Genomic DNA, 70,167 nt, shown 5'->3' with positions numbered 1-70,167 from the left:
CCATATTAAGTCATCTCTCCAGGGTCAGTGTGTTTCTTATTATATTTGATATCTATCTGTCCAGTGACCCTTTTGATTTTTAAGCTGTTAGACTAAATCTTTGTGTAATTCTCCCCCTCCTCTGCCCACCTCCCCCCTTTTCCTTAGAAAAACACTTTTCAAAAAAAAAAAAATGTTCACCAGGTCCCTTGGCTTGTCTCCAGAAGAATACTGTCACACTGAAGAGTCTGAGAAACCAATCCTTAAAACCCCCGTGTCCCTGGGGAACTCTCTCAGATGGCCAGTCTTATCCTTAGGGCAGTGTCTCCCTAAGAAGATACTGAGGTTTTCCGTGGCCGCCTCCATCCTTCTTGCTCCCATGTCTGGTCTGGTCTAGACTGGGGGCAAAACCTTAAGTGTGAAGCAGAAATTTATGTTGATGTGTAGAAGAAAAGTCAAGGCAACTGACTTCTCAAGCAGCCAGTGAAAAAGTGGCCCAGTCCTTATTTGCGCAAGTTTTCAAGTACTTCCATGTATATGCACTGTGTGGGATGGGGTGGGATGTATGTCTGTGTAGGGGTGGGTGCCGGTGTACACCGGTGCACAAGCATCTGACTGACATTAGGGATTTTTCTTGATCATTTTCTGTCAGGTCTCAGGAACCCAGGGCAAATGGCTAATTGAGGTGTCAGCTCTCCTGGCATCCCTCAGTACCTGTGGCTCCTCCCAACACTTCCCACCCCACCCGCTACCATAAACCTTCCTCTTCCTGGGGCCTTGTGACCATTTCCCTGCCTGGAGCCTGATCCCTATTTAACTCAGCTATTTTGGCTGCACCTGTCTCTGGCCTCTTAGCCTGGGTCTCCCTCACCACCCCTGCCACCTGCCACCCCCCACCCCCCAGCTTCATGGTTTGGTTTGGACTGGCAGCCATGTTTAGCCTGGACTCTTCTGCATGCTTTTTCTCTTACATATACAATAAGAATCTTCTCCACACTTTAGAAGTAGGCACCTCCTCCTTCTCCTTCTCCTTCTCCTCCTTCTCCTTCTTTCTCCTCCACCTCCTCTTTCTCCTCCTCCTCCTCTTTCTCCTCCCCCTTCCCCCCCCTCCTCCTTCTCATGCATCTTATTTCCTACATTATCTACCTTACATATTGAGTCAGGGTCTCTCAACTGAACCCAGAGCTCACCAAAATGATGCAGCTAGCCAGCTTGCTCAAGAGGCCTCATCTCCACCTTCTAAGTGCTGGAATTACTAAAGGATACCATGTCTGCCTGGCTTTTAAGAGGGTTCTGGGGCTCTAAACCCTGAGGCCCTCGCTATTGCAATGAAGGCTTTATATCTCTGGAGTCATTTCCTTCCCCAGCAAAAATGTTTTTAAAGACAGGGTTACACTTATATAGCTCTGGCTGTCCTAGAACTCCTATGTAGACCAGGCTGGCCTTGAACTCACAGAGATCCATCTGCCTTTGCCTCCCAAGTGCTGGAATTAAAGGCTGCTCCAACACTCCCAGCCCCTGTATAACCTTTAAGAGTCCTGATTAGAATATGACCGGTCCTTCATCTTTAGAAAAAAAAAAAAAAACAAACTATCCTCCTAACACATCCTACAAATGAGGATAGAGGAACTTTCTAGTTACTTTTAATAAATGTGAAGGATTGAGAGTTGTCTGTGACCCTAGGGTGCCTCTCCACTCTGTCCAGGACCTGGTACTTGGATTTCCACCAAGAGTCTCCCCTCCCACACCATCGGTGCCCATTAAAACAAAAGAAGAAGAACCAAGTCAGTTAGCCTATTTCCCAGCACAGGAGTAGGCAGACTTACAACCCACTGGCCAAATCCCACCCACTGCCTATTTTTATATGGCCCTAAAGCTAAGAATGGATTTTAGTTTCTTAAATGGTTGAAAAAGTCAAAACAAAAATAACGTTTTATGACGCATGAAAGTGATATGAAATTCAAATTTCAGGGTTCATAAATAAAGTTTTACTGGAACAGAGCCACTCCATTTGTTTACATATGGCCTTTGGCTGCTCTGGCACCACAAGGGGGAGAGGAATTGCCGCAACAGGCAACATATGGTCCACAGAGCCTAGAAATATTTTTACTCCCTGGCCCCTTACAGGATCACTTGCCCACATCCCTATCCAAGGACACACTGATGTGCATTCTCAGAGCTGACTAGGCATGGCATGAACAGATGATGCAGATGCTATTGTTCTTTGAGAGTGGTCGCCATTCCAATGTGGAATACCTCCTGAGCCCCCGACCCCGACCCCCCCCCATCTTTCCCCAACCCTGAAGGCTCTGGAAATTCAAAGCAGGCACCCCTTGTACATCCGAGTGTAGCTGATGCTCTTGTGGGCCAGCAGAGGGCTCTTTGCCGAGGTTTAGGTTTCACGAGGAGAGGCAGAGAGGCTGTCTAGAGGCCAAATAGGGTCTATGAGGTAGTGAGCTCTCCCCACACCCCAACACGTCCCAGGGTTTCCCACTTCTGATCTCAGGAAAGAAGAGGACTTCAAGAAGCAAGTCAAAAAGTCCTGGATTCTCCGAGACTGACTATGGTGACCCAGAGTCAAAGCATGCAGGGAAAGATTGGCTTATCTAACCTGGTCCTGGCACACGGAGGTCTTCAGGCCAAGGCAGCTTCTGGGACACATACTGCCAGCTACAGCCATGGTGAGCCCATCTCGAGCAATCACGAGCCACGGATACAGATGGGCTTGAGTGGAGAGGAGGCGGCTGGTAAAAGGATCTGTGAACGGTGGACATTGTTTATGAGGACACATAATCCAACCCATGGAAGCCCTCTTCCTGGGAATGAGTAAGACTCTGAACAAGTAGGATACTGACACATACATATGGGGCAAACAGGCTTCGCAAACACATTTCACTATCTCCAGCCAGACAATAGCAGGGCCAAGCTAACTGAGCTCCGATCCCAACTTTCCCACTTACTGCTGTGTCCTTTGGTTACATCCTTTCCACGCACCGTGCCTCAGTTTACTCATCTATAAAACAGGCATAATGTCCAGCTCACAGGCTGAGCTGAGGGTCAATTCCAGCTCACAGGCTGAGCTGAGGGTCAAGTCCAGCTCACAGGCTGAGCTGAGGGTCAAGTGAAGCATTGCATGGCCAAGGTTGAGCAGGTGTAAGCATCATATAAATGGTAGCTGTACTTAAGTTTCCAGTTGCATGGATATCCTCAGGAGAGCTGGGCAGGGAAGGCAAGCAGTGAATACCGCAAGCACTTCTCTCTCTCTCTGCCTCTCTCTCTCTCTCTCTCTCTCTCTCTCTCTGTGTGTGTCTGTCTCTCCCTCTCTCTCCCCCTTCCTTCTTTCTTCTCTCCCTCCCTCTCTCTGTTTCTCTCTCTCTCTCTCTCTCTCTCTCTTTCTTTCTTTCTCTCTCTCTCTCTCTTTCTTTCTTCTTCCTTCCTTCCTTCCTTCCTTTTCTTTCCTTCATGACTAATGATAATTTTATTTTCTAACAAGTAATTTTTTTTATTGCTTCAATACTTTCCTCTCAAACAACACAAATTTTAGAACTGGATCACATGGCCCTTTCTCCTCTTGTTTCTTCCCAGCTTAAAACATTCACACTTGTTAAGGGCTGCAACCTCTCAGATCTGCAGTCAAGCTTGACACACTCAGCCTGGGCATCGTCATCTTGTGGTTTGGGTTTTCTTTTAGAAAACTGGCCTTGTTTGACCACGACAGCCATTCTGCTTCCAATGATATAGCCACTTCCTTGGGTATGCAAGGACTCCCTAATCCTTGCCCTTCTTACACTAGGTCACACTCTGAGGCTGATGCTTGCCACATATCTTACATAAAGCCCTTTGGGTTTTAGGTACATTGATCATCTTTCCAGTGAAGGAGTCCATGACATGAAAAATGAGATCAGGTATCTGAGATTGCCACCCCAAGCCAATCTCACCAGACAGAAGGGGCTCAAGCACTGATATCAGGAGGGGACATTCAATTAGAGAGTGTGATAAGTTGAAAATGGATGAACAGTCCACAGCAATGCAAAGGGCAGGAGTGCTCTACACAGGATGACAATTTGTTCCGTGTTAAGAAGCAGAGGAGTGGCTACAGATGTGAATGGGGCAGAAACATATTGTTGTACAACATATTGACACGTGATGGTCCCTGTCTTAATTTGCTTTCTGTTGCTATGACCAAAACCAGCTTGGAAAGGAAAGAGTTTATCTGGCTTCTATGTCCTGTTCCCATCCTGTCGGTGAGGGAAATCAAGGCAGGAACTCAAACAGGGCAGGAATCTGGAGGCCAGAACTGAAGCAAAGGCTATGGTGGAATGTGGCCTATTGCCCTAATCTCCATGGTTTGCTCAGCCTACTTTCTTATATACCCCCAGACCACCTGCCCAGGGGTGGCATCACCCACAGTGGACTGGATCCTCCCTTGTCAGTCATTAATCAAGAGAATGCCCCCACAGACCTACCTGTAGGCCAGTCTGATGGAGACACATTCTCAACTGGAGTTCCTGTTCTCAGATAACTCTAGCTTGTGTCAGTCAAGTTGACAAAAAAGCAAAAAAAACAAAACAAAACAACCCAACATACTGGGCACCAGTGAATAATGAGAAGAGAAGATGGGACAGGAGACGGGAGCAGCAGACAGAACCCCTGGAGGGTTGGGGTGTTGGGGCCCAGTTTTCCAATGGTGTTCAGTACTCACCCTACCTCTCTCCACCACCCCCCCTTTACTCCTAGAAGGAAAGAGGAGTCAGAAGCATCAGCAATTATCATCTCCAGTGACAGGTGATAAAAGGAAAGAACAAACCAAAACGGCTCTGTCCCAGACAGGTGGTTCAGTCAATAAAGTTCTTGCCTTGCAAGCATAAGGACCCAAGTTCAATCCCCAGAACCTACGTGAAAAATCTGGGTGTGGTAGCACATGCTTGTGGCACCAGCCCTGGGAAGGTGGGAGGCACATGAGTACCTAGGGGCTCACTGGCCAGCCAGCCTAGCTTAATTAGCAAGTGGCACGCCAATGAGGTCTTGTCTTCAAAAACAAGCAGATGGCTCCTGAGCAATGACATCCAAGGCTGACCTTCACCTTCCACACACACGTTCACACAGCTGTGTGCATGCCTGTATGTACTACGTACACAAGAGGAAAAAAAAAAAAGCAAATGGAACCTTCTCGTTAATCATCTCTTTCCCATCTATCCACTATTTAGTCGGTGATAGCAGAAGGCAGATGTCATCGGGTGAATATCCAGAGGACAAATGGGCAAAGTAAGTCATCACCATAACCCGAAGAACTTTCAAGAGCACACTTTAAAAATGACATAAAGCAGACTAAGGCTTGTGGTGCACAGGACACTTACGGCTCTCCAGAAGAGCAGAGAAGCCCAACTCAGCCGGCATGGAGAGGGTTCAGAAGGATCTGAGGATGAAGCACGTTTGAGAAAAGAGAACGAACTGGTGGAAACAGGAGAAGGGCAAGCCATGGGAATAGGCGAGAATGTGTTTGTGAGAGAGCGAGACTCGATGTCTGTGGACACTTTGTTGGTTTGGTGGCAGGGAAAGAATTGTAAATATGCGTGGTAGGCAAATACCTCTTACAATAAAATATCTTGGGAGAATGAATGCGAGGGCAGGGGAGAGATCAAGCACAGTCTATCGGCAACGGGCCTGCCCTTGGGAGAGAGGCCAAGTGGATATTCAAGGCAGCCGTTGCCAGAGTCTCCGAGCCTCGAGGGCATAGCGGAGGTCTGGGCCAGATTTGTTCTGTGTATTTCAACCTGGCACAAGCAGTTTTTATCAGGCAGGGAGGCGTGGACGCCCTCTTCTACTAGGAACACAGCTCTTAAGCTGGTGGAGTGAGTTGGGCTCCTACTCCAGAGCCCACGGAGAGCAAGTGGCTCCAGCTTCAGTTGGTTCCAGTGTCCCCACTGGGGACTTCTGAGCACTACAGTGAGCCCAGCCACGCGAGTCCAGATCAGTCCAGTGCCCTTCAGGAAGAGCAGTCAGAAGCAGGCCATGCCACAGTCAGGAATCCGAATCCTCATGTAGGGCCCTCAGAGACAAGTCTAGTAAATAAAGATGTCAGGGTCCGAGCCGGGAGATAGCTGGGTCAGTGAAATGCTTACCTTGCAAGGATGAGGACTGGAGGTGGGCCATCAGAACCCATATTAAAATTCTGGGCATGGTGGCATGCGCTTGTAATAACCAGCACTGGGGAGGCTGAGAGAGGCAGATCTCTGGAGCTTTCTGGCTAGCTTAGCTTATTTAGTGAGCTTCAGGCCAGGGAAGAAACTGAAAACTCAGGGTAATTAGCTCCTGAGGACTGAAACCAAGGTGGTTTTCTAGTCTACACATACACACTCACACATACACACACACACACACACACACAGCTACATGTACATCTGCACACACATGCTCCTGGCATGTACACAAACGTCAGATTTTGTAACAGTCTCGAAGTTGCTCTGCCTTTGGCCTTGATGTCACATCACCCCCTGTCGTAACACTCAAGATGGCATGGTGGCACAGCATTGCCCCTGCCCACATGTCTATCCTAGGGTGCACCTCATCCCCCAGGCAGGCCTGAGGACAGTTGGGCCACCACTCACTGACCCATCACTTTAGCTTTCTTCTTTTCCTCTGTCTCGTGCCAGGCCCCAGTCCTTAGAAGAATACTTCGAATGGTCTCTGGGAATGTGACACCCTCGTCATCACCACTTTTGCCAAGTCTGCCTTCCAGGGCTGGTATCAGAAAGTGATTCTGCTGTCTCATGGGCCACACCACCTCCACTGCCAGACTTAGATCTGCCGTGGCCGCCTTAGTACTACCCATCCCATTTTCTGTCCCCCATTTCTGCTCAGCCTCCTCCTGTCTCCATACCCTGGGGCTGCTGGCTTACTCTTTTTGGAGATGAACTCATTGTTGACTTTAACTCACTTCGATGTTTCCCAGGGAAGCATGCTGGCAGGAGGCCCACCCGGCTCCTTGAAGAAGACAGCCAGGCTAGGGCCAAGACTGGAAGCCAGAGGCAATGGAACCGCCAAATGCTTCCCATTTTATGGACAGGCCTGGCTCAACCTGAAGACATTCCAAATACTCAGTCAACAGCCATGGTCCATATGAGATTGAGAGGGAGCCACTAGAAACCAACTTTTTGAGGACACAAAACTCAGCTGGAGGAAGAAGCTGGCCTTGTTGGTGGACCAGGTTCAATGGGATGCAGAAAATGTACCACACCATCAATAATCAATAATCAAAGGCTGGCAGCTGCCTGGGAGCTGGCTCTTGCCCTCTTTCCCACACAGGAGTGGACCCAGCCAGGAATCCATCTCACCCACCTCCCTGCACCAAGCCCCGAGGAGGGCAGCCGAGGGAGGAACCATTTCTCACATACTTTCTCTTTCAGAACGTAGCAGTCCTGTTTCGCAATTTCCTACTTAAGTTCTGGAAGGCTGCAGGGCATTAACCCAAGCTACCTTCTCCAGCCATGGGCCAGAGTCCCTATGGTCAGGCACCAACCTGGTAGGCAATGACTGCTGGAGGTCACGATGCTAACTCTCCTGCATCCCACCAATGCAGAACTCATTCCAGACAGAACAGGTCACTGACTCCACAGTGAGGGGCTCCTTCTACCACACCCCTGCAAATGTTTATTCTTCCCTCTATTGGTTCTTTCTCTGGAAGAGCCGGGAGGTAGGCCGCAGCAAAGCAGGTGCACCCAGCCTTGATGTACACCTCAGCATCCTTCAAGACTGATTGCCTCTCAGCATCCCTCAAGGTGATCTGTCTTCAGGTCACCTCCTCCTTAGAATAGGGCTTTTGTTCTTGTCACCTCCACCTACAACAGAGCGTGCGCCTGCTCTTTCCAATGAATTCATTTCATCTTGCCAGATAGAACCTGTTCTTGAAGCCCATTTCCCCATTCTCTACCACCATGAAGGTTTCCACTGCACATCAGACCCATAGCTGGAGGGCTCTGAGGCAAAAAGCCAGCACCTCGGGCCTGGCCCTGGGTTAAGGATGTGGAGCGGGGCCTTAGTGCTGGCCCTGGCTCTGAATTCTCTCCCAGTCCTCTTAGACCAAACCTAACAAACCAGAAGAGAGGGGGGAAATCCCCACTTTAAAAAAATCCAGAAACGCATAACCTCATCACCCCAAACAATGGGATGGGAAAATATACCAGAGCTGGAGGTGGGAAAGACAGCCAGAAATGTGTCAGTCTGGGTTAAGTGCGTGACCCCATAGAGGAGAGCTAACATTTTCCAAACTATGCAGGCAAATAAAGACGTAGAACTATGTGTTTTCACCATCTAACCCTGGAGCAGGGAGAGGCATCTTGACACAGATATATGGCCTCCTCCCGCACTTGCTCAATGCCTTCCAAAGCACCAAGTACCTCTTCAGGACCACCCGTGGTTGTAGGCTTCTCTAGGATTCCAGCCACAAGTGGGTGTTTTAGGACTGTGAGCAGATAACCCATCCCTCACTTTTAAACTCACATCACCATCCAGCTCAGAGACACAAGAACAGGCCCAGGGCTCATTGTATTCACAATGTGTTAGGGTGGCATTTGGGCATTCACAAGATGCCAGGACAAGAATGACCCCTGACCAGTCAACCTGCAGATGCGGAAGCCTCTGCATACTCAAGACTTCCTGGAGCCAGAGACTCCCTCCCCGAGTTGCTCAGATCCCAGAGGTGGCTTCTAGAAGTGAGGGGATGGAGGAGGTGTTAAAGAGAAGCTAAGCCCAGAGCATCAGCAGGGTGATGTAGACATTTAGGAGACCCTCTTATTCTGGGTCTTGCTTGGCTGTGGTTTTAAAGGAGAGCTTATGTCAGTGTGGTGGATGTGCTTGAACTCCCCAGGGGCATCCCGTTACAAGGTGGATTTGAATTCTCCGCACATACGTGTGGTCTGAGACTCTGTGCTTTTCACAAGTTCCTGGGTGAGGCCATGATTGCAGGCTAATGGCCACGCTTGGAATCACCGAGGGATCTGGGAAATGGAATGATGCCTGTTAGAAACAGCCAAGTCATATCGAGACTAAGGATTGATTTAGAAGAGAGGTAGGCCAGGGAAAACTGTCACATAATGAGTAGAGACTAGGATGGGGGCACAAAAAGACGGGGTAACAACAACAAGAACTACTACCACCACCACAACCACAACAACAACCACCACCACAACAATAACAACAAAAAACAACCACAACAACAATACCACAACAATAACAACAACAAAAAACACCACCACCACCACAACAACAACAACCACGACCACAAAAAGGACCTAAGAGACAGGAAAGACAAACAGTGAGACAAACACATCAATGGAAAACTGACCAGTAAGGAAAGATTGCCAAGAACGGGGAAAGGAAGCAAGACACACAAAGGGAGAAGCTCTAGCCTGCTGTGGACAGCCTGGCACCAGCCGTACCAACCCAGGTTCCCAATCGCGACCAGCAGGAAAGAGATGACAGGTCTGGTGAAGCGAGACCTGCAGGGGAGCGGGAGCACAGACCTGGAGCACAGACTTGGGTCCTAGCTTCCTTGTTTGCCGGCTTCTTCATATCTGGATTTCCCTCTGCCGGTTCCAGAATACATCTCTCTCCCAAGCCATCTCCCCATATCCAGTGCATCACCAAACACTTTATTCTCCAAATGCCTTTGACTTTGCACCTCTGTCTCTCTATCTCTGTCTGTCTGTCTCTGTCTGTCTGTCTGTCTGTCTGTCTGTCTGTCTCTCTCTCTCTCTCCTCTTACAGAAGGTTTTAAATATGTTCTAGTCTTTTCCATTAAAAAAAAAAAAGATCAGGGATGGGGTAGTGCACACCTTTAATCCCAGCACTCAGAAGGCAGAGGCAGGCAGATCTCTGTGAGTTCCAGGTCGTTGTGGTCTGTATACACAGTGAGTTCCTATATAAGTAAGGCTTATGTAGTGAGAGCCTGTCTCAAAAACAAACAACAAACAAGCAAGCAAACAAAAAGTCTTTCTGGAACTACGTCACAACCCTGTGGTATATCCCTCCCCTTTTGCTAGCTGGAGAACCAGAAGGAGGCTAGCAAAAAAGTGGGCTCTTTTCTTCTGCTCTTCAAACAGCCCTGGCTAAGGAGGTCAGCCGTGTTCAAGTCCCTACCCATCCCCATCCCTATTTTTCCTTGGTCTCCCTGTAGCTTTGGGTCCTCTCAGCTCTCTCTCTAGTAGGTTCTGGACACTGCTGTCCTTCTGTTTCCTTCTGTCTACCCTCTTCCAGCTCCTTTGTCAACAGGTCCTCCTCAGCCTGATCTTCAGAGCCTCAGAGCCAGGTGCCAAGCCCCTCCTTTACCCTGCAATCCATTTTTACTTCTCTTCTTCCAAACCTACACACAGCCTCAGTGATCTTCTCTAGCCAGCACTGCACAGGACCTGGGTTTTGGAGAGGTAGTGTCTGCTTCCACTTCAGACTCAGATGTCTGTTTCTCCTCCTGCCTTTAACACTGCTCTTCCTCACAGGCTTTCCTCTCAGCACACTGCACCATTCGGGTCTGAGGGTTTTAGCCAGACATTGGCACCACTCTCTGTACTCTCCTTCCCATCTCCCCATACCCAGAGCATGCTTTGCTTTATTCTCCAAATGTCTTTGACTTTGCACCTCTCTCTCTCTCTTTCTCTCTCTCTCTCTCTCTCTCTCTCTCTCTCTCTCCTGGATGACTGCAACAGCTCCTGAGCCTCTCTAGTCACACAGTACACACAGTAGGTGACATGAGCTTTGTAAAATGCAGGTACAGTCACGCAGTCTCTTACTTGTGACTTGGGCTTAAGAACAAAAGCCCAGCCCTGAGAATCTTCCCAGAGCCGCTTCTCATCACCTGTACTCCTGGCCTTCCGGCCACCCTGGTTTCTTTCTGGTTCCTTGAGCACCAACCTCCTTTCTGCCACAGGGCATCTGGTTATACTGTCCACTTTATGAAACTGTGTTGATGATGCCATGGTGGTGCATGCCTTTGACCCCAGCATTTAGGAAGCAGAGGCAGGTCTGAGTCTGAGGCCAGCCTGGTCTACAGAGTGAGTTTCAGGACATTCAGAGCTATGTAGAGAAAGAATTTGCCTAAAATGGCAACAACAATAACAACAAAACCAGAATGGTCTTGTCCATGGCAATGACCGCTGGCCATGAGGCTATTGAGTGCTTTAAATATAGGCACTTGGGGGGGGGGGGGACTGGTGAGATGGCTTAGCAGGTAAGAGCACTGATTGCTCTTCCAAAGGTCCTGAGTTCAAATCCCAGCAACCACATGGTGGCTCACAATCTTCCGTAGTAAGATATGACACCCTCTTCTGGTGTGTCTAAAGACAGCTACAGTATACCTACATATAATAATAAAATCTTTTAAAAATATATAAGCGCCGGGCATCGTGGCACACGCCTTTAATCCCAGCACTTGGGAGGCAGAGGCAGGTGGATTTCTGAGTTCGAGGCCAGACTGGTCTACAGAGTGAGTTCCAGGACAGCCAGGGCTACACAGAGAAACCCTGTCTGGAAAAAACCTATATATATATATATGCACTGGGATATAGAAAAAATTGAAGTTTTAGTGCTGACTGAGGAAATTCAAACCTTAAAACTATTCAATTTAATTATTAGAGATTCTTTTTTAAAATTGAGTATGCAAATCTCTTATTCAATCAATCTTGATTTTCATGAAGTCTAAGTACAACTTAATTTTCTGATAAAAATTTTAGCATCTGAATGATATTATACTGTATGTGCAAAAATAGACACAGAATTAGTTAAAATGTGAAGGATTTCTCTAATTCTTTATGTTGGTGACACACTGAACAGACCGTATTTTGCCTATATTTGCTTAGGTAACAGATACTGGGCTAGGTATGTTGTGGGCTAGGCATTTTGAAATCCCACGTGGCTCATAGATTTATTTCTCCTGGACACACTGCTCTGACACTGCCTTTCCTTGGTGCAGGCACTCTGTTTCCTGGAACCTCTGAATGAACAGCCCTGCTCTGCCACGCCCTCCTGGCCACGATAGATCAATGCCTCCTCCATAGGCAGGAACAAACTTAGAACATCCGATGTACAGGCAACAGCAGCCACTGCCTCTGAAAAGCAGGCCACCCAGAAGTCAAAGCTACCCTGGAAGCTGCGAGCTGACATCCTTCCAAGCAGCTCCCCCTAGAACCCCTGGCCAGAGACCCAAAGGCAAGATGCCTTCTGTGATAATATCTCACACTTTCCTTAGTGTGACAGCTTGCTTTTAAAAGTTGTGTGTGTGTGTGTGTGTGTGTGTGTGTGTGTGTGTGTGTGTGTGTGTGTGTGTGTGAATGTGTACACCTGTGTTTAGGTGCCTGAAAAGGTCAGAAAAGTGTATCAGCTTCCCCTAGAAAGGGAGTTATATGTAATTGTGGACCACCAGACTTAGATGCTAGGAACCAAACTCTTATTAGAGCAGCATACATTATTTATTTATTTATTTATTTATTTATTGTTTTTGAGACAGGGTTTCTCTGTGTAACCTGGGCTGTCCTGGAACTCACTCTGTAGACTAAACTGGCCTCAAACTCAGAAATCCACCTGCCCCTGCCTCCCAAGTGCTGGGATTAAAGGCGTGTACCACCACTACCCAGTGCAGCATACATTTTTAACTGTATCACTCCAGCCCCTAGCTTGCTTTTTGTTTGTTTGTTTGGTTGATTGGTTGGTTGCTTGCTTTTTTGAAACAAGGTCTTAGGCAGCCCAACCTGGCCTCATTCCTACTATGTTGTTCAGGATGGCCTTGAACTCACTATCCTCCTGCCTGACTCCCAAGTGCTGGGATTGCAGGTGTGAACACCACGAAGGGCTTGGCTTATCCTTGTTTATTTACTTTTGTGGTTCTGAGTATTTATACTTGTGATCTTAAGCACGCTAGGCAGGTGATCAACGAGTGACCCTCAGCCCCAGGTGGCTGGCTTCATAACTAAATCTTGTTCTGTCTTCCTTAACCCTTAAGGACTTTAGCCTTTTTTTTAAAAAATTGAAGATTTAAAAAAATTACATTATCTATTTACTCATTGTGGAGTGTGTGTGTGTGTGTGTGTGTGTGTGTGTGTGTGTGTGTGTGTCCGTGTCTCCTCAAGCATATAGAGGTCAGAGGATAACTTTCCAGAGAGTCACTTCTCTCCTTCCACCAGATCCTACCCAGGTTGTTCGTCTTGGTGGCAAGCTCCTTCGATGGCTGAGCCCTCTTGCTGGCACAAGACTTTAATATTGATCTTAAGTCCTTTTACTTGGTCTTTAGAGCTGATCTCAAATCTCCCATTCTGAGGAGCCACCCTGGGAGGATGAAGTCTGATTTGATCTCATCAGGGTTTAGGTGGTTTTTTCACGTTTACACAATCCTTGTATGTACCAGAATCTGCCTGCCCTTGCCTCCCTCTATTTGCACTCGGGGGTCTTGCTTGTACCTTCTTTTGATGAACATCTATCTCTCCCATCATGCTTTGAGTGCTGTGAGAGCAGGCTGAGTCTGGCTCTCTGTAGAAACCAACCTCTGAGCCTAGAGCCTGGCCTGCACTGCTGCCAACAGATGCTGGGAGTGCCACATGAAGTCACTGCAGCCACCGCAGCACCTCTGGCCAGGATGCTCCCCAATGATCTGACAGCCTGACAACAGTCACAGAGCCTACTCTGTCCCTCCCCCTAGGGGTACCCTTTGGTATGCAGACCCAGATCTCCCAGATGGTAGTCCTCCCATAGATGGACTTCTGAGGAATAGCAGGAGGGAGGGAGTCTTGACTAGGATGCGTATGCCCACTAACTGGAGCCTGGTTAATGCATGTGTTGTGGTACACTATGTCTGCGATGGCACCTGAGTCTCTTTCCCAACAACCTCCTTGCCCACAAGGTCGCTGTGGCTAGCCCGCAGGCCACATTCTGATGTACAGGAGTGCAGATGAGACTGGAGGGATGGCTCAGCGACTAAGAGCACTTGCAGGTTTGCTGAGGACCTAAGAGCACTTGCAGGTTTGCTGAGGACCGGCTCCAACCTCAGGAGGTCAAAAGCTCCTGTAACTTTGGCTTCTGTTGGGTACCTGCATGCATGTGATGCACATAAACTCACACAGGCACACACACATTCTCATCAATGTTTCAAGCTCTTAAAAAATGTTTGTTCCCCTCAGAGGCTATTAGGGAGTTTTTAAAAATTGGGTCTCCCCAGCCCTTCCTTGCTCCCCTGTGTCCCCACCAAACCTCACACCCTGTAAACGAATGGAGCACCGGGGTTTGTTTTTCTCTTTTTTAATTTGAAATAAACCTTTAAGCAGTTTCCAAGTCAGGTCATCCGTGACGTGTACCACGGATGTGTAATAATTCTCATCTCCGACAATCAAGTCTCACAGCTGGGAGTGCCTCTCAAGCCGGGAAAGCGCTTTCCCTCTCTCTCCCTCTCGGCAGCTGCTCCAGCTTTGGCTCCAATCTGCCATCCATCTGTCAGATGCTGTCCCAGAAGTTCCTCCAGAAGGTTCCACTCCTTAGTTTCAGATGCTGGGAAAGGTTCTCTCAGATATGTCTTCCAAGAGCATTAAAGACTGAATATACAGCTGGGCCACAGAATAGAAGTGTCTTCAGTGACCTCAAGAATGTGTGTGTGTGTGTGTGTGTGTGTGTGTGTGTGTGTTGACGTTTTCAGATGTGGCCATATGTGTGCATGGATGGATGGATGGATAGTTGGATGGGTGGGTGGATGGGGTATGTGTGGACTCTCCCAGATGCTCCAGTTCTGGAAAGTTCTCATTATACAGTACAGCACTGTACTCTTCCACAGGTATCTGGAGACCGGTCACTGTGCCCAGGTAGGTCCTACTGATGTGAGTGGCCCTGTTGTCCCTGGCTGTGGCTGCTGTTGCCCTTTGTGTCTCCGAGAGTTGGAGCCCGGCTCCTTGCTGTTCTTCCTGGCCGGATGCCTGTTGGCATTCTCCCTCCGGCCCTGGCCCCCCTTCCTCCTCTTCTGCCCTGCAACAGTTGGATAGTGGAGGAAAATCAACAAAGGATATACAGACACTCTGGGTGCCCAGGGGGTCCTCAGAAGGCCACGGCAAGGAAACAGGGTAAGAAGGCAACAGGAAGTCACCTCAGTGCCTCCTCAGACTGCAGCCTCTTCTGGGGACCTTACAGTATGAGTCCACCCCACTCCTCAGTGCACACCAGACAGCCTCCTTCTCTTCAGCCCTTGTACCCTAAAGACCCTAGAGCATTTCCTGGCTGTTCAGGACAAATGGGACAGTCCCCACTTCCACTCCCTGCCACTCATCAGCCACCTCTGAGATCAGGCAAAGTGGGCAGCATCTACTTTGTTGCCAACTGCAGGCTCTGTGGCTTTATCTGAATGGGTCCAAGTTTCTGGGGCTTAGGTGACCCCTCTGCTTTCCGAGGACCCTCCTAAAACGAGTACCCTAAAGAAATGGGACAGCTACAAGAATCATGCCTTCAGCTGTTACTAAATCCTGCCACACAACATCCCAGGGCACTCTCCTGAGCCAGAATATGCTCTCAGCTTGCACTGCATGGGACATGGATGTAAGTGGTCCCTGGGATGCAGAGGCTGCAGCTCACCCTCTGGGCAGGGCGTCCTGCGCACGGTACACTTGCGGGTCTCTTTGGTGTCGGAGCAGGTGGTGTGGTCTCCCCCGGGAGCATGGAGCACTCTGCGTGTCCGCTCTTCCGATCCCTTCCGGAAACCGCACAGCTTCCTCTTCTTGGAGCAGGGTCCCCACGGGGACCACTCGCTCATTTCACATTGTGCTAACAGGAGGTGAGGTAGGAGGGAGGGAAGCAAGAGACAGAGGAGCCGCCCCTCTTGCCCCTGAGTGCCCCAGGGAACCCACCCTTACCGACCCAGCCTCAGTTCAGACCTCAGGTCTGAGCTCCTTAGCCCAGAGGCAGAGAACTACGGGGAAAGAATCCCAACAGGTTGTTCCAGAAGGAGAGTGTAGTCGTGACCCGCCCTTGTCCCCACCCCTGCCCCCACCCCTTCTGTGGCCAGACTTCTACCATCCTCTCTGCTCTGGGCCCTCTGCCTCCAGCCTTACCAGGACTGCCGCACTCCATGGTGCTGTTAGCGGCTGTAGAGCCCTCAGGGCAGGCTGGATAGCAGCGGCCCTTGTGTAAGTACAAGCCCTCCTGACACTTGGTGCAGAAGTTGTGGCTGAAGCAGGCCTCACAGTGCTCGATCTTGCATTCTGAGGACAGAAGCAGAACACAGTCTGGCCCGGGCCAGGACGGGCACATTCTTTTGTCCCCAGTCCCAGAGCCCACCACTCACACCCACTCAAAGAGGTCAGGATCTTGATCTAGGTTGGGATTCCGACAGAGGAATCTTTCATATTTGAGGGACATCTAAGTAGCCACTCCTGAGTACTGGCTGGGATTCTTGCCAGCAACAACCCACCAGAACCCAAATGGTCTCAGATCTTGGGACTCAATATGAGGTCCAAAGTTTTCAGGGGAGGAGAGAGCCTTCTGAGCTTGGGACAGACAGACAGACAGGACTGTTTCAGCATCCCAGAGCCCTCCTAAAAAAAGAGTGGGACTGAATGGGAGAATGAGTCCCCAGGAAGCACTAGCGTGGCACCCCTTCCCATATTACTGGGCACCCACAGCACCCCAGAACTGGGTCTCCTCCTGCCCAGAGCAGAGACAATACACTCAGAAGAGTGGGCACCATCCCAGGGCAAATTCCTCTCCCTGTGCAAATCCAAGTTCCAGGAAGCTCTGGATTGGACTCCAGGGTCCCTCCCTCCCTCCTCTTGCCAGCTCCCTCCTTTGTGGGAGGTGGGCAGAACGGGGCTTGGCTGGGAACAGACAGGCCTTCCACCATCTCCCTTTCCAGACTGGGTGGTACTGGCTTCCTCCCAGTCTCAGGCACCCGAAGCTCCAGCTTCCAGTCTAGCCAGACTCTGACACATCCATGAATCCCTCCTTCCCCCTCAATGTCCTGAAGATCAAGAGGGCCACTCCAGGGCTCACCTCACCTTACCAAGCTACCCACCTGCCTCCTTCTCTACCTTTGTCCCAGTGACTTAATTTCAACTTTGCCTCCCCTCCTAATTCTTCCCTTCTGCCCCCCCCCCCCCACCTTGCCCAAGATGCTTAGCCGCCTAGGTTTGGTTGCCAATACAGTAAGAACCAAAATAACAATAGCAACTACCATTTATCGAGTGCCAGACACCAAGAGGTTTATAGGTGTGTCTCCCAACAACCAGAGGGGCAAAAGCTAGCACTACCAACTTCAAGATGAGCTGTCAGGAGGCTGAGATTCACTCAAGATCATACAATGAGTTGGTAGCCAAGCTGAGATCAGAACTCAGAAGACTTAGGTGACACCAGGTATTCGCCCCCTCCCGCTCCCCCATCGCCTCTAAGTTATCAGCTCTAAGAACCTAAGGTCCCTTCTGCCCAGCCTCCCTCCAAAGAATTTCATGAGACTCGGTGATCCGAGAGCTGGAAATGACTTCTGCGGTTCAAGGCACTGAACTAAGAGAGGAAACACTGGGACGGGTTACGTGTACCAGTTCACTGGATGTTCCCCCAGAATGTCACAGAGATGGGATGGAGACAGGATAGCATGTACCTTACAACACATAGAACTGTGCCTGGGGTGAAAAAACAGAGCCAGAAGCCAAGGGGAGTTGTAAGAGAGTACAATGGCCAGACAGGGACTTCCCTGAAGCCAGGGAAGAGCTGACATGGGGTGACTAAGCAGCAGGAGTATGCGCCAGGTTGTGGGTCTCAGAAGCATCCTGGTGTCTGTGGTGCAGAGGGTGGGCTGGAAGACAGAAGAACCGGCTATGGAAATGGGGTAGGCGACAGGTGTTGGGAGCCTAGCTGTGACAATGGGGGAGGGGTTGCGCTTAGTGAGTGGGTTGGGCAGCACAGTGAGAGACTAGTTTTTGGGTCTCTGGCTTGACAAATGAGTTGCAACACTCAGAGTGACCCGCGGAAACAGAATTAGGTGCAAATACAGAGAGAGGAGGATGAGGTTCTGGTTTGTACATTGTGGGATTATGGGAAGGCGTCTGCCGGGCAGTTAGTTGTATATTTGAATCAAGAGCCCCACCCCTTTCCTATGCCTGCTCAACACTCCTCACTGGCCAAAGCACCATCCTCCAGGGTCCGGGGCCTCGCCAGCCCCTGCCCCCACCCCCACACTCACTGATGCATTTGTTCATGTCGGGGTTGCGGGCATCAAAGTATCCAGGTGGGCAGGACGGCAGGCAGACGCCCACCTGGCGGATGTCGTTCCTCTCCAGCAGAATGAAGAGCTTGGGCGAGCACTTGAGGCAACCGTTGACTTCTGAACAGAGCTCACAGCCCTTGGCGCAGGCTTGGCTCCCCTCAGCACTGACTGCAGGGTAGAGAAAGGACGAAAAGGTGGCTGGAGAGGAGACCCCATATTGCTAGGCTCCCACAAGGATGGGATATGACCCTTTTGGGGCTTCATTGCACAAAGGGAATGTGCATCTTAGAAGGTGGGGCTAGGCGAATAGCTGTGTGCACGGCCACCTTAGGCACAAGCCCAGGAGCCCCTAGCGTCGATGACTAGATCTGTACCCCCAACTTCCTGGCTCCAGCTCACCCTGAGCCTATACTTGTTCTTTATCCCCAGAGATGAAAATTAGTACATCCCTTTAACTTATCCTGACTCTCTCCAAGAGGAGGAAACTTCAGCCTAAGGTACCCAATGAAGCGTCTCAATTGCTGGGAAAGTTTAAAGATCAAGAGGGACCCTGGATTAAATGATCCAAGGAGAAAGACTGAAAGACAATTACAATAGCCTATGCCTAGAATAAAGGTCTCAACTTGAGGGACTTTACTTCCTTGGAGATGTTTGACCACCTTTTTCTTTCTTAAGGACTGGGTCTCTTGTAGTCAGAAGATGTCATTGAAACTCTGCCCTCCCGCCTTCACTTCCCGAGTACTGGGATCCCAAGCAGGTGCCACTGCATCTGGTCTATGTGGTTTGGGGACCAAACCCTGGGCCTTGCTCAAGCGAGGTAAGCTCTCTACAGAGTTAAATCTCCAACCCTAAGGACGTTTTTTAAAAGATTTAATTTTTACTTTATGTGTGTGTTTTGCCCGCATGTTATATATGTGTGTACCATGGGCATGTCTGGAGGCCTGGAGGGTCCCGAACTGTTGTGAGCCACCATGTGGGTGCTTGGAACTGAATGCAGGTCTTCTGCAAGAGCAACAAGTGCTTTTAACTGCTGAGCCATCTCTCCAGTCCCTAAGGACTTTTTTGATCATTACAACTAGAGAAGTGAGTGGCTACTGGCACCAAGAGAGTAGAAATAAGAGAAGTCCTAGATAGTTGGGTGGTGGTGGTGCATGCTTTTGATCCCAGCACTCAGGAGGCAGAGGCAAGTGGATCTCTGAGTTCGAGGCCAGCCTGGTCTACAGTTCCAGAACAGCCAGGGCTACATGGAGAAATCCTGTCTTGAAAACAAAATAAAGAATGGAGAAGCCCTTGAGCATTCTCCAGTGTATGGACCAACCCTGGACAAAAAGAATGACGTGGTCTAAAATGTCTGTGATGCTGAGGTTGAGACATGCTGGTCCAGGGTTGTCTTTGAAGGCAGTGTGATGCTCCACAGGTCTCACTCTGAGCCTTCACTAACTGTTCAACCCGAGCTCACCCATCACCTTCCATGTGCCATGTGTGTGAACTCAGGGGTCAGGCATCAAACGAGCTGAGCCTCTCTGCAGAAGGACTGGCCTTCTATGGGGCAGACACACATCCATATGTGAGCTCTGGTGGTCCCCAGCCAGCAACACCGGACTCAAGGGTCGGGAGAAGGCCAGCATGGTGGCTTATGCATGTAATCCCAGCATTTTGGTAGATGACGCAGGAGGGTTATGAGTTGGAGGTCAGACTAGGGCAATAAAGCAAGATAGTCTTTTTTTAAAAAGGAGAAAACAAAAGAGAGAGAGAGAGGAAGAGGAAATGGAAGGAGAAGGGAGAGGAGGAAAGAGAAGAGGAAGGACTCTTAAGAGAGGAGCCACGGGCCCCTTCTTTGAGGATCAGTAGAAATATGTCTTCTATTGAGTAGAATTGGGAGTACTGAAAGGAACAAGACCAGAGCGGGGCAAAGGGCTGTGCAGATCATGTGGGGGAGGGAATGGTGGGAGATAAGATATCTTCTCTCTGCACCACACTAAGGAACTTCAGTACCGCGGGCAGTGTTTCCCTTCGAGAGACCTTTGCCCTTTGCACAGTGTTCTTTTAGATGCTAACAGGAAGATTTGAGGGAAAGGTTATCGACGACATCTATGAGACCTGACACCAGCGTGTGAAATGAATCTCAGATTGCTTGTCTATCTGATTTATGTGTAGTATGGTGTGTGCATGTGAGTGTGCAGGGGTACACCCCACACGTGTGCATATGGAGGCCAGAAAAGGACCCTGACTGTATTCCCCCATCACTATCTGCTCCGTGGCTTTGAGACAGAGTCTCTCATTTGCCCTGAAGCTGGATATTTTGGCTACGCTCAATGACCAGTGAGTGTTCACGGTCTGCCTGTCTCTGTCCCAGAGGGACAGAGTTACAGATATGCACAGCAATGCCTGGGTTTTGTTTTTTGTGGGTCCTGTGGATTCAAACCCAAGTCCCCATGCTTGTAGAGCAAGCCACTGAGCCATCCTCCCCCGACCATTTGTACTTTCAGCTAGTAATAGTAATAGTAGCAGCAATATATTACTAATAATATTACTAGTAGTACCAGTAGTAATAGTATTATTACTATAGCAGTAGTGGTAGTAGTAGTAGTTGTGGGTGGGGTAGGGTAGGTGAGGGGGCGGTATGCACACCTGTGCCACTATATTTGTATGGCGATCAGAGGACAACCTTCTACCTCTAAATGGGATCTGAGAATCAAACTCCAGTCATCAGGCTATGAAGCAAGTGCCTGTGGGTCCCAGGGATCAAATTATGACCATCAGGTCTGGTAGTGCCATCTTGCTGCCTCTGCTTTTAAATTTTCACTATTTTTAAATTTTACTATTTTTTTTAAGTCTTTCTTTTTAAGGGGAAGGGGGAGTTGTTTTTGTTTTTGTTTTTGTTTTTCAGGACAGGCTTTCTCTGTACAGCCCTGGCTGTCCTGGAATTTGCTCTGTAGAGCAAGCTGGCCTTGAACTCTAAGACCCACCTGCATCTGCCTCTGGAGTGCTGGGATTAACCCCACTCTTATCTTGGTCTTTTTGATTCAGGGTCTATACTATGAGACCTGACTATTCTAGGATATGTATATAGACCATGCTGGCCTTGAACTCATAGAAATCCATCTACCTCTGCTTCCCAGTGCTAGAATTAAAGGTGTAGGCCACCATGCCCAGCATTTTGTTTGTATTCTGAGCAAAGGTTCACTATGTAGCCCAGGCTGGCCCCAAACTCATGGTCCTCTGGCCACAGGCTCCAGTGACCTGGGATGGCAGACATCACCATTTCAACAGAATCCTTCCCTGCTGGGCCTTTTGCAACCCTGAACACAGACCCGTGGAGTGACTTCCTGGGAGGGAACGAGAAAAGAAAGATGCACTTCCCAGACATTTAGGCTGCAGACCACTTGCTTTTGTTTGTTTCTTTGTGACATGTTTGCTCGTGTAGCCCAAGCTCTCTTCAGACTCCCTACATGGCCAAGGCTAGTCTTGAACTCCAGCTTCTTCCTCCTGAGTACTGGGATGCCAGGCTTGTGCCACCACATCCAATTTTATGAGGCTCTAGAAACTGAACATAGTGCTTTGCACATGCCAGGGAAGCCCTCTACCAACCAAGCTAGGTTCTTTCTCTTTTGAGATGGGGGGAGGGGGAGGTGCCCAAGCTATCCCAGAAATGCTATGTAGCCCAGGCTCCCTTGAACTTGAAACAATCCTCTACCTCTGCCTTCCAAGTGCTAGGATGATGGATGTGAACCATCATACCCCTCCCACTGTCCATATCCATTGTCCCTTTTACAGATGAGGAGATGAAGAGGTTAAATGACTGGGCCATGATGCCTCAGTCAGTTCCAGGCATGGGGAACGCAGCCTACAAGAGGCAAATAGAGGCTGATTGAAGGAGCATGGGAACCACGAGCATGGCTCAGTGACTTCTTTAATGTGAAACTTGTTCGCATGGAGTCAGTGGTACCGCGTTGGCAAAATTAAACATTGTTTGCGTTTTGCCTGGTCTGCTCACTGCAGGGGCAGCTACAGGGCAGCTCTGCGGAGTCTTTAGGGCTTGACTTAGCTGTGCACCAAGCATGTGCGGTCACTGTAGCGTTTAGGGACTGCTTCCGCTTCATGGAAGGGTTTTTGAGTCACGGACGCTTGGCTCAAGTTTGTTTCAGAGTTGAGTGTTTATTCTGTGATTTTGCCTTAGCGTCAATGGCTGAGATGGCCCAGGTGTCCCTCCTGTAGCTTTGTGTGGTTTCAGTCCTATTTTTCTTTTGTTTTTCCTTTCAGCACTGAGGGACGGTACACGACCTTCGGGTGTTGGTAAGCCCGTTACCACTGAGCCACATCCCCAACCTTCTTTTTACTTGAGATAGAAGCTCACTAAATTGTCCAGGTTAGCCTTGGACTTGCCCTTTAGTTCGGGTTAGCCTTGCACTTTTCAAGCCTCCTGCCTCAACCTCCCAAGTACTGGGATTCTGGGCCTGCACAATGTGGGTCGGCTCTTGATAGCAAGATTTCAACATTCAGTCTCTCTGCTTGGCCTCTCTGTTAAGAACAGATTTGTGTCATGAAGTCATGGTGCACATCTTCAGTCTCAGCACTCAGCGGGCAGAGGCAGGTGGATCTCTGATTTGGAGGCCAACCTGGTGTACAGAGTGAGTTCCAGGACAGGCATGGCTGCACAGAGAACCCTTGTCTCAAAACAAACAGACAAACAGACAAACAGATTTGCATAGACCTCCTCAGAGCCCCAGTGTTCAATGTCCACTCCACCAGCCATGCTACATTTTTCTCTGTTGACATTGGTATTGGCTAAGGAAGTGTGGTACACCCAGAGTCAGGGAAGGAGGAACGGAGGGAGGATGGTAACACCAGCAGCCAGAAGAGAAGGCCAGATCCAGAAGGACCTCAACTCTATAGGAGGCACAAAGACTCTAGCTCAAAGGCAGGAGAAAGGCTGATGGGAGCCATAGTCGGGCCTTCACTTTAGAAGGCTCCCTCAATGGGCTAAAGAGGTGGCAGAGAAGGAAGCCAGAAGATACCCAGGTCAAAACTCTCAAGAAAGGAAGGCAGGGAAGCCAAGGCAGGGGGATTTGCAATCTGAGGCTGGCATAATGAGAACCAGCTTCAAACAGCAATGAGCTGAGACAGGATAGAGAGCCAGGAAAGAGGCAAACAGAGCTGAGATCTGCAGGGGGCAGATCCCCATACCAGGTGCTGAGTTGTGGTATGAAGGACAAAACACAAGTTAAGGTGGCTTTGAGACAATGAACTTGCTTTTTTTGTTGTTGTTGTTTTTTTGGGTTTTTTTGTTTTGTTTTGTTTTTCGAGACAGGGTTTCTCTGTATAGCCCTGGCTGTCCTGGAACTCATTCCTGGGCTTGGGTGGGAAGGTGAGAAGGAGCTTAGTCATGCTGAGAGGGCCAATCCCTGTGAGTCACTCAGGAAAGGGGGCCACCAGGCAGTGGGGCCTGTGGGACTGGAGCTCAGGAGACACAATTTATCAGTAGATCGACTATGGAGACATCCGTCTAAGGCAAAGTGGGACACTGAGCACAGTGTTGCAGGACTATAACCCCAGAGGTAGTGGCAGGAGGATCTGGAGTTCAAGGTCAGTTTTTGGCTATGCAGCAAGTTCTAGTCTAACCTCAGCTAGGCTACAGGAGACCCTGCCTCAAAGAAACCCAAACACCAAACAAAACAACCCACTCCCACATGCACACAAAAAGACAAGCAGGTGTGTGAACAGCCAGTGGGTTATAGCACCAGCGGCTCTCAATTTCAGGGTTGCTGGGCAGACATCCTGGATAGCAGATATTCACATTACAATTCATAACAGTAGCAAAATTACAGTTATGAAGTAGCAACAACATAATTTTATGGTGGGGGGGCTCACCACAACAGGAGGAACTGTGTATTAAAGTGTAGCAGAATCAGGGAGGTTGAGAACCATTGGTCTGGAGACTGGGAAGAGAACTAGACATGCAAGAGAAAGACAGAAAAGGAAGAGGTTAGCCTTGATGAATCCAAACTGAGAGATGGGGAAGGATTCTGAAAAGCATCCTGTATCACAGGAGCCATGAGAAGAGAGCACTCATTCGAAGAGGAGGTACCAACAAGCCGAGTGCCTGACCGGCAAGAATAAGGAGCAGGTGTGGTTGGTTAGCCCCACTGGGAGTGGCTTCAGTATGGGAGGCACATAAGCAACAGAGTAACATGAAAGAGAAGTAACACTGTTGGTTTCAGGAAGAGTGACTGTGGAGGAGCAGTGGCTGCTAGTAGGACAATGCCCCAGCAGCCCCTGTCCCCCACAGAGAAGCAGAGAAAGAGGTGGGGGTTTAGAAAGAGGTAAAGGAGGATCTTGGGGAGGTGCAAGCTGGGAGAGGGGGGTGAGGAACAAAGTTAAAAGGTGGGAAATCCACATGGGCTACGCCTTTAATCCCAGCACTCAGGAGGCAGAGGCAGGAGGATCTCTGAGTCTGTGGCCTGTCTGGTCTACAGAGCAAGTTCTAGAACAGCCAGGGCTACACAAAGAAACCCTGTCTCAAAAAAACCTAACCAACCAAACATACAAAACAACAACAACAACAGAGCTGGGGACTAAGTGGAAGAGAAGGCTTCCAGAAGTGAGGGGATGAGAGCAGTCAGCACTCAGGAAGACTGCCCTGAGCTCCATCTTGAGGTACAGAGTGAGACCTTGTCCTAAAGAAATGGGGGAGGGGAAGAAAGTGAAGTGTGGGGTGAGTAGGATGGAATGCCAAGACTCAGAGGCATTCAGAGACAGAGAAATTGATGGAGTGAAGACCTAAAGAGATAGGAGAGTCAGGATTCCGAGGTCAGGTGGCAGGATTGGCTGGGTTAGAGGAGGGTCCAGAAGCCGGCATGAGGGCTATGGGACCCTTGAGGGTTTGAAAGCTCAAGTGTAGGGACTCAATGATGGGCAGGGGTCAGCTTGGTGAACCAAGGATAGAACAGGAGTTCCCAACCAACTCTCAGCTTCAGGAGACTTGAGAGTGGCAGGGAGGGGTACCCACGACTGTGGGAGGGGGCTCCACAGAGGCAGGATTGGCTCAAACATGGGAATATGATCTTGAATGGAGGATCCAAGGAAGGGGATGGGCATTTGGCGGATGCATAGAGGATGCAATAGGGGAGGGGTTAGGGTTGTAACTCAGTGGGTCCAATGTTTCCCTGACATGCAGGAAGCCTGGGCTCCGCCCCCAGAATTACACCAATCCAGTGTGGTTGCGCAAGTGTGCAGTTTCAACCCTGGAGAGGTGGAGGCAGGAGGATCAGAAATAGGTCTTTCTCAGCAGCCTGGACTATTTGAGACTGTCTCAAATAGAAAAAGAAGTGAAAAAGAAAGAGAAGTAAAAGCAAAAGAGCAGCAGAAGTTCCTTCCCCAGACAGTCACTGCATGGCTAACAGGTTCCCAGGGCTGCTGGGAGCTGAATGCCAGGGTATAGTGACAAAGGTCTGGCCAGCAGTAGGGAAGCAGGACTGGCCCGGTGACAGAGAGTTACAGGGGAGTGGCACAGAGTACTCACCCCTAGCCAGCTAGCTAGGGACGAGAAGGGGCACGTGCCCCCCAGGAGGCCTGGGCCCTAAGGTGCCGAGTGCCTGGAGCTCAACCTGGGTCTAGGGCTGCCTGGGGGAGCGGATCAGGCTCGGGGGGTTGGGGGGGGAGCTTAGAAAGGACACCAGTCTTTCCCATGTACACCCCCACCCCCACCTTACTCCCGCCTTCTGCCTCTGCTCTGGAACCATTTGCTTCCCAGGCACATTTTTATAAAAAAAAAGTTCTGGGTAGGATGTTTTGCCTGCATGTATGCCTGTGTATGCCTGTGTGCCATGTGTATGCCTGGTGCTGGAGGAGGCCAGAAGAGGGTCTTGGGTACCTGAAACTTGAGTTGCAAATGGTTGTGAACTTACATAGATGCTAGGAATCGAACCCAGGTCCTCTGCTAATGTAGCCCCTGCTCTTCACTGCTGAGCCACCCCTCCAGATCCTCAAGTCCCCTTTTCTGGCCACATAGGCAAGGCTGCGCCTCCATCATTGCCGCTCCTATCTCTGGCCCCTGTCAACCCTATGTAAAAGCCATTCAAGCTCTAGTTGTGGCAGTAGAGTGTTGCCTATCCTGTGTGAGGCCCAGGTACTATACTCAGGACAGGCAGGAAGAAGACTGTTGTTGCTATGACAACCTTGTCAGGTGGCTCAGCCAAGCCCCTCTGTGAAATACAGCCTCTGGCTCACAGTTCTTCTAAGCCCACATCACTTTCCCAAGGGCCCCTTTACCAGGCATCTCTCTACAAGCAAACCTGTGGTGACCCTTGACCCCTGCCTGAAACATTGTATCACATCTAAAAGTAAGACCTCTTTCCCAGTGGCTCCAAAAGTTTCTCTGAGCTAATCCCACCCTGCCCCTCCCTTAACACAACCCTAAGCAGTAATCATTTCCCAAAACATATCACTCTTTGATCTTCTACGACTTCCTCTAAGTTAACCCTTTAGCCTAGAACACTGTGCAGCCTCCAAAACCTCAGAACCACCTTTCTCCTCCCTGATCACCTCCCTGTAAGTCTGGATGGGGTCTTTTCCTGTGGTCTCCTCTCTCCAGCATCTGAATCGGTCATGGTAGATACAACCTCATGTCATCATTTCCACTGAGATGTCTCCTCCTCCCACTAAAAAGGGCTTGGGAGGACAGAGTCCGTCTTGTTTCTAAGTGGGAGCCGAGGGAAGGGTTGGGACTCACAAGAGGTGGAACTATCTAGTGTAGGGCTGAGGGCAGTGTGTGTTGTGGAGTCTCAAGGAGAGTGTGATGTAGGCATAGATGCTGATGAGGACTCACTGAGTGCAGGGGACCGGGGCTGGGCCACAAGTAGGAACTGGGGAGAGCTAGGGCAATGAGGGAGTCCTTGAGACTCAGGATAGTGCCTGTGGCTGAACACCAGCCCTGGAATAGCTGAGGCGTGGTGGTGGGAAGAGGACAAGGAGATGGTAGAGGATGAGTCTTGAGGAAAGAAATCAGGAAAAGGCAACAGGGGCTTACCTTGGGAATGGGGTCAAATGCTGGATTCCCTGGGCCAGAGTGTGTCTGTCTGTTGCATGCTCATTGAGCCCAGGGGGGGTGGGAGTCCAACACAAGAGGAAGCACAAGTACCCCTTAGGGCCTGGAGAGATGGCGCAGCGGTTAAGAGCACTGACTGCTCTTCCAGAGGTCCTGAGTTCAATTCCCAGCAACCACATGGTGGCTCACAACTATCTGTGTCTGATGAGAGTGACTGTGTACTCATATACATTAAATAAATAAATACATCTTTAAAAAAGAAAGAGGAAGCACAGTACAGACCCTCACTGTATGTCACAAGGGCCAGCTGCCCTTCAGCGTGCGCCTGTCCTTCCATTCCAAGGCTAGCCCAGATCTCCCATGGCAGCTTCTCAGTGGTCGCTCAGTAGCCACAGCTCAAGGGAAGGCAAATGCAGACTCCTTTCGCGGCAGGGAGAAAGAGCATTACCAGTAGGCCTCTGCGCCCTCCTCAGCAGGGGCTCCACAGTGGGGGTACAGCTCTAGGCAACCGATACAGAGACAATGGGTGGGGCTTCATCCCGATGAGTGGGGGTTCTGTCCTGATGGGTGCTGGCTTCCAATTGGACAGAGCCCACCATGGGAGGGGCATGTAGTCCAGGTTAGGCTCACTTTGTAGCCCAGGCTAGCCTTTAACTCACAACAATCAACAGTACTCATTACTCCTGCCTCAACCTCTCAAGAGTTACTATTACAGACTTGCACCACCATAACTGTTCCCTGGATTATAGTTTCCCAGGAGTGAAAAGGGGCTGACGGAGGGGAGAGGGACAGGAACATGGACAATGGGAGGGATACAAGTGCCAGAGACAGGGTGGGATGGGCTCAGGGAGGGAAGGAGGGCTTTCTGCAACCAGGGCAGGACTGAATAGAGGGTTCTGGAATGAGGGGGGCTAAGAAACTGAGGAAAGGTACACTAGATATAAGGGCTGGGGGTAAAAGGGTATGAGATGCAGGAACCTGAGAGCGAGTGAGGCAAGAGAGAGGGAAGGAGATGGTCTACAACAAGTGTGTGTGTGTGTGTGTGTGTGTGTGTGTGTTTGTGTGTGTATGTGCGTGTGCACGCATGCGAGAACACCTGTCCCAGGCCAATGGAAATGTTTTCTTTTTTGACTCTCCCACTCCATGGGGGAAGACCATCTCTCAGACCTCAAAATCAGACACTTCCAGGTTTAAATCAGCAAAGGATTGATTCTCCTGAGTGGTTGTTGACTGACACACTGGAGATGATGACAGACAGGCAAGAGTCAGAGGCTCCTCCTCTACTGGCCCCTCCCAGTGCCCTTGCACATAGGCTCCAGCCTTCCTTTTCCTTTCCCCCACGATACCCAGAAACCATATCACAAAATGGTCCTTGCAAACTGAAGCCTGAAAGGGACTTTATGTTTTACAAAAGTTGCTTAAAAAAAGGAAAGAGGGCTGGAGAGATGGCTCAGCAGGTAAGAGCACTGCCTGCTCTTCCGAAGGTCCTGAGTTCAAATCCCAGCAAACACATAGTGTCACAATCATCTGTACAGCGACAGTGTACTCACATACATAAAATAAAAAAATCTTTAAAAAAAAAGGAAAGAAAAAAGAAAGATAGATAGAAAAAAAGGCTAGGCATGGTGGTACACACCTTTAATCTCAGCACTTAAGAGGTAGAGACAGGTGAATCTTTGTGAGCTTAAGGCCAGCCTGGTCTACACAGTGAGTTCTAGGTTAGCCTGGACTGCTAAAGGGAGAAACCATGTCTCCAAAAAACCAAAAACCAATAAAGGAGGAGTGGGGAGAGAAGGAAGAAAGAGAGAGAGAGAGAGAGAGAAATAGGCTGGAGAGGCAGTGCATCAGACAAAAGTGCTTGCCACACAAGCCTGATCACATGACATTGGGTCCCCAGAATCCAAGTGAAAGCGAACCTGTATCAAAAACATCTACAGTCCCAGCACACCAATGGGGAATGGAAAGAGAAGCCACTCCTGATATTCACAGGCCAGCTAGCCCAGCTTAGAGCATCGGAAAGATCCTGACCCTGTCTCAGACAAGGGGGAAAGGCAGGGACTGTCATCCAAATGTTGTCCTCAGGCCTCCACATCCATAAGTTGTGTCACAAGATCCCCCCGCCCATGAACACACACACACGCACACACATGCACCATTTTTAACTGTATAGATACATATAATGTTTATATGTCTATCTAAAGTTGGGGTGTGCATGCCTGAGGCCCCGGTCCAACCCCTCCCCCAGCACCACCACCAAACCCACAATGTACCCCTATCTCCATTCATCATCCCTCAGACATCTGGCTGTGCTCCTATGCAGTGACATGACCACCTCACAGGGGTATTTCAGGATCACCATGCAACAAGACTCAACTGATGCCACACACCATCATACCTGGTGACCCCCACAGCACTGACTCTTGCCGTGTCTGATCTAGACTCTGACCATCAGTCAGTAATACACGCTGCCCGGGCATCGGATGTGGCTAGTTCAAAATCAAGCATATCGAATATGTTTGGTAGCCATGAAGAGAAGCTGGCTCTACTAAATCCCACTTCGGGTCTTATGTCCACCTGTGTCCCTGAGCATGTGACCTTCTGTGGGTGAACAGGATTGCCATGCCTGTCACACGAGTAAGGCTGGCCCCTCTCTGTGTCTCAATGTCCTGATGTCTGTCTCATTCTATCTCTGGCTCCCCATTTCGGAAATGGAGGCGACTGGTTATAAATCACTAAACCACATCTGGCCCATGGAGTCCAAAACACCGGCCACAACAGAGGCATGAGGAGGAGTCCGAAGGCCTTGCTGCTGCTGCTGCTGCTGGAACCTCACCTTCCCTAACTGTTTCTTAAGCTGGGGTTTTTCTGACTTCGCCAACCCTCAAGCCTCCCAGTCCCGGCTGAGTTGCTCCTGTGGAGAGTCTTGGCCCTCACTCAGCCTCCTCTGGCTTGCGGGCATCAGTCCCATGAGAAAAGTGAAGCAAGGGGGAATTGGGCGAGACTTTGGAAAGACTTCCTGCCTGCACGACAGCCCTTGATGGGGGATGTGGAAAGAGGGACAAGGCCTTGGAAGGGAGAGGCCCCCACCCAACTCTCTGGCAGGGTCACTAGCATACACTGACCACTCCCAGTACACAGTGCCCCCATTACTGCAGCTGTTGAGCAGAGGGTATGGGATGCTTGGGTCAGGCCAGGAGGCTGATGCGGTAATTCTGAATTTTAGCAAGCTGTTTTAATGGGCACTGGGCTCACTGAGCTCCACGAAGAATGACTGCAAACTATTAGGGAGACTGAGGCAGGAGGATTGCTGCAAATTGGTGGCCTACACAGGGAATTCTGAGCCAACGAGGGCTATCTAGCAAGACTGTGTCTCAAATGAACAGAAGGGAGACAAAAGAGAAAGAAAAGAAAACTGGATTTGCTATTCTTTCCTCCCTTTCATAAAATATTTATTTTAAATTATAAGCATTTATATATTTATATTTTATAGACATTTATGTATCTATTATACATTATATAGTTATATATTTATCATATAAATATATAAACGCTTATTATATTTATTACAAATATTAACAAATATTTAATAAGTGTGTGTGTGTGTGCACATGCACAGAACTCAGAGGTGTCACATCCTGTCACTGGAATTACATGTGGTTGTGAGCTGCCCATCATGGATTCTGGGAAACTGGATCAAGGTCCTCTGTGGAGCAGAGCACACTTTTAACCACTGAGCCATCTCTCCATCCTGTTCGTTTGTTCTTTCTTTCTTTCTTTTTTTAAATTTATTTATTATATGTAAGTACACTGTAGCTGTCTTTAGACACCCTGGAAGAGGGCATCAGATCTCATTACAGATGGTTCTGAGCCACCATGTGGTTGCTGGGATTTGAACTGGGGACCTCTGGAAGAGCAGTCAGTGCTCTTAACCACTGAGCCATCTCTCCAGCCCTCCTCCTTTCTCTTTCTTTCTTTCTTTCTTTCTTTCTTTCTTTGTTTTGGTTTTTAAAACAGAAGTTCTCACTGTAGTCCGACCAACTTTGGCATTGTAGTCACGGCAGCCCTGTTCCAGCTTCCTGAGTCAGGGCTACAGGCATTTCTTATGCTCAGAAATCTTACGGTGAGTCTTACACAGTAAGGTCACTGCCACTCAGAAGGGTGTGCTGGCTTCAGCTCGGGGAATCCCACGGGGCCTGATTTACGTTACTGGAGAAAGCTACCTCCCCTTCTCCCCTACCTCTGCTGTTCCTGTCTGACATCAAGCAAGGAGAGCTGGGTGCCTCCTGCCCCGATGTGCAGAGCCTCTGTCCAAAGGCTTGCAGTCCAGAGAGGTGCCCTGAATGCCTGAGCCTGGGATTGGGGAATAGGGCATGCAGGGTAGGGACTCTCTCCACCCCTAGGAAGCATCACCATGGATACCCTGCAGAGCTGATGTTGGGTCAGAGGGCCTCCTAGAGAGGCGTTGAGCCAGAAAGCAGAGTCTAAAAGAGGAAGGAAGGTCAATAAGGAGGGGTCGATAGACCAGTACATCTCAACAAATGAAACTGCCCACCGGATAATCCACTGTGCTCACAAAGCAGGGACAAATGCAACAGCCATCACAGAAGGAAGCCACCAGAGGCTCTCCAGTCCCGCCCACACCAAGGCCCTCAGCAGCTCAATCTCACAGGTACTCACTCCGCCTCTGTCTCTTGCCCTTGATCCCCCGGCTGCCCACGGCGATGTGTGTCCAGCTCAGAACCAGGGCCACCACGCACAGCCCAAGCCGCATAGTCACTGGCCAGCCCCGGGCCCCTGGCAGGAGGGGTGGTCTCTTGCTAAAAGGCTCTGAGGCTGGGTCAGTGGCAGGAGAGCCAGGCCCGGATCCACCATAACCTTAGCTGGGATCCGAGAGGGTTTGGAGCCGGCTTCTCCATTGGTCCAAAGGGAGGTCCTGTCCTGCTTGAATCCACCTCAGAGGGTCACATGAGAAGTCTTCTCACGCCAGCAGAGAACCACCCCCAAGATAGACCTGTGGGCAAGGAGAGAGAAGGGTTAAATCCATAGTGCCCCAGAGCCCCTAATTTACATGTCCTTGTCCTCTGGGTTTCCCTGCCCTGGACTTTGTAGAACTCAGGAAGTCTGGCCACTGCTGCACATCCCCTGCCAGGCACCCCTGAAGAAGAAATCTCATCTTCCTGTCTCCAAGCATCTTGCATCCTAATACTGGGACCAGCTACCTGAGTAACTGGATCACAATGGTTACCCAAATTAAATCTATTTGTCCCTGGTGATTTCTCAATAATAGGAACCAGCTATCCTGGTCCTGACTAATATTGGCTAGTTCTAATATTGGAAGTCCTTCTTTAAGTCTACCCTACAGACCTCATGCTGCTAGAATATCCTGACATTTGTAAAGGAGCTCTTTGTCCTCTTATGAGTGACTTCTCAGCTTTCTCTTCCCAGTGCTGAGTCACCCATGTGCCTTTCACCTGTCCCAGTCCAGAAGTTAGAGCAGGGGCCTCTAGCAAGCAGGCAGACTGTGCATGGCCCTCTGGGGTTGGAGGGAGAAAAGGAAGTGAGGGTTCCCCTCCAGCCACAGAAACTCTGACACAGCAGGCCTGGCGGGCCTGGCTTTTGTGAGGGGATACAAATAGCAGCAACTGCCTGTCCTGGCTAGAGACGCAGAGAATGGCGATAATCCCCCAGCCCTGAGAGAGCTTGGGCTCTGGACCCAGCGGCCAGGGTGATGGGGGCAGGGGCACCCGTCCCTGCCCGCCGCAGTGTCTGAGAAGTTGGGCATCGGAGCTTCAGGGTTAAGGAAGGAGCAGGAGAGAGAGCTTCGTTCCCACTGACAGGGTCACGCACTCAGAACAGGCTCGCCCCCACGCCCGCTGAGAGAGTGCACCGGCGCACCCACTTAGGCTCACAGGGTGAGCGTTTGACCTGTTCCCCGGGGGATGGTGGCGGGAGGGGGGGCGAGGCTGTGCACATGGTTTAGTTGTCATTGGACCGGTCGGTCGTTTGGCCTCCTTGAACCTCGGGCTCTTCACCTACGAAACCCGGATTGGTTCTGAGTTGTTTTGGCTTACTAATGAGAAATCCGAGATACTCAGTATGGAGCCTCCAGCCCCCTCCCCTCTCCCGTTCAGCTCCTCTGTGCCCGGTCCACCCCCCTGGCCTCCCAAAGAGGCCCCAACAGAGCCCACCTGCACTGGAGATAAATCATTACCCCCTGAGGGAGTTCGGTACCTCCCTCCTCCCTCCTCGGCCTCTCCCCCTGGCTTTGAAGGCCAGACACACTCAAGTGGTTAAGCTGCCTGTGAGAAGTGTTTACATGAGCCTGATGGATCCCACCTGGTGCTGGAGCTGGAGCCAGCGGAGATGCCCCCACCACCCCTGGTGCCCCACAGCTGCCATTGACTGTGCGCCACCCCCCACCACCCCTATGTCACACCCCAGCCCCTATAACCATGGATATCCAACCAAGTGTACCAAACTAGAGTCCTCAGCCCCAACAGAGTCGGGGGAGGGGGGGTGTGGCTGAATGTGGCCCCTGATGGTCATGGGTACAGACTTCAGAGTCAGGCTGCCAGGCTTGCAAGGCCAACCCTGTTGGTGAATTAGCTGTGTTACTTTGGGTTACTGGCCTAGAAGCTTCGAGCCCATTTTCTAATCTGCAAGAGTCTGGTTTAGATCCAGCTTAGGTGAGCGCATCCACCGTGTGCTCAGAACAGGGTGGGCACTAGTGGGGTTTCAATTAAGGTAGTTACATTTTTCATGAATGAGGTTTCACTGTGCGTCGCGTTCCTATGGCCCCGATAAAGGAATTTAACATCTCCTGAATCATCAGGGTAGCATGCTAAATGCAGAGCCCTGGAGTGTAGTTGCCACATTTGCATGTCTGTGGTTTGGTGGCCCTGGTCCTGAAGCTGTCACCTCTCAGGAAAGCCTGTGTCAGATAGGATGCTAGGATTGGGCAGTTCCGGCCCACCAGTCCTTGCGCCTGCAAACACTGCCTCAAACAAGTCTGGGGTCAAGCCTGTGTCTCTGACTTTGGCCTCATTCTGTGGAGTCCACCACTCAGGAAAGCTCTCCCAGCTGTCTCCATACTCTTGGTGCCCACAAAAGGGCACGAGGTACTTCAAGGCCAAGGGCTGAGCAGTCCAGCCGATGGCAGGCAACTCCTAGCCCACTCCTTTCCCATCCTCCCAGCTTCCCCCCTGGCCTGCCCCTGCCACACTCACCAAGTCCCTGGAGTCCCTGCCAATGAGAACTTCTTCCCAGCCCCCACCAAGGTCTCTAGGAAACCTGTCTCTGCTTGGCATGGAGAGGAGGGACAGATGTGAGTTTCATTGGTCCAGGGGGGCGCTCACTGACTTCCCCCTGGAGTGGAAAGAATCTCAAACACTTTCGGGCGCTGTGTATCTTTATCTCAAACCGAGCAAATGAGCTAATAGTTCATCCACACCAGGGAGTACAAGCAACAGACAGGAGCAGTGCAGTGTGGGTAAAGAGCTGAGCAGTGAAGATGCATTTGCTACAGCTGAAGGCAGACTCAGACCGGAAACAACGGCCCAGTATGGCCAGGATATTCGGCAATTTGCTGGAGGGACTGTTAAACACAGGGCAGGTCCTTAGACTGTGGTACCAAGCTCCCGAGGGCCACAGAGTCCTGTCTCTCAGGTTCCCTTTGCCTCCAGCTACTCTGGGTCCCACCTGGGCATTCACGGGGACACTGACACTCGGGAGGACAGGGAGAGGAGCCAGGAGCAGAGGGTGGACTTTTAAATACCCTTGCTTGTTTCTACCATAATTTTCGATATACTTTGGGTGTTGAATTGCTATAGCTCACAAGTTCACTTGGGAGGGCTCATTACACCACCCTGTGGGAAAGAGCAATGAGCAAGCATCGTTCAAAGCCCCAGGCACTGGTGGGGTGAGAACAACTTTGCTGGCTGGGGCAGATTCCCCCCACTTACTCTGCACCTCCTCCCACCTGCAGGGGCTAGACCTTCATTTATTCCATCACAAATGAAGGAGAAAGGATTACAGGGAAACGCGACCCTGTGGAGTTAAGGACAGAGAATTTTAAAACTAATTTGGGAACTAGGTGCCTGGGTGTCCTGGAGACTGGCTTTTGCAGAGAGTTAGGGAGGTTGGATCATCACGGCTCTGGGAATGGGCCAGCACACGGTGAAGAATCTGGGCGCCGGAGACTGAGATGGCCAGAGATCACAAACTGAGGTCACATGGGTCAGGGAGGGGAGAACCTACAGGGTGGACCCACACTGAGGAAGGGGTTCCGCTGGCTGCGGGTGGAGCTGAGGGCGGAAACTCCGCCTGAGCAGGGGGGGGGCTGGAAGAACTTTCACCTCCTTGCCTGCCACAACATTAAGATGAATTGGTATTCCGTCAGATGTCAGATACAGACCCCCCAAATGTAAACCACTTCGACAGCTTCTCATTAGCCAACACTCTCATCCCTAGGATTGGCAACCGGCCTAGGAATTAGATGCCAAAAGGAGCCGAAGTATTTCGGGGGCAGGGGTGGCACTGAGTGCCTGCCTGTGGAACCCGTGGGCACTGCAGAGCCATGTCAGGATCGGAGACTGTGGCCACCCCGCTGCCCCCCAAACCCAGAACGCGGAGAGAAGCTCTGCTCTGTGTGCCTGCACCGCTCACTATCCATTCATTCTAATATATATATATTCTCTCTCTCTCTCTCTCTCTCTCTCTCTCTCTCTCTCTCTCTCTCTCTCTCTCTCTCTCTCTCTCTCTCTCTCTCTCTCCTTCTCCCTCCCTCTCTGTGAGGCCCTGACAGGTGCCAGGGGAGCGGATCCACTGCCCCCACCTCCATGCCCCCAGCATCCCCATGAGCACTGCAAATACGCAGGATCGGGTCTCCTGTGCCCTGTCCACCCTGACGTCCCTGGGTGCCCGCAGCACACCTCTCCCCTCCAGGCCATGGTGCAGCGCATCGGCCTTCTACTGCGTCAGGCTGGGAGGAGGGACCGGGTTTACGCGAACCAGACCCGGTCGCGTGGGTCGGAGCCGGGTCGCAGCTAGGGTGCGTGGGTCGGGGCTGGGTCGCTGCTCTAGGGTGTGTGGGTCGCGTGGGTCGGGGTTAGGGATTCCAGATGGGGCTGAGTCGCAGCTGAGTTGCAGCTGGGATGCATGGGCAAGGCTGGGTGAGTGGATTGGGGCTGGGGACTTGAGGCGGGGCTGGGTCGCGTGGGTCAGGGTTGGGTCACAGCTGGGTTGCCGTTGGGATGCGTGGGGGCACGGCTGGGGCGGGAAGGTCGCGGCTGGGGACTCGGGGCGGGGTGCCCCGGGCTGATGTGCGGAGGGACGACGGGATGGGGTCGGGCTCTGCGCTGCCTCCCCAGCTCTGACTGCGCCCGGACGTGGACCCAGGACCCCAAGGCGGACGGCGCGGGCCGCGGGACTCACCTGGCGCAGCGGCCGTGGCGGGGCAGCCCGGAGGGGCGAGGGCGCGGCCACTGGGTCCCGCGTTGCCGTCGGCCCCGCGCTCCGCCCGCCGCCCAGTTGCTCAATGCCTTCTCGGCCGCCAGCGCCCCGCCCGGTGCATTGGTGCTGGGGCGGCCCGCGCGGGCCCCGCAGTGCGCCGCCCGGGCTCTGCGCCCCGCGCCCGGAGAGGGGCCGGTCCCCGGCTCGCACGAGGGAGGGAATCCCCCGGCGCCACCCCCGGCCGGCCCCCCTGCCCGATCCGTAAGAAAAAACGGACTGGAGCGCCGGGCCCGGGACTCCGTAGCCCCCTCCCGCACACCAGGACTAGGGACGCGCCGTCTGCTGTATGGCGAACGCTGCGAGCTCACGTTCCCTTTCTCCGACCCGCACCCGCTTTTCTTGGGTTAGGAGCAGGGACCCAGGATGCTTGCTAAGGCCCATGCCCTCCATCAGAATCTTGGAAAGGGGGGCAGGTACAGAATGGCTGTAATGGCCCAGCCACACCCTTCTTTCCTTCAGGATCAAACCTTCAGAGCATCTGACCAGTTTCGAAGACCCGGGGAAGGAAAGTTTTTTATCACCTCCTCGCACTGGAATCAGTGTGGGCCATCCTACAATACACCCCCCAGTCCACTCCCTGCTCCCTCATCCGTCGCCTGTGTGGCCAGGAGTAAGTTACTTAACTTCTCTGAGCCTCCCGGTTTTCATCTGTTTTGAGGGTTTCGTGAAATGAACGATGCCCAATTCCGGACAGGAACTCGAAAAATGTTTGTGAGATAACAAAGTAGGAAAGGGAGGGTTCCAGACACCTGCAACGACCTAGGAGAGGTTGAATTAAACCTGCAGGGAAGGAGGGAGCCACACGCCTGCCTGAGGGTGGCAAACAGCTGAGTTCCACCCTCTCTTTAGACTGGATGGAGAGAACCTCAAACTGCAGTCTGCCCAGTTCCAGCGGAGAGGATGGGCTGGCTAGGGGGGTGGGGGCGAGTAATGAAGACAGGCTGTGGAATCTCCTTAGTGGAGGAGGGAGCCCTGACAGTCGAGCCAAGGGCACGGGGTCGCTGGGAGTGATGGGAGATGGTGGTGATGCCAAGGATCGAGTGGCCCCTAGGGTGTCCCGATGGTCAAATGACCAGGGAGGAGCAGCAGGGTGTCTAGCCTGAGGAAGTGGAGGCTCCCCAAATGCCCAGAGTCTGGGCTCATGCTCAGAAGCCTCCCCAAGTTCATAGAAGCTGGTCCGGGACCCTGGAGCCCCTCCCAGAGGCCCTTCCCTCTCACGCTGCCCCAGCCTCCTGTGTCCGATCAGCCCTTGGCTAACGCTCTGCACCTAATCAAACAGCCTTAAATGCCGAAAACGCAATGTTTATTTTATTTTATTTTTTTACACACTTGCATAACTCCCTGACCAGCCACGCCAGGCGTCGGGCTTTTGTTTGGCTTTATTTTGTTGCAGAGAGAGAGGGAGAGGGAGAGAGAGAGAGAGAGAGAGAGAGAGAGAGAGAGAGAGAGAGAGAGAGAGAGAGAGAGAGACTCAGCATTGGCCCCTAGAAGGCGAAGCTGTCAGTGTTGGGCATGGGCTCAGGTTTCTCGCCTGAGGAAGTCTGTGGGAGTTGAGCAGTCTGGTTGTGTTGTTCAGGGATGGGTGAGAAAGGGAGGAAGGCCCCTGGGTGGGAGGAGATGGGGGTTAGAGCATGTGACCCAATGGAGGCATAGGGAAGAGATTTTTCCTGTGCATTTAATATATTCCGGACACTGATTTGCAAATGTATAATCTATGGCCTAATTTTCCCAACCACAGATTTTTCTCTTTCCTTTTTCCTCCCCCTTCCCCTCTCTTTTACGTTTATTTATTTATTTATTTATTTAGTGTGTGGAGGGGTGCCCACAGGCTGGTGGAGGCCAGATACCATACGGTTCCTGAGGATGGAACTCAGGTGCTCAGTCTTGGCAGCAAGCCCCTTTGCCCGCTGAGCCATCTTGCTGCCTCCTTCTGACCCTTGCACATCCTTGTGAATGCAGAGCCACTGAGATGTCAGGTAAACGGCTCAGAGATTCGCAGCCTATAAAGCAAGCGGCCTATAAAAGGATTTAGAGTTTCCCTGATACGGTTCTGCTGCTTCGACATGGACACCTGTGGCTTCTTCTAGACGCAGCTTCTTCCCCTACACGTCTCAGCTTCAGAATGTCAGCCAGACCTGTGGCTGCCTGCCGTTGGCTGTGTCTGGGCTCCAAACAGACAGGACTTGTATCTTACTCACCCTGCTGATCTCAGCACCACAGACAGACTCGGTGGCTATTTAATGGCCCGGGTTGTCATGGCAGCCAGAATGGTCCATGCCTCTGTGGTTCTGCAGGCTTAGTCAGGTGATGCTCAGATCCTATGACTCCTTCTCCAAACCCAAGTCATTATTTCATCAGCAAACCAAGTCTGTGGAGCTGCTGCACATTAGCAAATGTCCCCACACTTCATGCATGTCACTTCCTTCCTAGCAGGGACTAACTACCTCAGCACCTGCACCGACTCAAGACAGCCTAGGGACAGGATGGTTTCTTATCTCTCCTGTCAAGAAGCCTTGTAAGAATGGTGCAGAAGCCTCAGTAACCCTGTCGGTCCCATAGCTCCCTTGCCAAAAGCCACCGTGGCGCCCCCTAGAGGCTCTGTGCCTTCATAAATACCTCTCCCCAGAGTCTCCACCTTTGCAGGCAGAAGCTGGAAAACCTATTCACCCTGCCCCAGGATGTACCTCAGCTCTCCTTCCCTCCCTCTTCTCATTGGTGACATTTCTGCACTGTCCTGCATCCCTTGCCAAGCTCAAGGAACATGGGGATACCTGTCTGAAACACCTCTTTGGGTCTGGCTTAAGTATCTTCTTCATGACCCATTCTCCGTTCTCCACCCCTTCCCTGAACTACATACTGTAAGATCCCCAGCCCCCTCCTCTGTTGCTGGTTCCTCACACCATCCTTGATTGATTGTTCTCTACCTTAGTTTTTGGGACTGGGTCTCTCACTGAACCTAGGCTGTCTGGCCAGTGAGCCTCCAGGACCTGCTGTCCTCACTCTCCCAGAGTTGGTTTACAGGTACCCACTGTCACATGCAGCTTTTTAATGGATGATGGTGATCTAAACTCATATCTTTACGCTCGTCTGGCAAGCACTTTACCCACTGGGCTATGTTCCAGGCTGTAGTTTGGGTTCTTTTTGAGGCAGAGACTATGTATCTCAGGCTGGCCTTGAATTCATGGCTATCCTTCTGCCTCAGCTTTCCAAGCGCTGGGATGACAGGAATGCACAGTTACACCTGCCTGATTCTCCTCACTCTGGGCGATGCGTGGCTATGATGGTCTTACCTGGGCATCTCAGCAGCCTGCAGCGCCCAGTCAGCCTGAGCATGCGCACAGTGCTGAGGGGTGGAAGGATCAACTACAGGCTTCTCCCCTTCAGCCTCTCAACACTTGGGACTCCTTGAAACAACAGAGACTCAGGGGCTGACACTCCACCTAGGATCCAAACTGCCGGTGATTTCCCCTCCTTACTCGGAGTCCTCCTGACTCAGTCTCCAGAGTTTCTGGCATAGGCCACCTTAGCCAGCCTGAGCAGGTCTGCTTTCCTGCTGCTCAGTGCTCACTAGATGCTGCCTGCATCCCTTGGCTCATGGTCCCTTCCTTCCATCACTTCTGCTCTCCCTTCTGTCACAGTTTTTCTGACTTGGACCCTCGAGCCTTATTATTATTATTATTATTATTATTATTATTTTTAATAAGAACCCCTATGGTGACACTGGGCAAAGCTAGACGCTCTAAGATACAGTTCCCATCAGCGAGATCCTTAATGACAGCTGGGAGATCCTCTTGCCATGTGGAGGAACATGCTTGCAGGATTTGGGGATTTGGGTAGAGATGGCTGTGCAGTGCTGCCTCCTACAGCATGCTCAGATCTTTCCTGTGGATCCAGCTGCAAGCCTCTGCTTGCCCACCGTGTTCTCCCTGGCTATCCCTTGACCACACCAGAGCCAGTGCTGCCTGATGGAAATTCTCCTTCTCTTTCCCCTCTTCTTCCTTCATCCCCTCCTCTTCTTCCTCTTCCTCCCTCTCCTTTTTCCTTAAGATGTAGCTCAGGCCAGCCTAGAACTCTATGAAGCCAAAGATAACCTTGAATTTCTGTCCCCCCTGCCTCCACCTCCCAAGAGTTCCGCTTCTCTGTGCTGACAATGGACATTTGTGTGTCCTCAGCAATGCTCTACCATCTGAGTCCTGTTCCCACCCACTAAAGGCTTTCTTTTTACTTTGATTTTTTTTTCTCCCAGGTTTGCACTCAGCCTACTCTGTGACATTGGGGTCTTCTGACGCCCACTCCTCAAAGGTTCTTTCTTCCATCTCTAGTATTGCTAGCAAACTCTTTTGTGTTCCTTCTCTAGAGAACTTCATCCCAGACTTTGATGTTTCCTTGTATTTTGTTTAGTTTGGCAACCCAGAGGACCCCAGAGCTTTGCTACATGTTAAGCAAGCACTTGGCCACTGATGGGCAGCCCAGCATTCTCGTTATCTTTTGTTCCTTGTCTGCCTCCCCCCTAAGAATGTGGGCATCTTCACAGTGGAGTTGGCCTGGCACTCCATCACTGGAACTCAGGGTTTGCTCTATGTGTCACTGCATCAATGAGCCTCAGTTTCCCCCCTTTGTCCAGTGGTTTTAACAACACCCTCTGTTTCATAAGGTTACTTTGAGAACAAGATAATAACGGCTACGATTATTACCTGCAAAAAAGGAAGTCCACTGTTGTACCAGGTCTTTTAAGACATGTTGCTAGTGTTTTGGTTCAAGGTCACTGGGTGACAAGGGACAGAAGCACTCTGAAGCTGGGTCCAGGGGAAGAAGGTCTGTTGGAAGATTGTGGTGGGTAAAACACCCAAGAGGGTGAGGTGTGTGTGTGGGAGGGCTGCATCTGCTTCCTTGCACCATAAGGCTCTTCACTCTTCATCTGTCCCCTGAAGGAGTGTACAGTCCCTCCTCCCACTTCTCTCCTTGCGCCTGGTCTTTCTCTATGAAGACTACCTACTTCTATTTGCACATGGCCACTCAGAGCCTCAAATAGCCTCGGCACTCTATGACCAGTGGCGGGGCTGTTGGAGATCTACTGTCCCAGGGGTCCTGAGGCCTGTTCCAGAAAAGGACAGTTCAAGGCCCTGGGTGACCTGATTTGTTAATCTCTGATAAGTCACCTGGAGGCAGGGTGGTGAGATCTCAGGGTGTGAGTGGCTGTCTGGGCACATGCCCTCAGAAGGGATAGTAAATAAGGACAGTTCCAGAGTGGTGGAGCTGGCACGGTCACCCAAGCATGTCCTCTGTCTGCTTTCCTGGAACCTCAAAGTGCGTCTGTCCCCTCAGACACATTAGCATGCCTCTGGTGTGTTTTGCTTTGTTTCTGAGGCAGTCTTAGTGTCTAGCTCCAGCTGACCTGAAGAGTACAAAGCACGCATTGACATAGTTTCCTCTATGATCAATCGCCATGGTTGATTAGACTCCAGCACTGTGCCAGGAAAATAGAGAGAGTAAGACGCAGCTCCTGGTTTTAAGAACCAAGTTTTCCTTGATAGGCCTTGGTCACTCATTACAATGGCTTTTCAAATGTGCTAAGAAATGGTGCTAAGACTGGAGAGATGGTTCAGTGGTTAGGAACACTTGCTGTGCATGCTTTGAGGACCCCACATAAAAAGCTGGGCGTGCCTTGGTGCTGTTAACCCTGGCACTGTGAGGGTGGAGACAGGAGGGTTTGCTGGCACCAGTCTGCTGAAAGGTGGTGGATCCAGATTCAGTGAGAGACTATGTCTCAAGGGAGTTAGGCAGGGACAATGATAGAGCAGATCATCTGACACCCTCCACATGCACATGGGTATGGGCGCCCGCACACACATCTGCATACATCCCACACATGTGCATGTGTCATATGCATATGTCATATACACATATGCATGCATAACATTAAATAGTATTATTATTGAGTGAATTTTCTGAGAGGGGTCTCTTCCTTTCTTTTCTTTTTTTTTTTTTTTTTTTTTTTTTTGAGACAGGGTCTCACTGTGTAGTAGCCCTGGCAGGCCTGTAACTTGCCCTATTGAACAGAAGGCTGGCCTGGGACTCGTAGAGATTCACCTGCTTAAGCCTCCTGAGTTCTGGGATTAAAGGTGTGTGGCATCACACCCAGCCCAGAGGAATCTATTTCTATTCACTCTATAGAAGACAACAGCAAACCAAAGAACATTCCATCCACGTCCAGCACGGTGGACCAGTGAGAATGTTGAGGTCACTTACAGGAACATGGGTGACTGGGGCAGCTGCGTCCCTGAAGCCATCTGCACAGCTTGTAGGCATATCCACTAAAAAGGGTCCTCTCGCTCAGCAGTGCTTTACCACTGCTAGAGAGCCTGGGTGGGGGCGGTTCTGGGCCTCTGAGTCCTGTAAGTTTCTAATGAGTTCCCTGAGCCTCTTCCTGTGTCTCCCTCTCTATGACAAATGTTGCAATCAAGGAACTAGCTAGAAGACAATATTTTGGTTGTACATTTATGGGATACAGTATGATTATTTGAAACACAAATACAAATAAAATATATTATGATTTAAATAACTTTTAAAAAAATCTCTTGCCTGGTAACTCCCCTCTGGCAATACATAATTAATGGTTAATTATACCTCATAACATTAATTACATATGACTATATGTTCTATACAATTATGTAATTATATGTAACCAGTTTCCAATTACAAGAGCAATTTATGAGTCTTTAGCAGACACACAGGAGGGGTAGAATTCCCTTTAGCCCCCTACTGCGGGAGGACCATCTCTCTTAGGCTGCTTGACAGCAATTGTCAAGTGGAGAGGTCTGTCTCGCGTGCTATTTTACGAGTGTTCGGTATGCCAGTTCAGATCCTTGGTTTGCTGTTCTAATGGATTCTCTGGGTGAGGTGCTAGAAGGTGATCGTGTTGACATTTATTGCCAGGGTCTCCACTGCTAGACGAGCCAGTGACTCGCTCCCAGAGAGAAACGATGTGAGGGACACAGTTATTCAGAGCAAGCCATTCTGTATGGTACCTGCTGCAGTCCTGGCTTCCACACCTGCCCTCCCCCTTCCATCCATCAGACACTGTGGCCTTGATACTATTCTCCTTACGCAGACAAGGAGACCCACAGGATCGGTCCAGCAGCCTTTCTGAAAGTGGCACAGTCGGTCACCCATCCCAGGCCCTGGGGACTTCTTGCTTTGTAGCCACATTTTTAAGGCTCCTGGATTCTGAGGAGAACAGTGGGAGGTGTCAGGAGGGTCGGATGGACAAAGTGGAGCGGAGCGGCAAGGTTATCCACACAGGGTATTCTCATTAGAGGAAAAAAAATACTTTGCTCACTAGATCAGCAGAGCTGTGGTCCTGGCTTCAATTTGCATGTCTCTGATTATGGAGCAGACGCATTGATGCTACCCAGTCATCTGCTCTTTCCTGTGGATTTTGTAATTAACCTACTGGGCTCTGTGTGGTTCCTCCCTGCCTGAAGTTGAGTACCGGTGTTAGAGAGAAAGGATGTTAATTAGTTGTTGGTCGTATTCATTTCTACTGTCTCCCCCTGCCTGTCATTTTCTGTGCACCTCAGACCACATTATTTATCACACAAAGTGCTTGTGTATGTATCCATTGCCCTGGGTAACCGTGAGTCTCAGAACAGCAGCAGCCAAATCGGATTGTCTTACAGATCCCTGACGGGGGCCTGAGCACACGTAGCTTCCCAATTAATTTTCTTTAGGGCCCCACAACAAATAATGGTCTTCGTATACACATTCTCTTCTTCCTTCTTAAACTAAGTGAATTTTATTTATATTATTGCGTATGTGTGTACATGCAGGTGCCACGAGGTCAGAAAATAACTCTGGAGTTGGCTCTCTCCTGATTTTAAGTGGGATCAGTTTTGAATTCAAGTCAGTAGGCTTGCCCAGCAAATAACCTGCTGAGCCATCCTATCCAATTCTGCATCTAGTGTTTCCTCAATCTGGCAGTGCAGGAAAGCTCTCTCAGTAACTCTTTCTCAGTGGCTTGGTCTCACAGCCATGGTTGAAGTGTTCTTTTTCCTAGTGTCTTGGAGAGAGACAGGGACACAGAGAGTTAGAGACAGAGAGGAAGTCAGAGAAGAGGAAAAGCGAATTGCATGGCAGTGGGAGGATACAGCATGGAATGGGGAGGGGCTTGGAAAGTCAGACTGCACCTGGGGAGGCGGGGCTTGGGGGAGCTGACTGCACCTGGGGAGGCGGGGCTTGGAGGAGCTGACTGCACCCGGGAAGGCCTTGAATGCCAAGCCAGAGAGCCAGACTCCATTCTGCAAAATGAAGGCAGTTCAGCTTCCCCACTGAATCTTTGCTTCTCTCAAAAACTAAGGACCAACTGTTTTCATCTCTAAGGTTCACGGCTAGGACACCAAGGCTGTGGTTACAGGAGGTGGCCAAGGGACAATGATCTCTGGAAGCACCCCATCAGCTCTTGGTCATCTCCCAGAGAAGAGAACTAGACCTTCAGTCAAACTGACTTTCCCAGGATTCCAGTGCAACACAGGGCTTCAAACTCAGCACTGGGCTGAGTGTAGTGGTGCACTCCTGACATCAGCATCTGAGAGGTAGAGAGGATCAGGAGTTCGAGGTCATCCTCGACCACACAGAAAGATTGGATACCATTCGGGGCTATGTGGCTGTCGCAAAACAAACGAACAAACAAACAAACAAACAACAAAACAACATTAAAAATCCAAACTCGATTCCGGTTCTCAGCTTCAGCTCCTAAACCCTCTCAACTCAGTGTGACTACGAGGAGTGTCCGACTGTGTTTCATTCAGTCATTTCTCCAGTTCACGTTTCTTAAGTGAGTGTTATGCTGTTACCCCCTGTAGTCTAGAATTCTGAGCGTCTGGTGATCAAACAAGTCAGAGATTGAAAATGCTTGGAAAAGCTTCTATCCAAACTGACTCTGTATGTGCCTTTTGCTTCTTCTACTGCCTAAAAGTAAAACATGCGGCCCCATATGTCATGTCAAGCATTATAAGTAATCTGAAGGGTGGCAGCGGCCGCTGCTTCCTCCCCTTCCCCCCCCCCCTCATCTTCATCCTCTTGTTCCTCCTCTTCATTCCCCCACCCCTTTGGTTTTTTTATGGCAGGGTTTCTTTCTGCTGGGATTTGAACTCAGGACCTTCAGAAGAACAGTCAGTGCTCTTAACCACTGAGCCATCTCTCCAGCCCTCCTCTTTTTCATTTTTAATTAATCATTTGGGGTTTTTGTTTTTGTTTGTCTTTTGGTTGGTTGTTTTTTTTTTTAAGATTTATTTATTTATTTTATGTATGTGAGTACACTGTAGCTGTGCAGATGGTTGTGAGCCATCATGTCATTGTTAGGAATTGAATTTTTAGGATTGACCCCATTCGCTCAGTCCCTGCTTGCTCCGGCCCAAAGATTTATTTATTATTATACATAAGTACACAGCTGACTTCAGACACACCAGAGGAGGGCGTCAGATCTCATTACAGGTGGTTGTGAGCCACCATGTGGTTGCTGGGATTTGAACTCAGGACCTTTGGAAGAGCGGTCAGTGCTCTTACCCGCTGAGCCATCTTGCCAGCCCTGGTTGGTTGGTTTTTAACAAAGCCTTAGATACTCAGGCTGGCTTATGCCTGCTGTGCATCATGCTGTGCCTTGAATTCCTGACTCTGAGTTTGAGTCCAGCCTGGTCTACAGAGTGTACCAGGACAGTCAGGGCTACACAGAGAAACCCTGTCTCAATGCCCCCATACTCCCCAAAAGATACCCAATATAGTCACCTTCCTCTGACTAGTCTACACACACACACACACACACACACACACAAAAAAAAAAAAAAACCCAAAAAACAAAAACCAAACAACAAAAAACAGCACACACACCCCAAACCTATCGGCAGAATTGGTTTCTGCCCTGGAGGCTCTCAGGGAAGAGAGGCAAGCAATTGACAGCCTGAAGTGTGGGCAGAGGATTGAGAGGAACAAGAGTCTATAGTAAGAGTCTGAGCCGGGCCTTTAATCCCAGCACTCGGGAGGCAGAGGCAGGTGGATCTCTGAGTTTGAGGCCAACCTGGTCTACAAAGTGAGTTCCAGGACAGCCAGGGCTATACAGAGAAACCCTGTCTCGAAAAACCAAAAAAAAAAAAAAAGAGTCTGTAGGAGCCTGAGCTGAGGTGGACAGGTGACCAACACTTCCAGGGAATCGACTGTCAGCTAAGATGAGACATCACAAGGGCCCAGGGCAGAGGAGAGAGAAAGCCCATGTCTGAGGCAAGAGCAATGGGAGGTCTCATTAGAGACCCTAGAACAGCGGTTCTCAGCCTGTGGGTTGCGATCCCTTTAGGAGTCAAACGTCAGATATCCTGCATATTAGCTATTTATTCTACTATTCATAACAGTAGTAAAATTACAGTTATGAAGTAGTAACAAAATAATTTTATGGTTGGGGGTTCACCACAACACAAGGAACTGTATTAAAGGGCAGCTGAATTAGGGAGGTTGAGAACTGCTGATTTCGAAAGAAGAGAAAGAATAAGAGAAGGCGTTGGGTGAGAAAGGGAGGAGCAAGAGGAGGAAGGGGAGGACCAGGAGAAGAAGGGGGAGGAGGTGATGCGGTGTGCAGCAAGAGTCAATGCCAGGAAATCAGGGTACTTGTGGGGGCCTTGTGTAGCCTATGGGGTTTCCAATCCAATAGTGGGGATGTTGCATGGATGGATCTCTGGGAGAAGCCTGTCACCCTCACCGTAGAAGGCATGGGGTTGCATGTAGGCCAGGGGGCAAGTGAGACACAGGTACCAGGAGGCCAAGAGGAGTCGCTTGGTCCCTCAGAGCCCCTGAGCTTTCATTCCAACCCCCTCCTCTTTGCCAGCCTGTCCCAGATGAGTTACACAGGAGCTGGCTGGACAGTTAATGAGGTTCAGTTGCTCCTAGCCTTTGACTCTGGGGTGGGGACCATCGAGGATGATCCCCACCCCCACCCGGGGAAACAACCCCTGTGTCTGTTGAGGTCAGTCTTCCCTAGTGCAGTTCAGGAAGGCAGCTCAGGTTCAAAGTCAGGGGTGTGGGGGAGGGTCAGGATGGGCCGAAGAGGTAGGCATCAGATGGGGCTCCTAGGAGGAGACTCAACATGTATGAGTGTCCTCATGTATGAGTCTGTGGGTACTGCTATCCATAGGAGAGTCTGTGTTGACACGTGTGTGTGTGTGTGTGTGTGTGTGTGTGTGTGTGTGTGTGTGTGCATACACGCTTTCTGAAGGAGTCTGTCTTCTCATTTAACCCTAAGTATGCTGTATCCTTCCTAGGTTAAATTTTCAGACTGACCTCTAAGAAACATTTAACTCCAAGCCAACCCTGGTCTAGCCCAGCTTGCCCTCTGACCCCCATACCACACTGAAAGCTGACCCTTCCAGACGCTTTGCCCAGCCTTACTAGGGCCCTGGCTTGTTAGTGAAGAGGCAGATCAGGGTCCTGGAAGCAGCAGCAACTGAGTTTCACACACAAACACACATGCATTCAATACGTGCACTAGCTAAGATATGTGCACACATGTGCACACCAGGCATGAGTGTGACCACGCACACTCATGCTCCTAAGAACCAGCCTGAGAGATACAGAAAGCTCCAACTAGGGCACTGTGTAGCCCCAAATGTAACCTGGATCCTGGATCCCATGTCTAGTCCATCTTTGAGACTGTCAGGATAAATAAATTCTGGGTCTGATGGAGAGGCAGATATGCATATGGAGGGTGTACATAGAAGCCCTCATGGGTAAACCGAGACACAAGGACACAGCAGACTGTGTGTGTGTGTGAGCATAAGCCACTGTGTGACACTTCATGGAAGGCATTAAACATTACCCCCCCCCCCCACACACACACACACACTGGATATGATCATCTTGATCTGCTCAGAAGCACAATAGAAGCACAAACAGCTCTACAGAGTACAGGGCTAGCTCTAGCTTTGTGCCCTTGCTAACTTCTCTGAGCCTTGGAAGATCATGTAGAATGTAGAGCAGGCTGGCCTCGAACTCACAAAGGTCCGCCTGCCTCTGCATCCTGCGTGCTGGCATTAAAGGTGTGCACCACTATGCTCAGCTTTCAATGTGTATAACTGGGTTATGGCAGTGGACCAGACAGAAAAGCCCCTGCCCCTGCAGAGCTTGCATTTTGCACTTATTTATTTCACGACTCTGTTGGCCCACACTGGTGGCCATCAGAGGAGCCAGGAACTTGTAGGAGACAGTTTTCTCCTTGTACTATGTGGGTCCTGGATAGCAAACAAGCAGTCAGACTTGGCTGCAAGCACCTTTACCTGAGGAGCCATCTTGTCTGCCCAAGAGTTTGCCTTCTAGTATATGCACAGGGAAGGGCTCATTAGAAGCTTAGTGCTTACTCTCCTTCCTGATAGGCTCTTCCCAGGTGAGCAACCAGAAAGAAGTCTGTCTCCTCTCTTCCCCTCGGGGCCCTACTTCCCCTCCGCTATAGTCCCAGTACCTCACAGAACTCTCAGGTACACCCCTTGTGGAAGGGAATGGGTACCCAGCTCCAAACAGCAGCTCTATATAACAGCGAGACATTTAGCAGTAGGAAGAGCTGCCCCTGGCTCTGAGGATGGAGAGAGGTTTGTGTCTTAGAGGAGTCACTGGGCAGATGTGGTGCACACACTCCTTCCCCCTCAGACACGGAGGCCACAGGGAAGTGCTCGCTGAGTGCTGAGTGAGATTCTCCGGGTCCAGCCTGTCCTGCAATGGGGACAAGTCACCTGCTCTCCCGACTGCTTTAGGTTCTGGGTGGGGGAGCAGGGACTCCAGACAGATGAGGAGAAACAGAGACAGGCTCGGGAACTCTTCTCCTTGATCTCCAAGTCTCAGAACTGGGCATCACAGCTGTGATGGTAGCCCAGGGGACCCCATGGAGGAGTTAGCTGAGCCCACCTAGGGCACCCCATGCTGGAGAGAAGTCCTAAGGCAGGCTGGCTGAGCCAATGTTGAAGCCTTGTGCTTGGTGGGAGCCAGGGAGGTAGGAGGCCATGAAATTGATGCTCTTCCTTCCTGCTCATGCCCAGATCTGGAGGCTGATTGGTGGACAGAGGTGCCAATCAATAAGCTCTCTGAACAACCATCCGGCTACTCCCTTGAAAGCCTCCCCTTCTTCCAGAGCTTTTCTTTGGAGCAAGTTCCTTCAGATATAAAGTAACAATAGACACAGCCAGGTGCTTCCCCACCTGCAAGGCACCCAGCTTGTCTAAAAGTTGTGGATCCCTGGCTGCCTCCTGCAGGCTGTGGACGCTGCACTCCATGTCTCCTATGCCTCTCCACGCTTCAACCAGGTTTTCCAGAGTGAAGGTGTGGGCAAGCAGAGGGGCGAGCCCAAGTGTGTGCTGTGGCACCGTGTGCAGGTATGAGCATGAGGATGCACGCGCACCAGAGGGGTGTGTGTGTGCAATGGCTTGCATCTTGCAAATGTGTCTCTGTGCTCTGTGTAAGGGTGAAGAATCACAGGAGATCAATGGCCCCAGGGACTCTAAAGCTGTTCCAGTCCCCTCCACGGGAGCAAATTTGTGCAATGGTATGCATCTGTGCAAAGGAAAGGGTGGGTCATTGCTAGTCTGTCCAGAGATAGGCTTCTCATTAGCAGGCCAGGCACCACCACACAAGGTCTTAAATGATACAACAGCTCAGTGAAGTAGGAGAGGTGATGACCCTCCTGGATGTAGCATCCAGGCTGGACCTAGAACCCTATGCAACATCCTCCAGAGCTGTGATTCCACACTGAGACCCAGGGGGCTTATGCACGGGGCTCAGGGACAGGTGTAAGAACACATGGGCCTAGGGTGTGGGCAAGCTGGCTGTGGCTTAGATGCTCTGGGGTGGTGGGCTCAACAGAAGCAGGAAAAGTGGGTGGGTGGACTGGAACCTGCGGGCATGGGTCGCTGCAGTCCTTGGGAGAGGCGGGGGAGGGGAGGTAGGAGCCGGTGCATGTGAGAGAGGCTGTGAGAAGTGCGGAGACTTTTTTCCTTGTTTCTTTCTCTTCTGACTTCAACCAGGAACAGATGTGTGAGGGGGCTGACGAATTGGAAACATCTGTAACAACTGTCCGAGCTGAAGTGTAATAAATAGGCCTTTCATCACATTCCCTGGAAGGGGGTCGCTGGGGACAGGCTCAGGGGAGCCCTGAAAGGGCTTGGTGGTAGATAGTGGCCTGAGGATGGGTGAGTAGAAAGACAGACAGACTGGCCTCTGAAAGTATAGAGACAGAGCGGCTCCTGGCCTCTCCCAGCAAACCTCAGTTTTCCTGACTGTGCAGTGGGTTTAGCATTCCTCTGAGTTCTGAGACTGGACACCCAAGGAGTAGGCAGTTTTCAGCTGACATAGGCAGATAGTTGGCCAGACCATGGGTCTCAGAATAAACCATGCCTCTACCCCTTGGCCATGCCTCCTCCTTGGCACTCCCTGTAATGGTCCCCAGAAGTCTTAGCCCTTGGAGCTTACATGAATCAAGTTTTTTGAGGAGAGGCACATGGTCCATGCAGTTAGGATATTGGGTAGGTAGGAACTGGAAGAGATGCGGAGACTGGAGTTTACCAGTTTGGATAAGAGTGTGCTGGGAGCCTTATCCCATACTTCATCGCTGTCTATCTCAGACCCACACACAAACCAAAGAACTCCCTGCCAGATGAGGATCCAGAGAACCGGCGACAGTCTGATACAGCACCCAGGGGCCCCAGGGAGGAGGTGTGTAGTAGCCAGGCTTCCAGTGAGCTGGGTCTTCTATGACGGGTTCTCCCTAGGCTAGATACGAGAGGTAGTCAGCCCTGACTGCAAGCTCAGGAGGGTCAAGGGTCTTCCCAAATTTTGGGGTGCAGAGACTTTTATCTCCTGGATCTCAGGAGCTGTACCCCAGAGGAGGAGGATCTCAAGAGTCTGTCCCAGCCTGGTGGCTTTGCCTGGGTCTTTGTTTAGTGCAGCAAAGACAGAGTCCCCTGAGACTCCTGAAGCCAGAAAAGGGACAAAGAGTCTTGTTTGCCCCTGATCAATAGCTGTGTGATTCAGGTTGCCTAAGCAAGCTGCTGTGCGTCAGCTGCTCTGTGAAGTGAGTGCAGGTTATCCTCACCTCACAAACCAAGTACAGCCACCTTTTGCAAGTGCGACACATGTCACTATGTACACGCATCCATACAAATACCTCCAGGGCCAGCCTCTCCACATGGCCCTAGGACTCTATGCTCCATCCATCCTCAGGCACTGTGTAGATGGTGACCACTCCCATCTCGGATGATACCTACTCCATCGAAGGCCTCCAAGACTTTGAACTTTCTGAGGGCGGACGCAGCCTCTTCCTCTTCTCAGGCAATTGGTTGCCACACCTGTCTGTGTCTGGCGAGGGCCTCTTAACTCTTCCAGCTCACATGTGGCATTCGTTTGTGCAAGGTGTGTTCTGTGAGCTTTACACTTCATAACTCAATCAACCCTAACCACCATTCAGGTAAGAGTCTGTGAGCCATATTTGAAAAAAAGGAAGAAAGAAAGAAAGAAAGAGAGAGAGAGAGAGAGAGAGAGAGAGAGAGAGAGAGAGAGAGAGAGAGAAAGAAAGAGAAGAGAAAAGAAAAAGGATGAATGGATGGATGAATGGATGGATGAATCCTACTGCCTAGTGAAGGCAACGACAGATCTTTGTTACCATGGAGACATGCTGCTGCCCAGCAGCCTCAGGAGCCTGGAGAAAGCTCTGCCTTGGAAGGAATGACGGCAGGTTAACGGAGTCCACGGAACTTAAAGCCAGGGCTCAGACTCCTGTACAGGCAGGGCTGTTCTATTGAGTTTCAGTTGATTTCCCAGGACCACAGATTCTGGGTCAGAGCTGGACTGAGCCGCTCCAGCCTCCTATCCTGGGCCTCCTCTCTCTTCTACCCTTCAAATCCCAGGACAGGTCCCATGCGGGTGAGATTTTAGCTTAGGGGCTCAGATCAGCCTTTCTGGGGTTTCCTTGGACCCCTCTTTCTGCTGAGGGCATCACGGGGACAAAGCACTTGGGCCCCTTGCCCCGCCTTCTTTTGTTTAAGCAAGCAAACCGACCAAATGTTCCCAGCTTGGATAGGGTGAGATGTCCTCCCTAATCCAAACCACTGTGCCCCTCTGGCAAGAACTGCCCGTGTACCTCCTGACTCTCCACTCTCCATAGGCCTCTCGTCGACAGCCCCAGGCTTCAGCGTCTTGTGTGGAGTCATCGGTTGGTGAAGCCCAAAGATCAGATCACAAGGTTCACCTGATGGAGCCCAATGAGGACTCATAGAGAACAGGACCGGACATGGTCTGTGCTGGTGATGATGAATGAGTGGTGTTCACAGTGGCTGGGGGGCGGGGAGGAGGGGACGGCAGGGGACAGGATAGGATAGGACAGAGAGGTGAACTTTTAAGGTCCCTTTTAGGGAGTAAACTCCGACATTCTCCACATGTCACCCTGTCCTGGAACGAGAAGACACATAAGACGGTCTGTGGCAGTGAGGCTGGTCACACGGCCATCCATGCGGATGTGAGTACATATTGACACACGTAGTACTTGCAGAGGGTGGTCGCACTTGGTTTGTACATATGTGCATTCATCGGGAATACAGACATTTGCATGTCTGGGGGAGTTTTGTTTGTTCGTTTGTTTAGAGACAAGGGGTCAAGTAGTCTAGGCTAGCCTTGCACTACTGATCCTCCTTACTCCATATCCTGAGTACAGGGATTACAGGCATGTACCACCACACCCAGCTTGGAGGAGTACATTTGTAAATGCACGCACATGAGTGTGTGTGTGTGTGTGTGTGTGTGTGTGTGTGTGTAGCTGATGCAGGGAGCTCACATGGGTCTCTATGTGCCCATGTGGCTAGGGCAGGCATGCTTGTTGGAAATAGGAAGTGATGTCAACTCCTAAGACCTGACAGTCCCACCCTGACCAGCCTGGGCCCCCTCTGTCTCGTGGGGTGCCTGGCTGAGTCTCTCAGAGAGGATTTGAGAAGGCGGCATCCCAGCCCTTCCCAGTTACCCAGACAGACCCACTGGGTGGGGAGGAAACTGGAGACTTCAGAGGCTCCTGTGGGCCTAACTCAGTTACACACTCATTATGCAGTGTCTTTGCTGTGAGCCTGTGGCTGCTGGGTCGGGCGGGATGCGGCATGTGCCCCTCAACCTCAGACCCTCGGTGCCTGTGGTTTCCTCCTGTTGGGTGTGTGCCCCATCCTGGGGCTGTCCAATCCCCAGAACCTTTGTGTGAGCAGAGACTCATCTCATCTTCAGTGAGCTGTGATCAGACAGAGGCACCTAGAGGAGCCTAAGAATAGGTGGTTAGTCTGCCCCAGGAAGCAGATACAAACAGCAGAGCCTGTGGTCTCTGGCTCTGCCCCTTCCTCTGGCAAGCTTTCTCTAGAAGCCTGGTCCTCAAAGCTTCCCTCCAAGCTGGTAGTGGGTGAAGGCTGGGGGGCACAGCTGCCTGCACGGTGCCAAGAGCCACCGAGGGAGGAGGGGCTGTCTGAGCTCCCCCATGCGCAGTTACTTACACCCCTCCCCATCCCAACTTCACAATTAGACTTGCGGTTTGCAAAATCCAACGCCAGCCTAATGAGAAGCATATTGTCTCCCAGGAGAAGCTGGAGGGGAGCAGAGGGCACCACGCCTCCCTAGGGAGGGCCTCTGAGCCCATCAGAGCCTGGGGAAGAAGGCCAGCGGCCCCTCTGCCCTTCCTATCCCCAACCTCCCTTCCCTACAACAGGCTTTGCCTTTCCCCCTGGTGGGGAGGGGGGGTCATTTGGGAGCCAGATGTGCAACTGCAGCCTCAGGAAGGGAGGGCAGCTGAGGGAGAAAGAGGAAGAGTGGCCTTTGGAATCCAACCCATGGAGACGCAGGAAGGCAAGCTCTTCCATTTGCACAGGAACATCAGGATCTTGGGCAAGTTGCTGAACCTTTCTGAGTCTTCATGACGTCACTCTCACACCCGAGGGTGCCCATAAAAGGGTAGTAGGGTACCCATGCCAGCCCTGGACATAGTAAGTACGCCACATGAGGAGGCTCTGTGGGATGTCATGGAAGGGAAAAACACTGGCGCGTCTGAGCTAATGCCAGCACAGGCCAGCAGACGCAGCGTGTCCTATAAGTCCTAGCTGGTGCTGAGAGAAGACAGTCTGTGGGACCCTCAGTTTTCCCCTCATGCTCCCTAAACCTCAGGGCAGGCCATTGTTAAGTCACAACCTTCTCTCTTACTCTGAGTGGAGAACAGTTTGGAAGCTGTAAGGCTGAGGCCAAGTCCTGGGCTTCCTTCCCCACTCCTCATTTACTGCATGTGAGCTCCACCAACCAGTCCACCTGCCTGCCCTTCTCAATCCCTTTGCAGGATTCTCAGGGTAGAAAGTGATGCTACCCACTCCAGACTATGCCCACCAAGGAGTCCTCTCCCCTAAATCCATTTAAGATGACCAGACACTCACTAATCTTACAGCTTTCCCTTTGTGTCATATGCAACCCTTTTGTTTCCTTCCTCCATTTGAAGAACTGAACTGAGGGCCTTGCGCATCCTAGGCAAGAGGGCCACCACCGAGCCACGCCCCGTGCTCTCATTTAAGCCTTAAAGCACGGAGAGAACAACCCAAAGAGCCACTGATTGGTAGAAGAACATCACATGGTGCATCTATCAAGTTCAGTAAGAGTGCAGTGCACAGGGATGAGGTGTGCTGACCCTCCGGACATCATGCTTGAGGACAGAAGCCAGACCCAGAATCAGTGGCTGGGGATCGGGATGGGAACTGACTGCCCGTGGGTTTGGGCACTGATAAGGATGTTTCAAATCATACCATGATATGGTTGCATGGCTCCAGGATTCACTAAAAATCAGTGACTCATATACTTTGAGAAGTTTCATGAATGAATTATACTCCTTTGTACTTACTTATGTTTTATGTACATTGGTGATTTGACTGCATGTATGTCTCTGTGTGAGGCTGTCTGATCTCCTGGAACAGGAGTTACACACAGCTGTGAGCTGCCATATGAGTGCTGGGAATTGAATCTAGGTCCTCTGGAAGAGCAGCCAGTGCTCTTAACCACTGAGCCATCTCTCCCAGCCCTGAATTTTATTCCTTAAAAGAAGCTATTCAAGCCAGGTATGGTGGTGCACACCTTTAAACTCAGCACTAAGGAGGCAGAGGCAGGTAGATCTAGGTGAGTTTGAGGCCAGCCTGGTCTACTTAGTATTTCAAGCCATCTAGAACTACATCGTGAGACCCTGATTCGGAGTGTGTGTGTGTGTGTGTGTGTGTGTGTGTGTGTGTGTGTGTGTGTTGGGTGAGGGAGGGGGATACTGGAGAAATAGTTTGGCAATTAGGAGTACATGTTGCTCTTTCTGAGGACCTGGGCTTGGGTCTCATCATTCACATGGTGGCTCATAACCATCTGTGACTCCAGCTCTACAGGACCTGAGGCCTCTTTTGGCCTTAGGGGGGCACCAAGTACATATGTGGTGCATAGACATAGGGGAGGCAAAACACTCAGACACATAAAATAAAAATAAGTCTTTTTAAAAAGTTATTAAAGATAAAACAGCAAACCAAAATAAAAACTAAGGTGAATTATATAAGTCCTTTGGCTCTTCAAAAATTCATAGCAATTTTGGTGCAGGGTTGGTTTGCCTGTTCTTGTTCAAGTTCATGCTCAACTTCTTCAAATCTTTTTAGATTTCTTGTGAAATCTAAAGATAGGTTGATGGAGACATAGCAAGTTCTGGGCCAATCGGGGCTTCCTAGTAAGACCCTGTCTCAAAATAAATAAGTTTGAGGCCAGCCTGGTCTACATAGTGAGTTCCAGAACAACCAGAGCCACATAGTAAGACCCTGTTTCAAAAACAAACTGCTAAATTAATGGAATCAGGTGGTCTGGAACTGCACAGCTAAGACCTGGGTACTAGTACTGTGTTAAGATGCGTATTACCCATGGCCTCAGAGCAATGTGGGAGGTAGCAGATTTCTCTTTTGACCTCTCTTCTTCCTCCTCCTCTTCTTCTTCCTCTCCTTCTTCTTCCTCTTCTTCCTCTCGCTCCTCTTCTTCCTCTTCCTCTTTCTCTTCCTCCTCCTTCTCTCCTTCTTCTCTTCCCCCTCTTTCTCTTACTCTCTCTCTCACTCACTCTCTCCCACACCCCTGTTTCTTGAGACAGACACTGTAACCCAAGCAGGGCTGGAACTCAAGGTAATCCTCCTGCCTCTACATCTCAAGTGCTGAGATTACAGGAATAAGCTGCTATCTGCACTTTAAAGATAAGAAACTAGAGAACAGAGATGTCCACAGAAGTGATCTCTCATGGCTTGTTGGCATGATTTTGTTGTTTGTCTTTCCCTATTGGGTTGTCAAGAATTGATCCACAAAAGTGAGGTGATGACCAAGGAAGAGGAGAGCTGGGCCCTGGAAATAGTCATTCCATGAGACATACATCCTGATACCTTGTCACAGGCATCCCCAGGGACTCCAAGTTCTCTTGCACATCACATTCCCTGCCTGTGTCTGCCTGACTCTCGTGTATCTAACATGGAGGTGGTTTGCCTCCATAAACAAAGCCAAGTCTTTAGCACCCAGCAGTGTTAGTCCAATGTTAGCAACAAGAGTGCTTCACAGTGGTACTACAAAAGAAGGTGCAGTGATTCTATGCTGTAGGTAGCTGTTACTACTTCGATGATGCAGCCATACTCCTTACCAGGTACTGCGTTCAAGGCAGCCACAGGATTTAAAGCCCCACATACTCCGAGGCATACCCTCTGTTTCTTCCATGTCTCCATATCTGCCTCCTCTGCCCCCTTCTTCCCAGCTCCTTCTGTCTTTCTTTGTATCCTTGCCTGCCTCTCTCTCCTTTGGTCTCTCTCCCTGTGTCTCTGTCTCTCTCATTTATTTTTAATAACCACAATAATGAGAAAAGCTCCTTCCAGACCCTCCTGGGGAGGGAGACAAAAGGAGGGGAGCTCAGGGACAAGGGGGAGGGATAACCTCCCCTCTAGCTCCTGAGAAATTTAATAAAGGGCCTGAGAAAGTCCTGGGCTACAAGGCAGGCCAGTACCCTGGGAAAGGGGGCGGCTCCCTCCCCCACCACAGACAGGGCTCTGTGTGGGCCTAAGGTCAGGGGAGGGAATGTCTCGGTGTTGGGCCCCCCTTCTCCAGCTCCCAGCCTTTATCTCTCCCCTCCCTGCTGGTGGGAGCAGTTCTCCTGGCTAATCCGCCCCTGAATATGGGCCCTGCAGACTCCTCCCCTTACCCAGACCTGAGGCTTTCCCAGGAGATCCGAGAGAATCAATCACAGGACGGCAGCCTCTGGACTCACAAGAGGTCAGGCAGCACTGCCCCCTGCCTAGCTATATCCAAGCCAGTCTTCCAGGAGGCCATCCGCGGAGGAGGCTAGGCCTCCGACCACCCCCATCCTGACCCTCAAAGCACCTGTTGCTGAGGTGTTCTGTTGGTCCCTGTCAGAGAGAACCCCAGAGCATACACAGAGTCTTAGCATTGTTCACACTGGCCCTTGAGATAAAGGCATTGGCAAGATGGAGGGCAGGTTCCACTGCATCTCTCTCTCTCTCCCTCCCTCTCTCTCTCTCTCCCTCCCTCCCTCCCTCCCTCCCTCCCTCCCTCCCTCCCTCCCTCCCTCCCTCTCTCCTTCTCTCATGTTTGATTGATTGATTGATTGATTGAGACAGTGTCTTTCTTTGTAGCCCTGGCTGACCTGGAACTTGCTCTATAGACCAGGCCTCAAACTCTGCCTGCCTCTGCCTCCTGAGTCTGGGATTAATGGGATTAAGGGCATGCACCAGCACAAACTGGCTGTGCAGCATCTCTTGAGAGTCTCCAGTCTCAGTCCCCAAAGGTGGCTCACTCAGAGAGCGAGAGGCAAGTCAGAGCAGAAGACTATCCTGGGTCAACGCCCTTGTATGACTTTTGGGAGAACCAAGAAGAGGGGAGCCAGTCGCTAGTAATAGGTGAGAGATGAGGGCTTTTCCGGGGCCACGGCAAGGAGGTCCAGCTGCTCGTCAACTGATATGAACCTGAAGCAGAAGCATCAGGCTGGGAAAGATGCTTCCAACTCCTCACACCAAACCTGAAGCCAAGTCTACCTACTGCCCAGGTAGTTAAGATCATTTCCCAACCCAGGAACGTGCTCTTGGCTCCTGTCTGCCTGGGGAGGCTGTGGGCCCCAAGACTGTTTGGGTACAGTCATCCATTACTCTCAGCTGTCTAGAATCTCTACTCTGCCAGAACCCACGGTTTTCTTACCCAATGAGGAGGAAAAGGAAGGATTGGGGAGCTGTGTCCAGGACAAAGCATGCACAGCCATGCTCTTAGGCCCTTGGTGCTCAGTTCCCGGGATTAAGAGGGGGTAATTGTAACAAGTTATTGTTTGCAGAGTTTACAAAGTGCCACATTCCGTGTCAATCTATTGCCTGCTAAGGCCTTAGAGCAACACTTTTAAAGGTAGGAAACCTAGGGGCTGGAGAGATGGCTCAGCGGTTAAGAGCACTGACTGCTCTTCCAGAGGTCAAGTTCAATTCCCAGCAACCACATGGTGGCTCACAACCATCTGTAATGGGGTCTGATGCCCTCTTCTGGTTTGTCTGAATAGAGCAATGGTGGTGTACTCATATGCATAAAATAAATAAATCAATCTTTAAAAGAAGAAGAAGAAGATAGGAACCCTAGAGGTAGAGAAGTTAGACCACCTGTCTGGGCTTGCACAGCCAGTCTATAGATAGCGGTATTGGATAGAGTAACTCAGGAAGAAGCTCACAGATAAGATAAATGAAGGCAAGTCTTAGGGAGAGGGCAGGAAGAAAAATGGGAGCCAGGGACCAAGGCCTTCACTGATCGCCTGAGATAGGATTTATCTCTCCTTCAGCAGAAATGGGAAAGCAGAGAGTGACCTCGCAGGCAGGCTGATTGACCCTAGCACTGCCCAGCCTCTGCTCAGAGTAACAGAGAGGCCTCCCTACCTGCCCATCCAAGTCACTGCTGCCCACTGGGCAGTTGGAAATGCACCCCCCCCACACACACACACACAACTGGACCAACCCTTTCTTGGGTAGCCTTTGTCTAGTGCTACAGGCAGAAGAAGAAAGAGGGGACCAAACAGTGGGATAGAGAGAGAGAAAAAAAAAAAAACAGCTTCCCAGCTCCCTACTGGATTCTGCTGGATGCCAGGGCCTGCACTGGGTATCAGACTACTCTGTGGCCAGGCAACACATCACCTTGAAGAGCCCCTGGGCTGGCATCTAGAATCTTGTTAGACAGCAGTGACTATGCAGAGAGGAAGGCACTGTTACTAGAGAGGAGGCAGCACTTCCTGCTGTAGAACAGCACAGTAGGGGAGGGCCTAGCTCCATCCTTTTCTACATTTCAGGATAGATGGATACAGAGACCAGCAAAATGAGCCCCCACCCCTCCTCACCCCACTGGCAAAATACTTTGTGCATTTAAGACCCTTTCTTGTTCCCATAGATTATTTTAATCTTCTAAATGATAAAGTCCTTTTGTATTTATTTTTATTATAAAAGCATTTGAGCCTTGGAATGGCAAAGAACTTTAGCTGAGGGCACAGCCAGGCAGGGGCAGCATAAAGAAGCCACGCCCCTTGTACAGCATGTGGAGCCTCCTGGATCCTCTTATAGTTGGCAAATGTTGGGGCCTGAGCTGGTTCTGAGCCCACCTCCCACCAATGGGCAGCCACTCTTACCTTGAGCGCAGCCCAGCCCCGTGGCGGGCAGGGCAGGAGGAAGGTCTTCGGAACACGTGTTTCCACTTGCATTGGAGGGGCGCTCTAATAGCAGAGAAGAAACCTGTGAAGCTGCTAATGGGATAATGGAGAACGTATTTATTTATTTTTCAAAGGCGGCCTGTGAGGATCTGGGGGAGGCGGGAGGTCAGCTTGCTGTTAACAGGGATTAAGAACCACTGAGGAATGAGGGGGGCTTCCGGAGCAGAGGCTGGAGCCTGGCTGGCCTGGTCTGCAACCCCCCCACTTCTGCTCCCCCATGGAGAAAGCAAGGTTGGACTTGATTTGAGTCACCTCAAGTAACTCAAGTAAGGGGTTTTCTCCTGGGAGTATCCCTCCACACCTGCCTCTAGCTCTCTGAACCCCAAAATGTCGGTTCCCTTTAGACAACCTCCCTCCTAGGGCAACGTATGCATCCAAACACACCATTCCTAGGGAGCTTATTCCGTGAGATGTGACTTGTTCCTGAGCAAGGTGTCCTGGGGCTGCCCATTGGAATCTCTGTTACCAAACATATCTGTCTCCAGCTCTCCATCTAGGTGACAGCAATGCTCATGGATCCCCCAGTTTAAGACCACTTGGGAACCCTTGTTGATCAATGGCAAGAAGTCCCTTAGAGGTCATTCCCTTCCAGGCTCTGGGTACGTGTGTGCATGTGTGTGTGTATGTGTTTGCATGTATTTATGTGTACATGTCTGTGCATGTGTGTATATGTGTGCATGTGTGTATGCATATGTGTCTGTGTGTGTGCATGTGTGTACACATGCATGTATGTCTGTGTGTGTGTGCATGTTTGTGTGTGTATGTATGGGTTGCTCAGAGGCATGGGGGGGGCAGAACAGGTGGGACCCCAGATCCATCCCTCCATCCAGAGAAGCTCTGCCATTTTTTGATTTACATATTGACCTTCTCTCCAAAATACAAGGCATAAAATAAGTAATAAATAAATAAATAAATAAATAATGACGATCAATAGTGAGGGCTGGGGATGGAGCTCCGTCAAAGAGTGCGTGCCTAGCAGGAGGCACTGGGGTTGATTCCCCAGCACCACGTAAACAGAACATGATGGCACACGCTTATAATCCCAGTACTCAGGAGGTGGAGGCAGGCATATCTCCCTTCCTCCATGAAGGCGACCTAACTCAGGATTCAGAGGGGACTTTCTCACTGTCTGATGAAGCTAGACTTGGACTTCAGTCTTCTCTCATCTGCCAGAGCAACCAAAGATGCCAGAATGGCTCTCTCAGGGGTCAGGGTGTGAGAAGAAGGGTTGGGCTGGTGTCCTCTCCTCATTCAGGAAGTGTTTTATCTTTCTGGGACCAGTATGAGATTTACAAGGAAGAGGCAAGTGGTACTAACTAGATTGGGGTAGAGGAGTGGGAATGGCAGTAGCCCATCTGCAATGGGTCTGCCTTTGACTATCCTGACACAGTCCTGCTTTCTGCTCTGCCCAGGGCCAGACCTGGCCCACATTTCAGGATCACATCAATCAAGCTGGCCAGTGTGTCTCCTCTCAAACCCAGGAAGGTGACAATTTGATGGCCCCCCACCCTGACTGTTTCTATGATGCCCGGCAGATATCCCAGGATTCTGGATGGCTTGCACCTGCACCTGGCAGCTGCCATGCTCGGGAGGCCTGGCTGCCTGGCTGGAGAACTCAATGATTTGGGTCAGATGTAGGTCTGCCTTGCCAAGTCGGGCTCACCACAATGACATTCCATTTCCTGAGGAACATAAGCCTGACATTCATTGGTTCCGTTTCCACTTCGCCATCTGTACTCCCCTGTTCTGGTCCCTTGCATGGTCAGAGCCAGCTATCCTCCAGTGCACTCGCGCACACACGCGCGCACGCACCTCTTCTTCCATTGTCTGAGCCATTGGTCAGAAAGTTCTTCCCCACAGGAGTGAGGTCCTGGTAAGTTAGGCACTCCCTAGTAAGAGCTGGCCACAGGCCCAAAGTCTATGTTTGAGACATATTTACAGGGCTTCTATTTTGTGCCCTGTGTCCTGTAGGTTCTGTGGAGGGCAGGGAGCCATCTACACCCAGTACCTGTCCATTTTCAGTCATGAAAAAAAAAAAAAAGCCCCCAAACCTCAACCTCATGGCTGTAAGAAGAAACCTATCAGGCCACCTGAGCCAGACCAGAGGGGAGTTCTTGAAGATTTCCTGGAGGAAGAGACTTCTTGAAGTGAAAGGTCCTATCAGCTGACCTTGGAAAGAGCAAGGAAGATGATGATCAGGAGAAGATCTGAACACGGAGGTTCTAGTTAGAGGTCATCACAGGTTCTGTGTCTTATTAGATACATCTGTAAGCTCAGCTAGGCAGTATCAACAAGCCTCCACTGGCATCTGTTTTTGAGACAGGGTCTCTCTACTATGTAGCTCTGGCTATCCTGGAACTTGCTATGTAGACCAGAATGCCTTAGAACTAATTCATGGGGATCCATCTGCCTCTGCCTTCCAAGTGCTAGAGGATTAAAGGCAGACACCACCATGCCTAGACATTGGAAATTCTTATAACAAAAAGGGTAAGCCGGGTAGGCCTGGGAGCACATGCCTCTCGTCCCAGCCGCTCCTGTGGCTACCGCAGGAAGATGGCAAGTTCAAGGCCAGCCTGAGTAACTTAGTTAGACCTTGTCTCAATTTTTAAAATCTTTTTAATTGACTGTGTCTAATGCTTTGTAGTAGAGCAATTGCCTAGCATGCTAAAGGCCTGCATTTCAATTCCCAGCAACACACACACACACACAACACACACACACACACACACACACACACACACTGATGGGCCAATGAACAGAAAAATTAAGTCAGCAGGTCAAGTCACATGAATGACTATGGTCCTAATTGGTATCCCTAACTGTGCTACATTTTTAGCCTACTGCCCAGCAACAGTAGGACCTCTGCATTTTGTTGTATGAACAGAGAAAAGCAGGATGCTTTCTGCTAACAAGTGTTAGCTCCACCGCACGGAGGCCAGTGCTCCTGCAACATGTCACATAGTGTCCCCAATGGTCACACGAGATGGGTACGGCCCTGATCTCATTCTCAGAGATAGAAATTGGAATACAGAGAGGCTGCATTCCTCCCCCAAGGGTGCACAGCCTCTCTGCGGGGGTGGGTGGGAAGGAGCACCTCTGTGTCCCTGTGGGGGCCTTCTGTGGGGTGTCAGGCACATTTGGGGTCTTTCTTCCATACAAACAACAGAAGCAGAAGCAGGAACCACACATCTCTCAAAAGTGAGAAGATCTACCATTCAGAGCAAAGGCACTTGCCTGGCCTAGAAGCTGGCCCCCTGCACTTTATCTGTTAATATTGTGCACTCTCTCCCACACTGCATCAGTTTCCTGAAACATTTCCCGAGCTGCACCCCCCCACCAGCCCCCTGCACCCCCCCCACCCCCCACCCCCGGCAAGCTTCGGGAAGGAAGCAGTTCCAGAAGAAGAGCTGGCCCAGTGACTAGGCAGCAGAATTTATGTCCTGTCCAGGGCGGACAGTTTGGCTGCTGTTACGAAAGGCTGAGCAGGGTGCAAGCATGGAACTTATTCCCTGTAAATGACTTCAAATGTCAGGCAGCACAGCCCAGAATTTTTTTGCGCACGCACCCAGCTGCTGGAGGCCAGGCCTTCGTAGTGAGCATGCCTGCTGACCTCATGGCTACTCCAAATGCCATCAGAGCTCGCTAGGAGACAGAAGGTTCCAGTGAAGAGCTAGAGCAACATGCTTTACAGGGGACACAGGGGCCCCTCCCGCCCGAGAGATGGCACAAGGACAGAGGGTGTTGTTCTGATCTGAATAAGATCCACTCCAGTGCAGATGGAGCAAGAAATTACCTGCAGATGTGACTAGGCATCACCACTGTGACTTGCAGGGGCTGTCACGAAGGCTGGGGAGCTAGGGGCCTCTTAGAGAAGGCTTCATTCCACACAGCAATCCACATAAGCATCCAGGCAACGTAGACTTATGCCTGGGCCTAAGGGTGATTAGGCCTGGCTTGCCCATAGAGTCAACTGGTGAATTAGTCTGCAGGGGATCTGCTTTGTGGCCTCAGGAAGGGCTTTTCTGCAAGGATACCCAGGAAGGAAGTTGTCAGTGATCCTCTGGGCACATGCCACATGGGGGGCCAAGTCCTCTAGGAGTGCAGTAGAGCCTTCCTTTCTGGGTACATTGTAAGCTGTGTAAAACGAGACAGTATGCTCTCTAAAGTAGAAAGCTAAAGCAGTGGGTTACACACTGCAAATAAGGGACCAAGCTGGAGAGATGGCTTAGTGGTGAAGAGCACTGGCTGCTCTTCCAGAGGACCTGGGTTCAATTCCCAGCACCCACATGGCAGTAACTGCAGTTCTAGGGGATCGGACAGTCTCTTCTGGCCTCTGTAAGCTCCAGGCAAGAAAGTGGTACATACATGTATAATGCAGGCAAAAAAAGGTTTTTAAAGGGACTCTTGTGGATGGAGATGGAGGGATACATGCTAGATGGATGGATGGGTCGATGGGCAGATTTATTCATTTACTCAATAAATTAATGTCCAATCTAGTATCTAAAGGGCTCCAAACTCTGTTTCTGGCACAGATACATAGATCTCTTCTATGGACACATAGACACACAGATCCTGTCCTGAAGAAGTATACACCATGGAAAGGTGACACCACAGGTTGTTATCCTGGAGCACACAGTGGAAGGGGAGACAGAGGAGGACAATGACTTGTCTTAAGTGGTCAAGAAAGACTTCGTGGAGAAGTTGATAAAGAAGCTACCCCGTGAAAGGGACCAGAAGGCCAAGGGAGTGTTTCAGCCTGTACAGTGCTTACCTTGAAGGCATGAAGACCTAAGGCTCTGGACATGGTGGTAGAGGTAGACACTCGGCATGGGAGAAACAAAGACAGGCAGATCTTGGGGGCTTGGGTCCAGCCAGCCTAACTCATTTGGTGGGCTCCAGATCAGTGGTAAATCCTGTCTCAAAAAACCAAAGTGGATGATATCCCAAGAAATGGATCCCAAAGTTGACCTCTTGCTTCCACACACATGTTCACACCCACGTACATATGTATACCCCCTCCAGCACACATACAGATGCATCACACATACACTAACCATCCTCTGGCTCCTCTGGACATCCCTTCAGACATCCTGGCAGATATACCCTGAGACAAAGGTGTAGGGACAGTGGAGAGAATTCTGTGCCTGTTTAGAGAGGACCTGAGTTGCGTTAGGAGCTGAAGGGAAAGTGGTGGGCCCAGGAGGGGTCTGGAACAACATGCCAAGGACTTTTTGCAGGCCCTGGGACCTTAGGGAGGCTGCAGAGATAAGAACACTGTTGGACTTTTGGAGTAGAGCCATCTTCTTGGCCAAGAGCAAGTTGGAAAGATAGAGACTGGAGCCAGAGGCCAGCAGCTGCCAGATAGCAAGTGCAGAATAAAAGGACACACTGGAGAGGTTGGAAGTACTGTCCTCTAAGAGACTAGTGCGCCTTGGGGATGCCATTGCAGGAGAGCAGGCAGCATCAGAGACAATAAGCTTGGGTGGACCAGTGTGAAAGAGGCAGCCTGTGTGGGTGAAGAAGGGGGCATAAAGATGACCATCTGGTGCTCAGTCAAAGCTTGGTTCTGGTTGCCTTAAAAAATTTCCAGGGGGCCGGGCCTGGTAGCACACGCTTTTAATCCCAGCACTCAGGAGGCAGAGGCAGGCAGATTTCTGAGTTCGAGGCCAGCCTGGTCTACAAAGTGAGTTCCAGGACAGCCAGGGCTATACAGAGAAACCCTGTCTCAAAAAACAAAAACAAACAAAAAATTTCCAGGGGTCCTTTCTCAGCATCTGCTTCCCTACATGAAGGTGGATGCACAACCCCTCCCACTCTTCTTTCTGTATCCACCCACAGTGAAGAAGACAGCCAAGAACACTGGGGATGGAAGGGAGAGCTCTTGAGGGGAAACACTGTTGAAACTGGTGAATTTTGGTGTTTCCTGGATTCATTATGGAGAGAGGATAGAAGAGTCCCAAGCCTAGGCTTCCTGATGGGCCCCCTGTGGTCCTACTGGCTTTTCTGTTTCTTGTTGGCATTCAAGCCATCATGCCATCCTGGTCCCTCTGGGCACATGGCTCTGCCTCTAGCCTGCCGTCCCCTGAATTTGCTGTAGCTGTGTCTGCCCTGCCTTCCCCTCTTGCTGAGCCAAGCTTGCCACCTGTGCTACCAACCATCGGTTCTCATATGTGACCTCTCCGGCGCCTCTGCCTCCAGAACATTCCTGACTTCTCCATCCTGAACTGCAACCTGCATCTGCTTCCCCATCACAATGGCCGTCTACACTATCACCTTCGCTTCATCTCCATTTACCCTCAGCGCTCCTCCAATCCAGACCCTCACGCCCATCCTGAACCCTTCTCCTTCCCTGGATCCCCATTGCCTTCTGCTTCAAGACCCTCTTCCTGACTTTGGACCTCATCAGAAAGGTCAGGCACTCCCATCGAGCTTCACGGCTGGCTTTCTAGCTGCACAATCTCTCTCCAAGTTTGTTCTCACTCTAGCCTGACTCCCCTTGTGCGCTCCAGACTCATGCATTCAGCAGCCAGCTGGACGTCCTCCACCTGGGACATGGTCCTGACTCAGACTCACTCCATCCCCTCCTACCTACCCTAAAGCTCGTTGTCGTCCGGGTCTCTGACCTTGACCGTCAATTCAGAGCCACCCTGCACCCTACCCACACTGCATCCACTGCATGCATCACTGGGTCAGCTTCATGGATTCTCTACCATCCTCATCCTAGTTTGCCTCATCCCATAGGATGCCCAGCTATGAGCTCAGTCTCTTTTTCCCTCTTCTCCCCTCCCTAAGTGATTTTATTCCATGACTACTCTTGTATGCTTTTGTTATGGTTTGAGATAGTCTTCCTATGTAGCCCAGGTTAACCTGAAACTCTGGATCCTCCTGTCTCAGACTCTCTAGTGCTGATTAAAGACATGTGCCACCCATGACCAGCTGCTCTGTTGTTGTTATTATTATTATTGTTGTTGTTGTTGTTGTTGTTGTTTTAATGTGCGTCTGTGTGCATGCTCGTTGGAATTGGTTCTTGCCTTCCACCTCACTGAAGCAAGTTCTCTCTTGTTTCTGCCATGTTCCCTACTCGTGGATAGTTGGCTCACAAGTTTCTAGGCATTTTTTTTGGTCTCTACCTCCAATAGTCACACTGGGATTACAGATGAGATCCACTTGCATCCAGATTTTTGTGGGTTCCAAGGAAACAAACTCAGTTTATCAAGCTGGCCTAGTCATCTCTTCTGCATGCTAAGCCATCTCTCCAGCCCACTTCTGTGTTCCTTTTTTGAAAGGTTACTTTATGTGCATGAGTTTTTTGCCTATGTCTGTGCACCTCCTGGTGCCCATGGAAGTCAGAAGAGGCTGTCAGATCCTCTGGAACTGCACTTATGGATGGTTGTGAACCACCATGTGGGTGCTGGGAACTGAACTTTGGTCCTCTGTAAGAGCTTCAAACTCTCTTACGCACTGAGCCATCTTTCCAGATCCTACTTGTGTGTTCTTTATCAAATGTATGACCCTCTGAAATTGGCTCACCCCAACACCTACCCCTTGCTTATTTTAGCTCTCCTCACTGGAGCACAGGCTATCCCTGTGCTGGACGTGGCCCTGCCTCCGTACACCTCTACACCTACTGTCTGCCTCTCCTCTGACCCATTGCCTCCATGCTCTCTTCTCCCCTCTGGATTAAGCTGATGGGAGAACCTTCTAGAAGGCCCCCTCTCAGAGAGGCTCTTTTCAACCTTGACTCCATTGCACTCTGAAAAGCCGAATGTCCCAGAGCATTAGTGTGTGTTCCTGTGGAAATCTCCATTACTGTTTACCAAAGTTTTGTAAAATACACAAGGGCATATCCCACAATGATGTCATCACATACCACAAGACATCGGAAAACTCTCGTACACTCTTGAAACAATGAGAATGGAAAAGGCAAGCGGGGCCGCAGCATTACCAGAAGTTTCCCTTCACAGGTCCCCGGACGGCATCTTGAGCCCAGGCAACACTTGGATACCTCTGCTCCAGACAGCTCTGCACGTCCTGGACACACACTTCATCCAGGTCCCCGTAAAAATGGCAGCCCTCAATCGGAATGGAAGGCTTCTCGCTCCTTCTATGCCCTCCCCAAATCAATCTATTCCATTACTACTTCCATGTTCTCTGTGTGTGTGTGTGTCTGTCTGTCTGTCTCCTCCTCCTCCTCCTCTTCTTCCTCTTCTTCCTTCTTCTTTTCTTCTTCCTTCTTTCTTCTTTTCTTTTTCATTTTCTTCCTTTTCTTCCTCCTCCTCTTCTTCTTCTTCTTCTTCTTCTTCTTCTTCTTCCTCCTCCTCCTCCTCCTCCTCCTCCTCTTCCTCCTCCTCCTCTTCCTCTTCTTCTTCTTCTTCTTCTTCTTCTTCTTCTTCTTCTTCTTCTTCTTCTTCTTCTTCTTTTTCTTCTTCTTCCTTCTCCTCCTCCTCCTCCTTATTCTTCTCCTTCTTCGCCCAGGCTGGTGTCTAAGGGACAATGACCTTGAACCGCTGATCCTCTGCCTCAGCTCCCGAGTGTCAGGATTCCAGGTATGTGCCAACACATCCAGCCCCTTCCCTGGTTTGTATCTCACTTACTACCCTATGACTTTCTTAAATTGATTTTGTTTCTCTCCACTGCAACACAAGCTCCCTAAGGCAAGAACTCAGACTCAGACCCGGGTCTGTATTCCGTGATTGATGCAGCAGATGCTTGGAAAGAATGGTTAGTGGGTGTGTTCCATTAAGGCAGCTCTCCTCCACCATCGCTGCATTTTCAACTCACGGGAGGGCAGGGTTGAATTCCTGTCTCCTGCACCACAGTCTTTAAGGTGAACTTGAGTCTCCACGGTGTCCATTTTACAAAATCTCCCAAATGAGTCCAATGTGCAGCCAAGAACCAAAACCACCGGTCAGGGTTGTTCCATTCTTACTGATGGAGAGACTGTTTATGTTGTACTGGGCCAGAGTTCCACAGGATACAGATGGTGACTTTGCCAAGTTTGGCCTGCCTCCTTCTGGACAAGCCAGCAAGCTGGAAGGCAGCTGTACACAGGAAGCTGTCAGGCCGTCCTGGGTGGGAACACCCGGCCTGAGTGCCAGGCACAGCTCAGAGGTCAGAGCTGGCAGCTTGATGGTTCCCATCAGCAGTTCATTAGCAGGGCTTGCTGCCCTGGGGACACTTCTCTGTGCTATGATGCTCAATTCAGGTGCCTTGGTGAGTACTGAAGAATTACTGATCCCAGTGTGCAGAGAGAAACTCTAGGATATCCCCAGGTTGCCCTGGGCAGAGAGAGGCAGCTCACACCACCAGCCTCTCCTCTAATGTGTAGCCAGAAAATGACATGCCTATGATCTTTCTTGGGCTGTGCTTCCTAAATGAGCTGTTCCCAGGAGCTCTTGCATACTTCAGGGATCTTCAGGCTAGGTTGGGGTCTGAGAAGACCAGAACAAGCCACCGTCCAGCTCATAGCTACTTCTGGGGCTGGGCGCCACCTAACAGAGGCTGTTAGCTCTGAGAAAGGAAATGGGCCGGACACTTACCACATCCCAGTGGTTCTTGGAGCAGTGTCCCCATTGCATGGGGAAGCAACTGGAACATGGCTCA

General features: G+C 50.6%; 1 protein-coding gene and 3 long non-coding RNA genes across 6 annotated transcripts; 2 read left to right on the top strand and 2 right to left on the bottom strand.

The window, feature by feature from the left end:
* Positions 1-2,334: 2,334 nt before the first annotated feature.
* Gm38472 lies at positions 2,335-5,668 on the bottom strand. The gene is made up of 3 exons (XR_376650.2): positions 5,337-5,668; positions 2,591-2,736; positions 2,335-2,403 (listed from the first exon to the last, which is right to left on the bottom strand). It is a non-coding gene; the product is annotated as a predicted gene, 38472 (long non-coding RNA).
* An 8,572-nt stretch (positions 5,669-14,240) lies between these two features.
* Positions 14,241-36,942, bottom strand: Rspo1 (R-spondin 1). Of its 2 annotated transcripts, NM_138683.2 has the most exons (6): positions 36,672-36,913; positions 31,917-32,250; positions 18,170-18,361; positions 16,047-16,196; positions 15,571-15,759; positions 14,244-14,970 (listed from the first exon to the last, which is right to left on the bottom strand). In NM_138683.2, the coding sequence occupies exons 2-6, from the start codon at positions 32,008-32,010 to the stop codon at positions 14,798-14,800; spliced, it is 798 nt and encodes a 265-aa protein (NP_619624.2). In that variant the 5' UTR covers positions 32,011-32,250; positions 36,672-36,913; the 3' UTR covers positions 14,244-14,797. The 2 variants fall into 2 exon arrangements, with proteins under 2 accessions (XP_006502925.1, NP_619624.2); XM_006502862.3 differs by lacking the exon at positions 18,170-18,361 and having other exon boundaries at positions 14,241-14,970; positions 36,672-36,942.
* On the top strand, positions 36,136-67,485 carry Gm12930. Its single transcript, XR_003955275.1, has 3 exons — positions 36,136-36,409; positions 61,050-61,163; positions 65,097-67,485. It is a non-coding gene; the product is annotated as a predicted gene 12930 (long non-coding RNA).
* Gm32371 lies at positions 49,572-55,705 on the top strand. Of its 2 annotated transcripts, XR_376649.3 has the most exons (5): positions 49,572-50,149; positions 50,238-52,236; positions 52,933-53,061; positions 53,180-53,283; positions 55,279-55,705. It is a non-coding gene; the product is annotated as a predicted gene, 32371 (long non-coding RNA). The 2 variants fall into 2 exon arrangements; XR_001784435.1 differs by lacking the exons at positions 49,572-50,149; positions 50,238-52,236 and adding an exon at positions 52,319-52,691.
* Positions 67,486-70,167: the final 2,682 nt, after the last annotated feature.

Source organism: Mus musculus, chromosome 4 (genome assembly GCF_000001635.26).
Source record: "Mus musculus strain C57BL/6J chromosome 4, GRCm38.p6 C57BL/6J".
Lineage (NCBI taxonomy): Eukaryota > Metazoa > Chordata > Mammalia > Rodentia > Muridae > Mus > Mus musculus.
Note: the sequence above shows the minus strand (reverse complement) of the source record. Positions and strands in the feature narration are given on the sequence as shown.

Bases quoted from the DNA above. Each gene is read 5' to 3' on its own strand.
- Rspo1 (NM_138683.2), bottom strand. From the start codon at position 32,010: ATGCGGCTTGGGCTGTGCGTGGTGGCCCTGGTTCTGAGCTGGACACAC. The intron at 16,197-18,169 runs GTGAGTGTGGGG...TTCTGTCCTCAG, and splicing joins CGACATGAACAAATGCATCA to AATGCAAGATCGAGCACTGT. The intron at 14,971-15,570 runs GTGAGCTGCAGC...CAACTGTTGCAG, and splicing joins CAGGACGCCCTGCCCAGAGG to GGCAGAAGAGGAGGAAGGGG.